Genomic DNA, 72089 nt, shown 5'->3' with positions numbered 1-72089 from the left:
TGGCAACTGCCCTCAACAAAATAATGCGCGTGTTTTTCGTTTTCTGGATTCCCATGATTGAAGCAACTACAACATTTGCCGACCAGATGCGCTGATTCTGCTACACATTTGTTATTAGGAACTCAACCCGTTCAAGCTTTCATACATAAGAAAATGATCTCACTGTTTAATTCCATATGTCATAATCAGAACACTATTGAATACAGACTCGCCAGAAGACAGTTGGCACTGAATAATAGTCCATCGAACAGCTGGTTCGCACAACATCAGTTCAATACGCCATATTCGAGATCCATGAAAACGAAAGAAATTGTGGGTTGTTTGTTGTGCGGGGGCGCTGTTTGGTAGGGCTAAAATGATCAACAGTCAACAATGGCGGCGCGAAAAATTGTCCGCGGTGATTTGGTTACGCTAAAATTTACGGAACTTGTGCAATTTCTGAAAGCCAGAGGTATTTCCAGGAAAGATGCAAGTAAGACCGTTCTTTTAAAGCTAGCTGAAAATGCTGTCGATCTCGATCTTCAAATTTGATCGAAACCGGACGACTCTGAACTGAAGTAGGGCGGAAGAAACGCCGTAGGCCTACAGTTGATATCCACGGTGACAAAGTTACTAGTCGACATCCGATCCATCAAAAATTGGAATGAAAACCTTAAGTTTCTGCCAGATGTCGATTTGATACAAATAAGTTCATATCTACGGAATTTTTGTAACTGGTCCGAAGAACGACTCCTAAATTATTGTAAGGACAACGGACACAAGTTATTTGTTGACGGCCGCATGTCTACGGTTAGCCCTACGAGTATGGCGAGAGTGTCCGGCTTTGGCTACGCGAGGCGGCGTAGCCAAAGCCGGACACTCTCGCCATACTCGTAGGGCTAGTCTACGGTGTGATAGACTCACAACGTTCCGAGATACCCCTTCATGTACGTTACATGTTGCTGCATTCGTGAGACGAATCAGTCAGACAAGCCTTACGAAGCATGGATTTTAATGTCAGCTGATGGTCGACTGCATTCTGGTGGTTGTGATTGCATCGCGTAAGTACTCAGTTCTTTATTTCAGTTATTCTTAAATGATTTGACAGTACCGAAGCCTTATAAATGTACTGACACAATTACTATGATGGTAAAAAATTCCAGAAAGAGATTTAAAAAAGAAAATCCAGGCGAAGATTTGAGTCACAAGGTCTTTCGATATAATGTAAACAATAGCACGCTATTTGCGCCCAGCTGTTCGGGTTGGTCAATTGCATATTCATGAACCATAGATACATTGTATCTATGGACACGATGGAAGTAGGAAGCCCTATCACCTTCAGTGGACGCATTTATTTTGCCTCATAGCCCAGTCTCCCTACACCCCCTAGATCTTTGTTGGGACTATGCAAACTACAACTTCATACAGCAAAAAACAGTATTGGCATTTCAGTCATCTGTAAATTATGCTTAATATCATAGTTTTATTGAATGTAATTTTGAAATGATAATTGATTAATCTAATAAGTTGAAATCCTAGAAGTTCTCTCAATGTATAATCATAAGTGTTCTGAGGTATGCATTAAAAGTGACAGTGTATTGTTTTACTTTTCAGGGATGATGGTACATGTAACTTAGCAGTGTGTCGCACTTCTATTCAGCTTGAGCAGTTTTACAGATCGTCATAGGGATCGTCATACTCAAGTAGCAACTGACACACCATGTACGTGGGACAAACCTAGGAGGGAGTCAGTTCCATTGCTTATTGATGAGATTGACATCAGGAACAATAGACCTACACCATTACAACCTGAGCCACTTATGGATAACCCTGCAATTAGTAATCCCTTATTAACACCAGAAGAAATCAGATCTGTTATGTCTAATGCTTGCCCAAAACAATTTTAGACTTTGTCTGTGATTTTAAAATTCTTTTGAGTTAAATTTCATTGAGTACTTGAAAGACAATATTGACAGTAAACATATATCCATTGTAAATGACGTTACCATTGTCAAAGAGATGTACAGGATTGGTTTGATTACAGACAAGCCCGTTTAACTGCAAGTAATTTTTATGATTGTTGTAATTATACAGGGAGAGGCAAAAATCATTATTTAATTTCTAAAATTCTCACAAAAGCTTCCAATTGTCAATCATCAGATGCAATCAGATTTGGTGTAGAACATGAATCAGTAGCTAAACACTTGTATTATGAACATTTATGTGGTGAAGGGCACAGGGGTACTAAAATATCAAGTTCAGGGTTTATCATCTCAGCTGATCTTCCCTTTCTTGGAGCAAGCCCTGATGGTAAAGTTAAATGTAGCTGTTGCAGTCAGGTTGAGTGGTTGCTAGAAATTAAATGTTGTTTTAAACATAAATATTAATTTCCAAATGAAGCAGCACAGGATAAATCATACCATGTATACTTGGATGAGAACAGAGTTAAATTAAAGAAAACTTCAAAATGGTACTATCAAATTCAAGGTCAGTTGGGTGTAACTGGTTTACCATTCTGTGATTTTGTGCTTTTCACAAATAAAAACATTAAGTGTTGAAAGAATTTTATTTGACAAAGATCTGTGGGATTCTATGAAATCCAAACTTACTAGGTTCTATGATACATTCATTGTCCCAAAGTTACTTGAATGAGTAATTATTTATGAACAGAGATCACTGTGTAACTAAAGAAATTTAGCAGGAAAGAAATGAGTAAATCTAAACATTTTAATGTTCCATACACCTATTCATTCACTCTTCTATCTCTCGGAAGTTACATGCCACTAAACTGTTAACTTGTGTGTCTTCTAATCAGCTTTATTTCTGAAAACAAAATCACTTATTACACAATCAATTTTGCATCATTCACACAAATCTACATGTATAATAAACCTTTCTATGTTACAGATAATTACTTTTATGTGGTAAGTGGTACATAAATACTAGCTGACAGTATTACAGTGTACTTCAGACCATATTTACCTGGCATAGCCCTGGTGGTTTTATTCAATAAAACTACAATCAGATTGTGATTGGCTTTATGTTCCAATGCAATAATACAAATTATTTACATTTCTGTGCATTGAAATATTACATATTATCAATTACTCCCAAGTATGAATCATATATATAGTATTTAAGAATTATTTAAACAAAACGGATTTCCTGGCATGGCAGTTTCAATTGTACATACAATGTCATATACTTTAGAATTCATATGAATAAATATTATTGTTATCATAAATAAAGACAAGTATAATTTAATTGTATTTTAAAAGTTGTTCATTTTTGTGTAATTTCAATGACTAAGCAATATGGTTACATTTCAAAAAACAATTAAGATGATGAAATGACAGTATCTGCATTTTTAATAATCTGTTGCAATTCAATACATACATTCACATATGTACATTAACTGTAATTAAATGACAACTACCCCCTCAAAACACTAAAAGAGACATGGAAAATTCACCTTACATGTATGGGATATTATTTTGGAAAGAATTGGCATTGGAATGAGGTCAAATGAAATCCAATTATGGCAAATTATGATTTCTAAAGGAAGGTATCTTTATGTTGATAAAGGATCAATGACATGAAATAGGAAAGCTATCATGAACTCTGCTGATTTAGCTTTGAACCAATGGGTGCCTGAAAATTACACAGTGCAGCAGCAACAGTAACACAACTTTTTTCAATTTCAACGGCGTGACTTGATTGATAAGATGGAATTTTTTCAATTGCCCAATGGCTTATTCTTAGTGATGCTAATTCTCCTTGATTGTAATATTTCATCTGAATTTAACAGTTTCCCTTTGGCAGTCTTACATTTTCTTTTAAACGGTGGGATTTTCAAAGTTGCCCTTTTCTCAGTCAAATCATCTCTGATAGTGAATCCTCCGTCAGCCATAATATCATCCCCCTCTTCAGTGATATCTAGAAAACCACTTTCTTTAGTACTATATCTGTCAGAAACATTCCTCCCCAAAGACGAGAAACAAAAGAAAATGCACCATTTGGAGTGATTGAAACAAGGAGTTTGTATGTATTATGATGTTTATATGAGCTGTATGTTGTTATCTGAGCTGAAGGACTTCTTGGTTTTTGAATGAATATTTCTGTGCAATCAATGATAGCTCTCATATGGGGGAAAATCTCTTAAATGACAAAGGCATGTGCTTATTTATTATTTGACATGAAGGCCATTTTATGATGTATATCATAACTTTTGCAAGGGCAGTTATCCAGGTAATAAATATTTGAGATACACGACTTTGAGAAACCACAAATATATCACTAAGAACAGATGACAGTAATCCCAATTTTAATTTCATCAGAGTCATGATAAATTCTTCAAACATTTTTAATTTTCTTTGTGGCCCTGGTTTATGATTGTTTTGGCTTTGCTGGTTGTTTTTTTTCCTTTGCTGATTAACAACCACTCCAATATTTAAGTCTGGGAGAAAAAGAAAGTATCAAATTAAACAACGTATACAGCTATGAAAGAGTGGGAACACCAGTGTACAAAGCTACAGATTTGTCAGTTTCCAGAACTTTATCAAGAAAAAATTCCCTTCGCAAAGTATCTTTGTCTTTAAATTTTGAGTTCAACGTATGAATTTCATTTTTTAGTGTGTTAATATCTTCAACAGTCAAATCAGTTTGTACAGAAGCATTGGTTAGGACTGGATCATCACAATTTACATCATCTTCCATAGCAACATACTGATGATCATATGGTACAGGAGTGGATACTTTGGATGTAAAATCTGTCAACAAAAAGATTATGAACAAAAGTTAAATAATGAACTAGAAATTTTGAGTAATGAAATTATAAATTACTCTACAATATTTTGTGAAAAATATGATTGCTAACAATAAAAGTATCACTGCAACTTAAACAGGCTGGCAGTGGCAGGTTACTTACACAGATGCATGTATTAATCAACATCAAATATACCGGTTTTCTATTTATATTAAATGGGAATGATATCACATGTTTTTCCAAACTGCACAACTTCAGATCTGAAGAACATTGATTTGATAAAAGTGTTTCAAAACTGTATTTCAAACATTATTTTTACTGAAAATTTATAACTATGCATGAAATACACATAAATGGACAAAATACTACTTAAGTTTGCCCTTTATTACAGTGATTTCAGCCTGAGGCAGTTTAAGCAAATATTTACATGACACCTACCTGGAAAACTTGCTTTGGAATTTTCTTCTGTAATTTCTAGTTCGCCACAAATCCCATCATATGGCTCAGAATGCTGCATTACACACCTATCATTTTGTGCATGCTGTTCAAACCGTTTAGTTGGTTTCTCTAGTGAAGCAGGGGCATCAAGGTTATATACCAGACGTTTCCTACACTTTGGTGCCGTCCACTTCGACATGGACTCACCCCAGTTGTTGTATTCGAATAAGGTTGGACCGGATGTTCAGATGTAGGGCCTTTGTTACCTTGGAAATGCCGGGAACACACTCTGGAAAAACCGTTTGGACACCAACTTCGTTACCTCCGCAACATACGAATCCATTGTAGTCACAGGCGTCTACATTGTCTTTCATTTAGAATGGAAAGTAACATTTTCCATCCACGTGGCCACGGGTACTTTTGCAGCTTTTCTAGCTTGACAGTGGCCGAATTACAACCAGGGGCATTGCAAAAGAAATGAGGCATCTTCTGGAGAGTAACAGTACTAAAAGTTCAATAATCTGAAAAATGTTTACTCGTGGCTGTGTCTCAATCCTACAGACGACAGTTCACATCAGTCCTGCCAGCAGCCATCTTGAAATTCTAGCCCTACCAGTTGTCAACAAACAGCGCCCCCGCACAACAAACAACCCACAATTTCTGTCGTTTTCATGCATCTCAAATATGGCGTATTCATAACCAATACAACTACCAAACCCTATAGAGATGCTTCTTGAACCTATATCCAAATATACACTCAAGAAACTGGTAAAATCAAACATTAGTGCCTACTGGACAAAACCAACTACACAATGAAGCGAATTCGAAATCGTCACTACGCTATCTAAACATTACAGCTTGCAAAATATCTCAACCTCATCAAGTCTGGTCATCTGTAACATCATGTCCTAGAGATGTACAACGAGCCTGTATCAAAGCGAAACTACTAACTGGAAATTATATCCTTCAGGCCAATAGGGCAAAGTTCAATCAATATGAGGTCAATGCTGTCTGTCAACTCTGCTTTCAAGAACCAGAGGATAGAGAGCAATTTTATAGCAATCTGCTACAAGCTAAACGCCACCAGAGAAAAACAGTGGAGCAAATTGGAGCAAATTCTTCAACAGCATAACTATAATGACATCATCTCGTTGCCAGAGACGACACAGCCTTCAAGACACAGCTAATTCTGGACTCATCAAAGATCATTCACAACCCACACCCAGATTTCACCAGAACTTTCGAGCACAGAACCCGGATGTTACTGTTTGCCCTACACACAGAAAGAAACACTCTGATTGAAAGGCTCGAACAATAGTGCTTCCATTTGAACTGTTTCTCCCTGTTTTCTTTTTTTGTGTGTAATTGTGTCTTGTCTGTTTTTGTGTTTCCTTTTAACCTTGCTACCAGACCTCAAGAGAGGTGCTCCTATAGCGAAGGAGGAATTTCCATCACAACAACAACAACAACATGGCGCTTTGCGCGAGGTCATGGGGTCAGGAGGTAAGAACAAAGAGCTTCAGGTCAAGTAAACAAAACAGCGTAGCGGACGGCTTTTAAAAGTAACGCGGCAGCGAAATTTTTTCGGGATCATAGTGGAAACAAACTTTTCAGGTGAGTTTTTGGTCAAATATCAATACTTATGTGCCGATCAAGACATTTTGAGTAAATTCTTGCAATGTCACGCCGATTTTTGGCGAATTTCATAGCTTTTCTGTCGAGATGTATAAGCCGGTGCCGCGGCTAGCTGGGACAAGCTGTAGCGCACACATAGCTCTGCATGGCAGCGCTGTGTGTTACCAGCGTTATACGGCCTGGGAGGCCGTATAGCGGTAACACACAGCCCTGCCATGCATAGCCCTGCGTACGATGCTGTGTGTTCCGCTACAGCTAATCGCCCCTCTCACTGTGGTGAGCGGGGCGATTAGCTGTAGCGGAACACACAGCATCGTACGCAGGGCTATGCCATGCAGAGCTATGGCGAACACAGCTCCCACTCCGTTTCAACTCCGCCGTTTGGAAGGATAGGCATACACATTTTGGAATTCTGGTTGAGGATTGTATACTAGTTACTACCACAAATTAAATCCAGTATCCTGTGTGCCTTTGCCAACGAATTGAGCTAAAACCTTCTTGCGATCAATCAGAGCTAATTGACCTTTGGTGAGGACACCTACTAGACCTAGATAATCAATGAGATATCCCGTCAAATGTACACATACAACAGAAATCAGCATACTGATGGAGAAATATCATTTCACTTTTTTTTGATAGAAACCCGTGACATCAACAAGATTTTAGAATGCCCACCTGTTCCTGTGCAGTATATGGATGCACCAATAATACCACATAAAATTAGGCAATGGCGAAGAACATACTGTCAAGCACATCATTGCCAATTTAACACAGGTAGATGTTTCTGTGACCCACCATTTATGCTCTTCCCTTTTCCAAACAAAGAGAACAACACAGAGTCCTGGGAGGAGTGGAGAAGACTTATCAACCGTAAAGATCCTATCACTGGGAAAACGTGGGAACCAAATAGTTACAGTAGAGTTTGCTCAGAGCATTTTGTTGACGGCAAACCCACTCAGAACAATCCAAACCCAACTTTAAAACTAGGCTATCTTGCCAAAATAAAGCAACCTAGGCGGAAATTAGAGAGACATCAACATTGTTCAGCAGTTCCAAAGAAAAGGAAAACAACTGAAAGACCAGCAGACTCCGTTAGAACAATTAGTAAAGGACATGATTTCACTTCAAGTGACTTTCCATTTGTTTCGTCCACTAATACATCTGCATATCAAAACAGTTCAATTTATGCCAAGTCTGAGAATGTTTTTGAAACAACAGTCAGGTATGAAGCAAAAGATACAAATACTTCACCGAGTGAAAATGCTTCACATCTTGATGATCACACTTACATTAGATCTTGCAATTGTACTCCAGACTGTAGTTGTGTTGGATGTTATGAAAAAAATATCACAATCAAGGATCTACTTTATAAAATTCAAGACCTTGAAGAATTGATTAAACTAAAACAAGCAGTCAAGCAAAAAATCTGTGAGAAAGAAAACCATATGTTTGAAAAATTATTGAAAGACAATTCTAAAGCAAAATTTTACACTGGCGTACCAAATGTTGCCCTTTTCAATTTAATATTTGATTACATTGAACCCAAAATTAGGAAGATGAGATATTGGTATGGTGTGAAAAATATCATAAGTACAAAAGTTCCAAGAAAGTTCAAAAAGTCACCAAAAAAATTTGGCCCCAAAAGAAAACTAAATGGTAAAGACGAAATGCTTCTTGTTCTGATGAAGCTGAGACTAGGTCTTTTAAATAAAGACCTAGCAGAACGTTTTAATATTTCACCAGCTCATGTGAGTAGAATTTTCAATACATGGATAAGAGTGCTATCAACTGAGCTAAAACAAATGGTATGCTATCCACCCAAAGAATATATTTTAGCCAATCTTCCAAAGTCTTTTCAGAAACACTTCCCTGGGCTGATTAGTATTTTGGATTGTACTGAAATATTCATCCAGAGACCTAGAGACCTGAAACTACAAGCTCAAACTTGGTCAGATTATAAGAAACACAACACAGCAAAGTTATTGGTTTCTTGTACACCAAGGGGGTCAATCAGTTTTGTTTCTGAAGCCTGGGGTGGGAGGGCGTCTGATAACCATATTGTTAGAAACTCTGGATTTTTGGATTTGGTACAACCAGGTGATCAGCACTTGGCTGATAAAGGTTTTACCTTAAAACAAGATTTTTTGATCAGAGGGGCACAATTAATTATACCACCAGGTGTAAGGGGGAAAGAACAACAAACTGAAAGTGAGGTAAAGATGACTAAAAAAATTGCAAATCTGAGAATTCACATTGAAAGGGCAATTAACAGGTTCAAATATTTCAGGATACTGCAAAATACTTACCCAATTTCTTTAATACCTGTCATTAATGATGTCATTGTTGTATGTGTTGCATTATGTAATTTTTTACCACCACTTGTGAGATAAACTTTCCTTAGCTAAAATTTGAAAAGTACATTTCATAATAAAAAAATAATTATTGTTGTTGTCGTGGTTGTTGAAAGAACAGTCAACAGCAATTTATTAAATTTACACCTTTTATTAAGGTACAAACAATGCAGAAAAAATCAAACATACCAAAATAGTAGTATGTAATATTTTACAATGTTAATAAAATGCTCTTGGTAGTTATAAATTCCTGCTTTGTTTGATATTTTTTCATCATCAAATATTCACTCATTAACCAATCCTTATACAACTAAAAGTTTCTTTCATAATGTGTAGAAGTCAGACTAAACAATGGTAATGAAAGGGCTAAAGAGATAGCAGATGCAATGTCCAATAATTTATTCAATTTAACTTTCTTGTTTTGCTGTCTGGAGCATATTAAAATGTTTGGTATGTAGTTTAACAACACAGAAAATATTTATATTGCCAGCATTATTGATTGATTTTACATTATTTTATTTTTATATTCCTTGACTGAAGTTCACTGGTCAAGGAAAATAAAAATAAAATAATGTACAATCAAAATATAGAGGCTACATTGGAAAGCTTAATATTTTGCACTACAGAACACTGTGAGAAGCACAACAAGAAACTCAATATTATTGAATATTTCATGCTAAAATGACTTGTGTCAGGTTTGGCAGGATTATGAAAACAGTCTGACAATTAGAGATGATTATCGTCCATACTCTCCTTGTATTTTGATGAAACAAAAATATGTATTGGTTAAATGGCTGCTACATCATAAGAGAATAATAGTACAGATAACAGAGAAATTATTTAGAATTACATTCTGCAAAATATGTGCTCTAAGACTGAAATAGATTACTTTACAATAGATTTCTATACTGACTACTGAATTAAAGTGACAGTATGAAGCTGTGGCTGACAGTCTTTTAAGATTTTTTGTCTGTATATCAAAAATTTCTGTGTTGATAACAAGAAGATTGGTCATTTTAAGGGCTGGCTTTTTCATTATTCTTGTGTCATACATCAATTGCAAGGTCTTGTTCTACTCCCAAAAGCATGTTGAAACACTAACTATTTAACTTGTAATCACGGCATCTACATGTGTAAAATAACAATGCTACTTACACTTATACAGACTGAGTTGAAGCTGATTGCTGTCTACCCCAATATGCTTTGGGGAGTAATTAAAGCAGGTATGACAAAAAATGTGATGAAAAAATATGAAAAATTACAGTCTATGCCATTTAACATGTTACATTTACTAGTATAAACAAACTGTAATTGATAAAAACAACAAAATTATAAACAAGTGTCAAATTGTTCTCTTTTTAATATGAATTTGTGCAAATAACAATATAGTAATTTGTATAAGGATATCTCATCATTGTCTCATCAATATTAAGAAGTCAAGTTGTCCCTCTGAAGATTATATGAATATTTCAGCTCATTGACTCTCCTAAGACTAATCATTAACCACTCAGTCTGTTGAAGATGTCCATTTGCATGAATGGTTCTTTACTTCATTCAATAAATAGTTACTGTAGAAATATGTAAGATTTCTTTTCAATCCTTTCCAGTATTCAAAATCAAATTCTATTCTCTCTAAGTGGAATCCATACATAGAAAAAACAAAAAAATCACACCACTTTTTCTCAGCAATTGCCATTTGACCTAGTACCTATGGGGTGAGAACACCGCCAAAATTATCTTGAAATATTTATTTAAACTTATCTTATCATTATCATTCCTTTTATTTTGGTGATTTTGTGATAATATGCCATTATTATGCAATTATTTGATCATTATTTGGAAATTATTTTGATATAATAACGAACCTATTTGGTAATTCGGTTGTTGTGACATTATTTGGCATTGATGTCTTGATTTGGAACTTATTTCACAATTATTATGCCATTATTTGGTGATTTGGTCATTTTTATGTCATTATTTTGTCTTTATTTTTCGATTATTTGGTCATGATTATGACATTATCTTGATATTATCTTGACATTATTATGAATTTATTATGTTAATTCGGTTCTTTTGCCATTATTCGACATTGATGTCTTGATTTGGAACTTATTTCATCATTATTTTGCCATTATTCGGTGATTTGGTCATTTTTACGTCATTATTTGGTCTTTATTATGCGATTATTTGGTGATTATTACGACATTACCTTGACATTATTACGAATTTATTATGTTAATTCGGTTCTTTTTCAATTATTCGGCATTGATGTCTTGATTTGGAACTTATTTCACATTATTTGCCATTATTTGGTGATTTGGTCATTTTTATGTCATTATTTGGTCTTTATTATGCGATTATTTGGTGATTATTACGACATTACCTTGACATTATTACGAATTTATTATGTTAATTCGGTTCTTTTTCAATTATTCGGCATTGATGTCTTGATTTGGAACTTATTTCATCATTATTTTGCCATTAATTGATGATTTGGTCATTTTTACGTCATTATTTGGTCTTTATTACGCGATTATTTGGTGATTATTACGACATTACCTTGACATTATTACGAATTTATTATGTTAATTCGGTTCTTTTTCAATTATTCGGCATTGATGTCTTGATTTGGAACTTATTTCATCATTATTATGCCATTATTTGGTGATTTGGTCATTTTTATGTCATTATTTGGTCTTTATTATGCGATTATTTGGTGATTATTACGAGATTACCTTGACATTATTATGAATTTATTATGTTAATTCGGTTGTTTTGCTATTATTTAGTATTTATGTCTTGATTTGGAACTTATCTCATCATTATTATTTCATTATTTGGTGATTGGGTCATTTTTGTGTCATTACTAGCCATTATTATGCGATTATTTGGTCATGATTACGACATTATTATGACATTAGCTTGGCTTTCAATTATTTGACCTACTTAATTTTCTGAACTCATTATTTGACCTGCATTTGAACCCTACCCAGAAATCATTGCACATCACAATGGCGGCTGTGATTTGGTCGGTCTCCTCGGACAGAGAGAAAAAACCGGGCTTTGCGTAAGTTTTAAAGCGCAGCTCAGCATATCGCGTATCTAGAATAGTTGGGCGTGCTCGAAAACAGAGGTCGACCACGATTTCGGATTAAAAATCGATTGTTTTCGGCGGCGGAACTGGGCTGTGGTGGGGGTAGCCGACGGTGGCATGTCTCCATAGCTATAGCTGATATGTGAGGAGGTGAAATCTCCGATGTTGGATATTTACCCACTGTTTTAGACAAGTATCGTATAATTTAAGTCAGATTCGGACTACGGAAGTCGGGCTTGGCTAGACCACTGGACCAGTTTTTACACATAGTGATCTCCCAGATAAACATCAATTATTTGCCCACGATTTGACAAGTATAGTATCGTTAAGTATCGAAGTTAAAGCCATATTGAGGAAATCGGGTTTGCCGGGCGGGTTTTGCAAGATCTGTGAGGTGGCAAATCTCTGACATATATATCGGACATTTGTACGGAATCGCCGATAAACATCGGAGATTTTACATAGATCAGACGTGCCTAAGACACAAGGCAAGTCATTCTAGTGACCATATGGTCCCAATCGCCGATAAATATCGAGTAAATATATGTGATTTCACAGATCCGCCGTGTTGAGACGCAAGGCAAGTCATTCTAGAATTGCCCAGTGTCGATTACTATAATTTAGAGTCCCAAAATCGCCGATATGTATCAGCTTGAAGTAAAATATCGGCAATTTTCAAACCCGGCGTGCTGCGACAGACGGCAAGTCATTTTTGTGTCGTCTAGTACCGATATTAGACCCGATATATAGATTGTGTATGACGGAAATATGTTGGACGTCAAACTTCAATACCAGAAAGTAAATGTCCGACATTTAACATTGTGGAAAGTAGTTCTGACTTTGATGGCTATTTGCCTTAGTCACAGTTAAGGTTAAGCCACAGTCCCTTTATGTGGTTAAGATTACATTTTAAACATATTCGTGCCATTATTGAAGCCTTCTCATCCAGATGAGTCCAGATGAGAATTATGAAAAAAATGAGAAAGCAATAGGGCCTACTTTTCTTTTATCTTATTTTAAGGCCAGTTAGAGTTGCATCTGTATGCTACAGTCTGAAAAGCCGGTGATAAGTATCAAGGAAATATTCGTTCAATGAAGATGTCTTATCATACGTATGCCACATTACATTTTTGTTTGTCAGGAACTATTCTCGAACATATGTTATTTTTATCGTAAACTCATAGGGGCACGGTCGCTAACCTAACGACTTTTTATTGCGTTGTTTGTCTGAAACTTTATGACTTTTCCCCCGTAAAGAAGTATGTTGATTCGTTGTGAGGATTCCAACCTTTAAAACTGTATTGTCTCCCTATGCACGATTTTGATTCTTTCTTTTGTTTTCCCTTTCGATTGTGCGATGTTGTTTTTCTTCCGCAGAGCGCGATATTAATAGCGAAAACAATTGTTTTTATCAAGTCCACACGGCCGAACATGCAGTCGCTGTTTCCTCAAGCTGCAAGTTGTACGTATTTTTTGCTGTGTTGATTAGGCAAATAAAACATACTGCATACACCGAAGCATCGCCATACAAATAGCTGTTGTGCCGTGTCTTGTACAGTATCATGACATTGGCAATTATTAAAACAAAAATTATAAACATTTACTGCAAGGAGTATTTTTGAAAATAACATGTCGGGAAGGACGGTATGCGAGGACTTGAAACACACTCAATTTTTATACCACGGGCATATAGGAAGAAATTAAATATTACCTGTAACCGTAACTTCAAAGATGCATCAGTTATGGAAAATTCTTGGAAATGTACGAATATATTTAACCTTTTGGAAGTTTTATATTGAAATACTCACGGGAATTAAAATTTCCTCCCTGCTTATTGTTGACATTTTTGCAACCGACTCTGTCCATATAAATCAAATATTGTACGATGGCATTCCTGTTTGTTAAATTTATTTAATTTTACATATAACATCGTCTAGCAAAATGATTTCAAAACCTTACATCTCAATATCTCGGCTATAGCATGTATAGAGACGCGTTGTACTCAAGTACAAATGAAAGATATACGATCACCGGCCCAACTCAAATCATATTGAAAAACCGCAATAATTTCTACATTTGGTGAAGCCAGTTATGAGAAACGGATTTCTTTTAAAACGTTCAGAACTATACCAAGAAAATTAAAAGTAAGTTCTGATAATCGGGTACAGTGGAAATCGGAAAGTTCCGCCCTGTTTAGGCCTACATCATGCCATTCTAATCACCTATAAATGATTTAGGCCTATTGTAATTTAGCATAATATATATATCACATTGATAAATCATGGTTTATATATTTCAATTACAAAGGTTCGACGTTTTCTTCAAAAAAGGAATCGTTCGGAATCACATTGAAGTTTTCTAAACACAATGTTTAGGACACAATTTTAAAAAGACGGCTCTATTAAAATTGAGTAAGCTTAAAAATGCTGCCTCGATGCTAGCTGTGATATCGCAGCGGTACTTGTGGCGTGTATCGAACGCGATCGGGTCATTGAGGTCATCGCCACAATCCCGGCGATGACCTCAATGACCCGATCGCGTTCGATACACGCCACAAGTACCGCTGCGATATCACAGCTACCTCGATGCGTATAGCCTAGCTGTGGGTCCATAGCTGTGGTGTTTTCAGACGGGATTGCTGCCTTTTACGGGCTGGTTTTGACTTTTACTATTTTAACCCCGCCACCACAAAATCGTAAAAGTCAAAACCAGCCTAAAGTTTAAAAGGCAGGAATCCGGTCAGAAAACACCACAGTGGATCGACCCACAGCTACGTATAGGTTTCATAGACTCAGGCAGATAGGTGTGGAGGTCGAGGCCCCCACCATTGCTGTGCCCTATGATGTAAACCGTGTCGGGCCGATTTATATGATAGAGTTCGGGTATTAATAACACCTTTTAGCTCTACGCACAGGCACCACCGTAGTTGATAGCGTTTTTAGTGCCCTTTTCTACAACACTAAAAGCGCTATCAACTACGATGGTGCTAGTGGCTCTACGAGAGTCTACGTGGCAGGGCTGGGGCTGTCGACAGCCCGCTGGCTTCCAGTATGGAGCGCCCAGTTCCGCCGCCGAAAACAATCGATTTTTAATCCGAAATCGTGGTCGACCTCTGTTTTCGAGCACGCCCAACTAAAGTAGATACGCGATATGCTGAGCTGCGCTTTAAAACTTATACAAAGCCCGCTTTCCTCTCTCTATCCGAGGAGACCGACCAAATCACAGCCGCCATTGTGATGTGCAATGATTTCTGGGTAGGGTTCAAATGCAGGTCAAATAATGAGTTCAGATAATAAAGTAGGTCAAATAATTGAAAGCCAAGCTAATGTCATAATAATGTCGTAATCATGACCAAATAATCGCATAATAATGGCTAGTAATGACACAAAAATGACCCAATCACCAAATAATGAAATAATAATGATGAGATAAGTTCCAAATCAAGACATAAATACTAAATAATAGCAAAACAACCGAATTAACATAATAAATTCATAATAATGTCAAGATAATATCAAGATAATGTCGTAATCATGACCAAATAATCTCGTAATAAAGACCAAATAATGACATAAAAATGACCAAATCACCTAATAATGGCAAAAAATTGATGAAATAAGTTCCAAATCAAGACATCAATGCCGAATAATGGCAAAAGAACCGAATTAACATAATAAATTCATAATAATGTCAAGATGATATCAAGATAATGTCGTAATCATGACCAAATAATCGCGTAATAAAGACCAAATAATGACATAAAAATGACCAAATCACCTAATAATGGCAAAATAATGATGAAATAAGTTCCAAATCAAGACATCAATGCCGAATAATGGCAAAAGAACCGAATTAACATAATAAATTCATAATAATGCCAAGGTAATATCAAGATAATGTCGTAATCATGACCAAATAATCGCATAAGAAAGACCAAATAATGACATAAAAATGACCAAATCACCAAATAATGGAATAATAATGATGAAATAAGTTCCAAATCAAGACATCAATGCCGAATAATGGCAAAAGAACCGAATTAACATAATAAATTCATAATAATTTCAAGGTAATGTCGTAATAATCACCAAATAATCGCATAATAAAGACCAAATAATGACATAAAAATGACGAAATCACCTAATAATGGCATAATAATGATGAAATAAGTTCCAAATCAAGACATCAATGCCGAATAATTGAAAAAGAACCGAATTAACATAATAAATTCGTAATTATGTCAAGATAATGTCCTAATAATCACCAAATAATCGCATAATAAAGACCAAATAATAACGTAAAAATGACCAAATCACCAAATAATGGAATAATAATGATGGGATAAGTTTAAATAAAGATTTCAAGATAATTTTGGCGGTGTTCTCACCCCATAAGTACCTGGCTATAATATGAGGCAGTGTGTTTTAGTTTTTTTATTCCATTAGCAGATGTCAGGTAAGCTAAATTTGTATGACTTGGCACTAAATCTGAAACTGATATTGGACATTTGCATTCTAACAGACCAATTCCACAGCAATCACATTTCACTACTGCATCAGGGCTTGCTCCTAGAAAGATACTGGTTTTATCAATGAATAAGCCACACTCAATGAGATGAATATTCTTATGACCTCTCTCTTTCATAATTTTCAAATATTTATCTTTAGCCAATGATTCCATTCGTCTCCCAAATTTGAGTGATAAAATATTTGGATTTAGAGAAACACATCCAAGCAAACGACATACCAAATATTTTGTTTCTATTGATTTTGGGTCGTCAGACATCTGTATTGTGTTAACTTTTGTAAATACAGAACGAAAGTTAGAAGCAGTTATGCGCCCTTTCCTGTTTTCAATCCATAATTCATTTTCATTTTGTCCAATGGTGCTTGTTTCAATCGCTGAAATGGTCTCATTACTGTATTTTGGCAAGTCAGTGATGTCGGTAATATCTGAGTGAATTATCATTTCATAAAGTGTTGGTGGCAGTGGTGCAGAGAAATTACCTGAAAAGGTTTGTTTCAAATTATCAAATGAGGTGTCTCTCTGTGCTGATGTTTCAGAAAAAATCACTGAACCTGGAGATAACATTCTAGCTTTATCAAGGAAAGTGTGAAATGTCATTCCCTTTTCTCTATTCTTCTCATGTGGCATGAATAGTGTCCTTGCTGCAGGATTAATAGTACGTGTCAATGTATGATCTGCAATGATTAGGAGAGAAAGAGAGAGAGAGGGAATGAGAGAGAGAGAGAGAGAGAGAGTCAAAATCAGTTTTATCTAGGACATATTTCTAAACACATTTTTATGAGATGGCCATAACTGAAGACAAATACAGGCTGTGTTAACAGAGTTAGCAATTAGAAATTTCAAGATTCTTCAGAAAGGGTAAAAAGGAGAAACAAAAAATGTCATTCTACATAATATTGGATGATACTGTAAACTACTCGGGGAGCTAGGACCACCCCCTTTGCACCCCGCCCAGAACTAAACCAAACCAACTTTTTTAGGTTCCTTAGACGACCCAAAAACACAATGGAGATGTTCCCAAAAACAAAAAGTGGCTGCAAGCCGGATATTCAAGATGGCGTCCAAAATGGCCGCCCGAAATAGGGGGTTTTCAGTAAATTGCATTAAAACTTCATATAAAGGACTTTATATATTATATATTATATATTAAAAAAACTTAGTGAGACGAATGTGTCAGGGCACAATAAATGTTTATATGCCTAAATAATTGCATTCCTAATTATATATTCAAAATGGCGTCCAAGATGGCCGCCAAAATGGCTTTTTTTAATTTAAATGTCTTATAAAACTCAGCAAACACATAACAAACAATAATTTCAATTGGATTGGATTAGTTGGATCAAAAGACATTTATTGATAACAAACTTGCTCCATTTGCATAATCTCAATTAAAAATGGCATTCAAAATGGTGTCCAAAATGGCTGCCAAAGTGGTTAATTTTCCATTAAAGTCTCCCTAATACGGAACAATAACAGCAAACGAAAAACTTAATCATTTTAAAACATCAATAAAATGAGAACTTTGGTATGAAAAAACAAGAACACTTTACCAAATGTTTTCATTCTGAAGTTTTCATAATAAAGTAGTGTCAAAATGGCTCCAAAGGAGGGGGGTTGGCCAAAATTTTTCAGACCAAAATGAATACACTTCTATTCTAACTACTATGTAAAGCTAAATTCGAAATACATCAAAGGTTAACAGTAAAAACAAAACAAAAAGATGAATAAGAATTTATATTGTAGGCAGTTTATCACTTTCTGCTTACAACTTTTTTGTCTTTTGTCCAAAAAATGGAAAAGAACAGATTACCATTCTGTAAAGCAAGTATTTTTCGCCATTATTACAATGTTAACGTAATGTAATTGTATATGGTCACTTTTTATGGTTTGCGATTGCTTCCTGCTTGCACATACTTCTGTCTGGCAAATTACAATTAGCTTTTACCAGTCACTATCGGAGTCTTCCAAATCTGAAATATCAGAATCCATATCCATAGTGTCATCTTCTTCTGACTCCGTAGCTTCTGGCAACACTTCCACAACATCACGTTCTATGATTTCTTCTAGAAGAGTAGGAAGGATAGCTCCTTCAGTCCAGACTGGTTCGATGAGTTCTCCTGGCCCTCCTTGTCCATCCATGGGCAATCGGAGGAGGGATGTCAGCAGGGTTTTACATCACTTTTTACTTTTGAGAGTCCCTGGGACCCCTGGTGTTAGAAAATGGGAGTCCTACATCAAAATATGGGGGTCCCAATTTATTTCAAAGAAAAATATTTTATTGTTTATCCATGCCATGGTCTTCACTGTGTTCAATTAGTGTTATAACACACGGCAAATGGTTGCGCATTTCTTAAAATTATTCTTACATGAAAATTCTAGTTCATACTGAGGTCCCTCATTGATCAATTCAAAGAACACTATTCATAATGACATGATTCATAACTTAATGACAAGATCTCATAACTTTAATGACAAGTTCACAAAGTTGTGAAATTTGAACAAGTATTCAAATTTGTCAAATTGACAAGAAGGTAATTTCATACTCTGAAATGGTATTCACCTAGCAAGTCCAGTAGGTTGAGTTCACACTCTGCCAGCAGCTCCTTTAGCAAATAACCTAGCATTGTTTATGAATTCAAAATCATCTGTGATGGGGCCAACCAGTTTGATGAACATTAGTCTATTAAGCCTTTGAGGATTGAGTCTATTTCGTGCCCACTGTTTGATGGCATTTTGTACTGAAAAGCCCCTTCATATGGGGCAGAGGACACTGGTATGACAAGAGCAATTTTAGCAAGAATGGCAAGATCAGGATACTCCTCTGTAAAATCAGTTAGCAACAGCTTGATACATATCAAAATTCAGTGCGTCCGAAAGATCTCATTCTGCAGTAGTTTGTTGATATAATTTTCTCGTACACTACAGAAGCTCTGTCTGAGTGGCTGATTGTAAGTGATTTGAATGTTTTTGTATGTGTTTTTCTGACCATTGCCAGGAACATCACCCAAAGCATTAAAGACTTCTCTGACAGTGTGTGAATCATTAGTCATTGTATTCAATGTGTCCCTAGTAGACTGAACACTTTTTTTGATATGGGATAGGTTGACAGAATCTTTCTGAAATGTAAGGCTCAAAATTCCAATCACAGTAAGGACATCAATCAATAAGGCAGTGAATAGCAGAAACAATGAATTGGAGACAAATTTCAACAGCCCATCAGCCTTTCCCCCTTTTTTGTCACTTGCAAGTGCCAAGGCAATTGGCTCAAAACTGATGAAATCATCTTGACAGCTGATTCAACCGACAACCAGCGAACAGATGTAGGCTCAGTTATTTGTTTTGCCTTCCCATTCAACAGAGTTTGAATTTCTCTAATTTGTCATATCTCACACTAGAGTCATTAAAGTATTTATACAATGAATGGATTATATTATGATATTCTTTGCAATATTCAATATCTCATTCTCTGCCTGCTTGAGAAGCAGCAAGATTCAATCGATGTGCAACACAATGCACTTGAACAAGGTTGGGATTTCTGGCTTTTAATTTTGCACCAAACCCGTTCAAACGACCGGTCATTACGGCCGCCCCGTCTGTTCCCAGTCCATATATTTTGTCTACGGCCGCGTCACAGATTTCTTTCCTAGTCAAAAATTCAATCAAGGCGTTTTTGATCCCTGCAGCAGTGGCAATTTGCTGGTTACCGAGGAAAGAAACATTCGCCTCGCCATTCTGAATATATCGAACATATATGGCAAGTTTCTTATGAACGGTTATGTCACAAGTCTCATCCAACATTATACCGATGAAATCACTTGCAAGTTGCATGTATGCTATCAATCAGGGACTTCTCGATCACGCGTTGAATACACTCTTCAAACTCCATAACTATCTGAGGACATTTGTAATATTCAATGTCTAAGCCGTTCAGATTCTGTAGATGCATGATGTCAGTGAATACATCACACGGAAGGTCACGTTTAGCAATCAGGTAAACAGTACGTAATTGTGCAGCGTACGCCTCGAGTTCGTTACTCATACCCTGCACCTAGGTACCTGCCGGTCCTCTGCAGATTTGCGAGCAGTAGTAAATTGTGACCTCAAGCTTAGGAATTTAGCACTTGTGAGATGACTTTTCGAGTCCTGATGACGAGTTGAATGTTGAAAATTGGAACAACCTTCCGTGAACGGGCATGTAACATTCGATTTCAAACATACATCGCATTCCATGACGTTTCGCTCTTTAGAATATCGAAGCCATTTAAATCTATCGAGCCAACTTCTGTTGAATGTTCGTAATTTTGCTGACTTGGCCGGGGGATCTGATGTATCAGTATCGCATGGCATAGCTGCTGTTTCGGCCTCGATTGAACCTACATCGTGCTGGTTGCTGCGGCCGTCGAAAAACTTTCGCAGATCGGCTTGTTTTGGGTATTTGACACGACCCGCCATAATGCATAACATGTATTGATCGCCGCAAACAAGAAATCGACCAATTAAGAATCAGTTTACATTTTGAAAGTCACTTTTTACGGTAGTAAAATTTGTTTCCGCGGGTACCATTGGTCATCAAACAGTGGAGGCCAATGCACTACGGAGCATTCTATGAAAGTATGGGGTTGGTAAGGTTTACTGGGATGTGTTTTACTTGTTCAGCAGCTTCGCGAGATATACACCAGCAACAGATATTTGTGCGTCCGAAGGGACGCGTAGTTTAGTTTTTGAGGGTCCTGGGTCCGGTTTTTATGCGTAAAGGACGCAGAATGCGCGTCATGTAAACCCTGATTGTCAGGTATGGGGATGTGTGCCATTTTCCACTGTGCTACACGGTAGTTTGCACGTTTAATGTGTGGGATTAGTGACTGTTTGCAAGGTGGTATCTTGGACAGATCTACCTTAGATTCCTCGTGATAAGCTCACCTTCACCAACCATCTTCTTCAGCATTATTCATTATTCATTAGTGCAGAAGATGGTGAAACTGTAGAGCAGGTGGAAATACGTGGCTTAAGATCCACGCAAGAAGAGACAGACAGCAGGGTTGTCCTGTACCTGTTCTATGCCAAGGAGAATGGATACAAGAATGCAGTTGTTCATTCCCCAGACAGTGACATTTTCTTTATTTTGCTTTATTATTCTCACCAGTTAGCTCCTCTGGTAGTATACTTTGACACTGGCAGTGGAGCTAAGAGACGACTTATAAATATATCTGACCTGGCTTTCGACCTTGGCCCAGGTTATTGCGAATCATTATTGGGAATTTACTGCTTTACTGGTGAGGACTGCAACTGCTGTTTTAAGGGTAAGGGGAAGATTCTTCCAATAAAGAAGTTAGACAAAAAACCAAGATATCATGAATTTTTTGCTCGACTGGGTGATAATTTGGAAGTAGATGATGAGCTTGTTGATGGTCTGGAACAGTTTGTGTGCTACATGTATGGTTTCCCAAGAATGCAGAGTGTGAATGCTGTTCGAGCTGTAATGCTGAAGAAGATGGTTGGTGAAGGTGAGCTTATCACGAGGAAATCTAAGGTAGATCTGTCCAAGATACCACCTTGCAAACAGTCACTAATCCCACACATTAAACGTGCAAACTACCGTGTAGCACAGTGGAAAATGGCACACATCCCCATACCTGACATCCCTCCTCCGATTGCCCATGGATGGACAAGGAGGCCAGGAGAACTCATCGAACCAGTCTGGACTGAAGGAGCTATCCTTCCTACTCTTCTAGAAGAAATCATAGAACGTGATGTTGTGGAAGTGTTGCCAGAAGCTACGGAGTCAGAAGAAGATGACACTATGGATATGGATTCTGATATTTCAGATTTGGAAGACTTCGATAGTGACTGGTAAAAGCTAATAGTAATTTGCCAGACAGAAGTATGTGCAAGCAGGAAGCAATCGCAAACCATAAAAAGTGACCATATACAATTACATTACGTTAACATTGTAATAATGGCGAAAAATACTTGCTTTACAGAATGGTAATCTGTTCTTTTCCATTTTTTGGGACAAAAGACAAAAAAGTTGTAAGCAGAAAGTGATAAACTGCCACAATATAAATTCTTATTCATCTTTTTTGTTTTGTTTTTACTGTTAACCTTTGATATATTTCGAATTTAGTTATACCATGGAGGTAGGAAGAGAAGGAGCCTGCACGTCTATTGTCTCCTTTGAGGGAGATGAGACATGCCGCTTGTTTGCTAAGCAAACAATGACGCATCTGCCCGGGTAATCCCATAATTGGATTATGCCGGTTCGGATACGGTTCGATGTTCTTCGGGTATAGTCGGATAGAAAGTACGCATGCGCTAATACAAGTATAGCGTCTTCCGCGAACAGACATGTGATGACTGAATCAGTGAAGTGGGCGATCTGATCGACGATTTTTCTTAACTTTCAACTTTTAAGTATTCTGAATTTGAAGGAGATGACACGAAACACTGGAAATAAATTAGCAAGAGTGGCCAGTTCGACTACGGACACAGCTAGTTTGACCTTTTAGCAATCCATGGTTCGACGGCACGGAGAAAATTATGTACTGATAACAATACCCTATCGTCAATACGACGTGGATGTAGTAGTATCTACAAAGTTGCAATGTTTAATAAACGATAAATAAGATAGATACCATAGCGACTTACTATCAGCATGGACGTAACACAGACTCCCGATGCTACATTATGCTAATCACTGAACCCGGTCGGCAAAGTGACTGAAATTCTGACATCAAATACAGAAACGCAACGCGTCGCAACGTCAACCTGATATGACTATCAACAACCCAAGGTTACGTTCTTTCAAAACAATGTCGACGTTTTTTGCGGAAATTTGCGGAAACCCCCGAAAAGAGTATAAGTAGTGTGACTTGTAAATAAGCTGTAGAGACGAACAAATGTTTCCGTACTCGATTTTTTATGCGTCCGGCTGATCTGAATCTGGTCCTCCGACGAGTTACATAACCTCTTGTGTTCAAAAGCATTAACTGCGCATGTGCTGTCAAAGTATTTTTAGTCTACGCATTCGATTCAAATCCACGATAAAAATATTTCGAACTCATTAAATTTGACAGTTATGTGACTAGGCGGCCTTGCAGGACCGGCTAAAGCGAGGATAAGAAAGGAGATAACAGGATTATGCAGGGCATTATACAATGGTGGTTAATCCATTTATTTCTCGTGCAGGCTCCTTCTCTTCCTACCTCCATGGCTTTACATAGTAGTTAGAATAGAAGTGTATTCATTTTGGTCTGAAAAATTTTGGCCAAACCCCCCCCCTCCTTTGGAGCCATTTTGACACTACTTTATTATGAAAACTTCAGAATGAAAACATTTGGTAAAGCAGGGCTGTCATTTATAGCCGGTCACCGGCGGCAAATCGCCGTCTGACACAGGTCTTGCCGCCGCCTGTTTTCCCTATTCAAGGCCTGCAATAATGATCTTTACACACGTTATGAATTCTTTCCTGTCCCAATTCTACCGTTGGCTGCGCTGTGCTACAGAGGCGCAGCCCCTAAGGCTCGTTGGTAGCCGATTTCTGGTTGGTTTCAATCGGTACTGTCAAAATGCTTCGCGTGTTGTGATTGGTTTTTCGGACGTACACGATCGATATGGCTACGAAAAGAACGACAGCCACGTTGGATGTATGGGTCCAAAAAAGACCCCGAGAGGCTTACACTAGCTTTGGAGATAAAAGTAATGTTCATATTTGTAAATCATTTTATTTTCCTGAGGAATTTCAGTGATCGGGGGTTCAATCCATCAATGGTATAGCATGCAATGTAGATTTCACGCCGCGTCTGAGCAAAATGCCATAGCATAACGTGTATTTAGCGACTGGAATTTTTGATTTGTTTTCCCGTTTGCAGATCGTGAACACTCTTTACAATGAGTAAGAATCGTTTACTCAGCGCAAAAAAAACTTTGTGGGGATTGACATAATTTTTAGTGAGTTTTGACTACCACTGAATTTGTTTGCACCAAGCCGCCGTTCTATGAAATGTATTCTTACGGTAGTACATGCTGTGTACTGTGGTTGTTTCGAAGGCCTGAGTCTTGAAGTTTGATAAATATTTTCCGACATCCGAAATCTTTCCTCAAAAGCAAATATCGGTATTCCGATCCTTCAAAATCATTTACCAAGACCAACATTTTTTAATGTTTAGGGCAATCAAAAATTTAGCTAGGCTTGACTATATACTTTCGCGGTATCTTGCACGTACGCATACGGCGGTAAACCATGTTTTGAATATGGATATATCATGCATGTAGTGAGCCTACCCACTTGGCCGGCGTGGGTTTCGACAAAACTCTGACTACTGTGAGGGATATCAGAATAGATAGTCATCAGGAGAAAAGATTTGATCGTTAACTTTCACGCGCAAGGATTTACTACGTAAATAAATCAACATATTGTCAATCTTGTCGATTGAGAGGCCGACGGACAACGATGCCACGCAATTTCATTAGCGGATGTAAACTTTCGTATGTAATTGTTTGTATGACGTAGCGTCTACTCAAATTGTCTCTGGTACTGGTCTCGTATTTACCCCATTACATTTGTAAATTTTCACACTGGAAATTCATAGCCGGTAACTCTGTGGAGAGGTCTTGAAACAGACAAAATAAAATTACGCAGTATCAACCAGACGCAGATCGGAATTTTTTGTCGTGACGTTAATATGGTCACATCAGTTTTGCAGTGGGGACAAGATTTTGTTTAATTCTAATACGATTAGCTGTTATTGAATGGGAACGTATTACAATTATTGAATTACTTTCTGCAGATGTTGTTTCTTAAGAAATAGTTTCTGCAGGTGTAGTTTCTAAAGCTACATCTGAAGAAATAGTTTTTGCAGATGTAGTTTCTGAAGCTACTGTTTCATCAGCCTGAGAATCACACAATATTGAGGTATTGTCAGCTGGTACTGCCATACAAGCCTTGGGCTTAGATGAGTACTCCAGTGATTCTGATTATGGTTCAGATTATGATCTTTATTAAGCAGGTTGTAATTCAACAGAATTTGTATGCAAATAATAATAACCTGGTGTATCAATAAACATATAAACTCTGTAATACTTCTGTTTGTCTTTCATAATTTATTTCACAAGATTCAATTTCATGTTACTTTTGATACTTCAGTTATAATAAACTTGACAGTAAATTGCCCTCAAAAGTGCCACCACAGGCCACCAATTGAAGATGAATAATTAGAAAAGCTTCAGCTTCAGGAGGGGGGACACCCCCCTCCTGGCCTCCCCCCGCGTGCACTTGCGCGCACGCCTTGCTCCGCTTCGCTCCGCGCAAGGCTGTACCCTCCTGTTCTTTCACTTGTACCCTTCTATTCTGAAAAACATTGACAGCCCTGCAAATATGTGAATCAGTAAAAAATTGATTTTATTATTATTATAAACACAGTGAATAGTTTGCAAAGTTATAATAAATAAACAGTGATATGTCTCTGTCAAATTAACAAACTGCAGTGAATTAAAGGCACATGAGCTGCAACTTCTGGCATTATTTTCATGATTTTTTATTTAGACTAAAATTAGTTCATAGAAATGGTCTTACTCAGAGATGTTCACTCGAGCCAGGGACTGCGTGGGTTGGTTTCAGTAAGACAAATAATAAATGGGTGCCGCACCCAATTGGCCGCCTCCATACAACTACATTATAAACAGCATAAATGTTGCATGTACACTTTTGAATCTTAACAAATACAACATGTTGCAACCAAATGAAAGGGCGGGAAAGGGATTCACTCCACTTTGACAAAAATTCTGTATTTTTTACATAACATCATGGCAAGATTTTGAAAATGGCAGGAAATTTAAAACAAACAAAAACCTCTTCAACCCCTTATAGAACAGGAATGCCTGTCAGTACCGTGTGAAATGAGTATGCACATGGCTAGTTGGCATGGCTAAATGCATGTGCATAGGGAATAGGCAGTTAGGCAGTCCACATTCATTTCAGAAGCACGTGGGTAACATGTGTATAGGCCGAAATATTTAAATGAGCTAGCCATTCACATACATGTGAACAAATGGTTATACATGTGAACGAATGGTTATTTTGAATCCATTCACATGTATGTGAACGAATGGTTATTTTGAATCCATTCACATGTATGTGAACGAATGGTTATTTTGAATCCATTCACATGTATGTGAACGAATGGTTATTTTGAATGACAGGGTCATCCTGACAGAAAAAGAGGATCATGAAAAGTACTTATTTGACACTGGATTTTACTTTTACTGATGTTGCTGTGATGAATTTGGTAGACACTGTTTCATTTGCATTTTTGCCAGCCAAGATGTAAGCAAACATCAAATAAGTGAAATCAAATTCCAGTGAAATCAAGTCCTTTTACACAGGCTCTTTCAGTGAAGCATATGATATAATTGGTTGGAGATGTAATTTAACCATATTTGGCCTAATACTGAGACTGGCCAAACAGAGTTAAAAGCAACTCAGACTCACCTGAACACAGCAAACACAAGCAGACTCACCTTTCCGAACGTTCAAAATAAAAAGCACAAAATATATCTGTAAGTCTGATGACAAATTTAATAAATTTTTGGCTTCAACAAATTCCACAGACAAAGTGAAAAGTGATTTAGTCCAAGATAAGTTTTTAAAGGAGTTCATTTAGCTCTGGCCAAGTCTCGTCTTTCATGTCCTATTTTGTTTTGAAATTTGACATTGAAGACTTCTTTAGGTAAGTCATGATTATATTTGCCGAATTTCTCTTGAGCCTTGGCTGACATACACACTGAAATGAAACAGAAAGAAGAGAATGAACTTAGCAACATTTATTAAGACAACAAATTTACAATATAGTTTTAGAACATGAGTGTGATTTGTTACGTAAACACATAGAAGAATTTATTACATGCATCTTTGCGAGTACAAAATTAACACATGGCTTGTGTACGTTGTATTGACTTGACTAGTTGCCACAGCTACTAGTCCGATTAATTTATGTACTCATTACAGACTCGTCACATCATTACATCATAATTTGAATCAATACAAGAAAGTATGTTACTGTCTGTAATACATGTAACAAACAAGTTATTGAACTCATTAAAAATTACAGCTGCTGTCCTTTGAAAATTAAGACATATCAAATTTCTGAATATTTTTTCTGTCTTTCAATACAAGGCTTCATACCTGGCAATATCATATTAAAAATGGATTTTAACAGTAAACATGTATAAAAGAAGTAGAAAATTGCAAGTAAGAACTGGTAGTACAAACAATCATAAGTTTACAAAGCCATGTTCATCCTACGATCTAGTTTTGTGGTTTTTTTAATTTTCATTTCGCCTAATTTTTTGCATACCCCGGAAAATTGAAAGCGAGCGAGAAATTCATCTGAAAATGTTTATTGAGCAAATTTTGCAACGTGAATATAAACAGGCACAACTCATTATCTGATTGACTTCGAGTATGGGTGAGGCTCACATCTTCACGATCGCCAGCAAGTGCACAGTGAAGTCAATGCACCACCATTTTGTCCATAGTCTGAAGTCACACATACCGGTACAATGCAATGTATTCGATACGTGGCGCTACGTGTTGGTGTTACCTCCTTGTGGTAAAAGGTATTCGGAATCAAAATTTCTACCTCTTGAGCTAATAAGAGTATTTTATAAATATGCATTTCAAATACTTACCGGGTGAATGGAAAATTATCGTCAACCGGCGACTTGCTGTCTCGGTCACTGCATCCAACCACGGTCCCTCTGTGATCCAACACTGTCGCGGGGGAAATACACTTTACCTTCATGCATACTGAAACATTACCCCTTAGACATAACTCACTTGCTGTTTTGACTAAAAATGTGTCGTCGCTGGACGCTGGGGGAAGAAATGACCGAGAGCTCAGCCATAATTCATAAGATTCAGCCGAAGATCTGAACTGTTTGCCGTTACTTCAAAAAACTCTGCGCAGTCTCATTTGAGAGCTATGCAATGTGATATCGCATGCATCCGATAAGTCAAAAGGTCAAGGGTCGTGATCGTCGCAAAATTTTGACATTTCGTGTACGCGTAAACTGTTCTTTTAGATATTTATAATAAACAAAAAATGATTTCATATGAAGAGATCAGTTACAGTGACGGCACCAATTATTTTGACGATGAGATACAGCTGGATATTGATACACTACCGAATTAGGTTTGTCAGTTTGCTCACAAATTTACCCTTTTAGTGGTCAACTTTTACAACTTTGCGCCAACATCAGACAGACTAAAACAGCAGGTGACGCAGCAAGATGTCTGTAAACTAATTTACTATGTAGTATGTTTATATCTTTACAGCAGCTATCAGTTTCAATGGTGACACACACAGAGACTGGTTGCCAAGTTTTACAAGCAGTTCAAATTCACCGAAATTTAGACTCAGAGATTTTTTTGAAGTCATGAATTTTATTGATATTCAACTACAAAGAACACTGTCCTCCGAGTCTAAATTTGCAGTAACGTCGTTCTTTTACCACCTCTCAGTGAATTTGAACTGCTTGTAAAACTTGGCAACCAGTCTCTGTGTGTATCACCATTGAAACTGATAGCTGCTGTAAAGATATAAACATACTACATAGTAAATTAGTTTACAGACATCTTGCTGCGTCACCTGCTGTTTTAGTCTGTCTGATGTTGGCGCAAAGTTGTAAAAGTTGACCACTAAAAGGGTAAATTTGTGAGCAAACTGACAAACCTAATTCGGTAGTGTATCAATATCCAGCTGTATCTCATCGTCAAAATAATTGGTGCCGTCACTGTAAAATACGGAAGTCAGACACACTAGGTGAACACCGTTGCAATACTGATCTGCCTTGTTAAATTCTAGCATACTCATTTAAAGGGACCCTTCCGGTGGTACCCTGTTGCGTCCCGGCAACTCTTGCAAGTGGAAACCATGGTCCCTCCAAGTCACGACATCGTATATCGTCAGAACCGTTAGTCCATCCGGCTCGATTTTTGTACGGTTGGGAAATAAAACAGTACCCGTACTGCGTCTCCATTAAGTTTTATGTAAGTTGTAGTCGCGGAAGTTTTACAATGGCAGATGCAGAACCATCGCAAGTGTGTTCGTTGTTGTGACATGATATGACGTACATGACTGCATATATAGCCAGTTGGGGGTCCAGACACTTCGCACCAAAACCAGTTCGCCCCACACAACTTCGTCCCAAAACCATTTCGTACCAAAACCACCTCGTCCCAAGTACTACTTCGCCCAACCCCACTTCGCCCCAAGTACCACATCGTACTAAAACCACTTCGCCCAAAGTATAGTACCGTCAACTCGTCCTGAAACAACGATCACGACGTATCACAAGGTTGTTTTTACCTACAACTTGGAAGCATTAATGTGTTAGGACATTTTGGCTACCACGAACCATTTATTGTTGCATGAAACCATGAACGATAGAATAAGAAAATAGAAACACGCAAATACTACAACTCAGAGGCCTTGCGCGGAATTGCACGATGTCGCGAAATGCGTACACTTTCAAGATTTCAGTCCCAGGATGACAGAAAGATGGTTATTTTCAGCTTTACCAGTTAGCCATAAGTTTCGGGCAAAGTGGTTTGGGGACATGACTTTTGGGGCGAAGTGGTTTTGGTACGAGGTTGTTTTGGTGCGAAGTGGTTTTGGTGCGAAATCGTATGGGACGAGATGGTATGGTGCGAAGTGGTTTTGGTGCGAAGTGTCTGGGAACCAGCCAGTTGCTCACGGACGTACGCGAAAACGTGGACCGTATGAGAAATATTTAATGACAGATCCAACCATATTACGTCTGAAAATGTGAGTACCTTTCAATAGACTGCAGGTTCCGATCATATTGGATATTTAGCGGTGAACATGTGTTAATTATTTCACGTTTTGAAAATAAAAATAAACTATGTTTTATATGTAAATTGATCTATGCTGATTTTATTTACAGGCTGTTCGCAGATGTTTGCAGTGATCTGCATGACTTCCCTCTTGTCATATTCATTGGTTTATACTGAAAATCCCTGGTCTCTTTTTTTGAATGGAGATGAATTAAACCAATTCTAACTATATTTAAGGGACAGTCTGTAACTTCACAATTTTGGCAGAAATTTTGTTCTTATATTGACTACAGTTTTTTCTCTCTTTTCAAAATCATGTTAGTCAGTATTGCTAATGTTATTCTATTTTCTAAAGGATGTTCAAATGTCCAGTGTTCAGAACCTGTATTATGTACAGTCAGCATTGTTATATTGTTCGTAATCACATTTTCGTCTGGACTAAACTTCAATTGAAAACAATAACAGTGAACTTTTATAATAACATGCACCCAAAGTGTATGTTGGTTGTATTGATAATATCAACGAGCTAATTCAACTTAAATTTGTGAATAATAAAGTAAGTGAAGTTAATACACAACACAAAAATTAACAAAATAAAAAACTTACAGCTACCGTATATCCCTTTTCCTGCCAGACAGTATTAAGACTATTACTTCCCCATCAGCCAAGTCAGTCAAAAGCGGTATTGAGCCAAAACATGACGTATTTTCACCCGCTTGGCTTGGTATGTTATAGCATCTTTAGTCCCAAAAAATCAAGTTTACAGTATTTATGTTTTCAACAGCCTTCAAATGTACAGTAGTATGTTATAATACACCATATGGAATATGTTGTGTTTCATTAATTTTAACCATCTTGACCTGGTGCTGAAATATGGACTTGGCAGGAAAAGGGATATACTGTCACTTTAAAACTGCAAACCACTGCTTCTGTATCCACTAAATATTAAAGTCTGAGAACAATTTAACTGGTAACCGGTGCATGTGACCCATGTAGCATTTCTATAGTGCAAACATGAGTAATTTCACCTGAAAAACTTAACCCAAGTAAAAACAATGCTACACATGGGTGCCGCCTAATTTATTTAAATTAAATAGACAATAGGGATATGAAAACATGAGAATTGACAACAAGTCAGTCCTTGGACTTTATTATGCGTGTCTAAATTTTTACTGCCACATGTGTAAGCTACCATTCAATCCATTGACAATCTTCCGTTCTGTCATGAATTCAATAGGACTGGTAATGAATGGTAACTTCACATGGCTGAGTCTGATTTCACATGCATAGCTAGTGATGAATGTTCAAATTTTAACATGTCATATTTCCAATACTGGCTAATAGGCAGTTCAGTTTTGTAAGGGAACATCTTGCCTATTCTGCCACAAACAAACGTTGTTGAAGCATATAATATCAATTTGCAGATTGCAATGACTATGCAAGGAAGTTGGAGGTACCTTGAGGTTGGACAAATTTCACAAAGTTGCAGCTCATGGGCCTTTAATAAAAGAAAATTTTCAATGTTTCTTCTTATTTGTTCTTTATTGTTATTTTCATGAACATTAATGTGGTTTATGCTTAAGCTTGGAAAATACAAAAAGTCTATATATCACTACAAATAAATGAATAAATAGAATTTTTGTCACCAGTGAAATTTCTATAACTTATACTTACCCAGCTACACAGGTACAGTATGAACTTCTAATCACTCCAGTGTCTTTCTCAATAGCAACCCAAAGTTCATGAGAACAATCTGCCAGTCTTTGAGATGGTATACATTTTGATTTCATAAAACAGAAAGGGCTGTCTTCAGAGATATGATGATAGAGAATTTCAAAGAGGAACTGTGAGGAGAAGTAACTGAATGCCTTGCCCTCCTTGTAATCATTCAGCAGTCGCTTTGTTAAACTAGTCTTACTGACACCAGTCTCATGCTGCTGCAAGTATTTCTGAATGTCTGTTATCATAGTTGGGGGCCACTTAGACATTCCTGTGTTTTCATTTTGCCATCCAGACATCAAATTTGTAAATGGGTCTGGTAACATGCATCCATTAGAAATGATCAATGCCATTTTATATTCTTTTTGGCACTCTTGTTCTCTTTCTATCGCTGTTTTTGCCAAAGGAGTCTTGTTTATATATGCTGCATACGCTAAGCCAACTAATTCTTCTTTCCGTCCTGAAACAGGCAGATCTCTTTTCTGTAGGAATGCCTTTAGGGGAGAACCATTTGATTTTTTTTTTGGGGGGGGGGGGTATGGAGGAAATGGGTATGGGAGCAAATTTTTTTTTCCTGTCACAGTGACAGCAGTTTTTTTTTCTACTGTCAGACCTGCATCAATTTTTTTTTTCAAATGGAGTAGCGATGCAAATTTTTTTTTCTTTGTCATCAAGTTTGTGATGCATTGTATATAAGGGAGCCGCCATTTATATTTACGGACTGAAACTCAGAAATTTCGAGTGACCCCCCCCCCCCCCCGTCAACCATGATGAATTTGAGTAACTCCCCTCTCTTACTCTGAAATTTTGACTGACCCCCCCCCACTTAGAAAAGTTAAATACAAATACATGTATTTGTAAAATTTACAAAATACAGCAACAGTAAAGACCTTTGAAATCCTGATGTACTCTGCTAGACTATCATCAGTTATCTCATGATGGTTCAAAAAAGGTGAACCCATCAAAATGAAATTGCAAGTCACAATAAAATAAAGATATAAAAGCTCACGCAGTATCTAACCATTTAGTATATTGTTTAATTTGGATGGGTATTATGACAGAGTTTTCACTAGGATATCTGACCGGGCAGAATTTGAAAGTACAGGGGGAACATGCGAGAGGCTTAGGGGTAAAGTGTCACAGGGGCTTCCCCCCTATCTTGCATGGAAATTTTTAAGATATTGATGTGTGCAATGATGCAGTCTGGTGCAATCTGAGAGGTGTTTTTTAATTTTTTTACTAAGTGAAACTGTTAGAACACCCCAAGGGGGAGAGCACAAGAGGGGGTTTCCCCTTCTCGTATTGGAAATTTTGGGAAATTGATGTGTTTAATGGTGCAATCTGAGAGGAGTTTCAGGTTATTTTGCACTAGGTAAAACTGTTTGAAAATGACATTGAACACTGCAATATTTTTTTACATTTTATGCATGATCAGTGTTTGTGTCACAATATTCAACAACCAAACAATGACAATACAATTTGTGAAAAACAGTTCTGTTTGCCAGAGACTGAAGATAAATAAATATACAGGAACGGAAAATCTGTGACCTTCTTGTGTCATTTCTCCAGCTGCCAGCTTCTAATGAAAAGCATGAATATGGTATGTTTAACTGTCAAAATGGTCATTGAACTGAGGTAAATGAAAACATGTTTCTGTGATAAAGGACGAATTCACAACAGTTCAGTTTTGTCCTAGATCCTGTGAAAATTTTGAGAAATTGATGTGCGCCACGGTGCAAAGTAGTGCAATCCAATAGGTATTTTAAATTTGTCTTTTACCAGTAAAACTGTTAGAAGACCCAGGGGGGGGGAGAGCACGAGAGGGGGTGCCCCCCTCTCGCATTGAAAATTTTGAGAAATGGATGTGTGCAATGGTGCAATCTGAGATGTGTTTCAATTTATTTTGCCAAAAAAAATTGAGTAACCCTGCCCCCCTTCTTCCTCTCCACATTTTGAGTAACGCCCCCCTGAAGTTTTCAATTTTTTTAGTGACCCCCTCCCTTGTATTTCATTATATTTGTTGTTCCTCAATTTTTCATTGTCAACTTGTACATCTTCCTAATATATTTATATTGAGAGAATAATATATTGATTTTAACACTAGTTTATTGACTCCTGTCTTGTGTTTTAAAATTTTCACAATTTACAGAAGTCAAAAAGTCCCCTTTAGATAGTGCCTATGCCATTGAGATATTGCAACAGAAATCCTGAAATATGATTTCTTGGGTCAGAAAAGGGAAGGAAACCATTGAGTGTACTGAGGTGTAAAGTAGACCTATGTAGCGCATGCTTATATCATAAATGCTGGGAAAAAAACATAAGAATTGCTTGTGGTAAAAACATTTGCGCCGCCCATGGCGGCGCGCCGGCAAAGAATACATGAGAATAGGGTTTCCAAATTTTGCTAATTTCTGGTGCATTGTGACAATTTTTTTTTTCACTTCTGTCTGTTATGACAATTTTTTTTTTCTCAGGCCATGACAGGATCAATTTTTTTTTCTTCTATCTCACCTGGCGACAATTTTTTTTTCTCAAAATCCTCCATACCCCCCCAGGAAATCAAATGGTGTTCCCCTTATGTATCATCTCACGCTTATGATCTAACACCGCTAACTCCGTCACAGTTAGTCAACGGAAGGAACATTTCCGGACTGCCTTACGCGCCTCCTAGCGATCCCACGGAATATACTCCGAATGTTCACAATCTCAACCGTCGTTGTGAACATTTGTCATCGCTTCTAAGCACATTCTGGAAACGATGGTCCCCGGAATACTTAACCGCTCTTTAATAGAGAACGACACTTACATACGACGGACGGTACCAAACATAATACTGTGAAAGTTGGTGACGTCGTACTGATCTACAGCGACGTGGACAAACGCGTGAACTGCGTTAAATTTGATGAAACTTGGTACAGATGTTGATCTCAAAGTGTTGTAAACTCAATTCAATGGCACTCAGTGGAACTGTTTAAATTAATTGCTAATTTGCATGTACATAATGAGCTTTTGTGTTTAGGGCGAATGTCCAGAAGCACTGCATCAAACTTTATGAAATATGGTACCGGTGATAATCTGTCAGTGTTAGGATAGGATACAAAAATGTTTGGCAACATCCTGTCGATTAATTACCAATTGACTCATGTAATGACCTGTTTTGCTCACATGTTTACACACATGAGCATATGTCGCAGCGATATCTGTCTGTGTGTCTGTCTGTCTGTCTGTTGGTCCATTTTCTCAAAAACGGCTGAACGTATTTCAGACAAATTTGGTAGACATCTTCAGAATTCAAATGGCTAGAACTGAAAGGTTTTGGTGGGCGTGGCTTGGATATTAATGAAGTTATGAAAGTTTTAATTTTTCTGTTACGCCGCGTATGACAAGTGAAAACAATCGACTGTTTGAGGGCGCTGTGAAATGTGCTTGTCCAGGTTGGCTACAGCTGGATAGCTCTGGTTTCAACCACGGTCCCTCCGTGTTTCAACCTCGTATTGAACATTAAAAATATGATATTTTATTACTCATTCAACTCACTATTCAAGATAAAATATCGTTTAGCAAATTAGCTTCATCCTTGGTAATTGATTGTTTCCCTCGCTGCTCGATCGCCAGAATGAGTACATACGTTCTTAGCCCTGCGTACGATGCTGTGTGTTCCGCTACAGCTATTAATAGCGCCGCTCACCACAGCCCTGCAAAGACCCGTACGTAGAGTTGGTGACTTCAAATCCATTTTTGGACTTGACGTAAAAAGCCAAATTACTGCCGAAATTCAGCGTTCTTGGGCCCAAGTCGTATCCCTGCCTACCGCAGCTACTCGATCGCTTCCAAAAATGCCAGTCTTTTATTCTTTTTTCGTAAATAACCATCGATGTCGGCAACTCTCTCGGTAGCCCTGCGTACGTACGCAGTGTATGCTGTGCATTCCCTGTGTGCGTTCCTAACACACAGCGTACACTGCGTACGTAATACGTTCTCTACCTAGCCTCATGGCATGGAAGTGCTGAATGAATAATACTTTGGGTCAAAGGTATTGAAGTGTCCAATCAGGTTCGTGCACAGAGTCCAAGGCCATGACCTACTTCATGTACTGCTGCACTGTTTTGATTTTGCTTCGCCAAGAAACGTATTCGTCATTGTCCATAGAAGTATGTTTGCTCTCCTTTGAGGTTGTTTGTGAAACATACCCATCTGTGTTTGGACCTGGTAAAAGTAATTATGTTTTGGATCAAGCTCCAAAGTGTTACCTGAAAATGACAGACAGAAACCTCGTCTTTGTTTAGCCAAATCTTCAATAGTGCTGATGCCTGGCATTTTCTCATTCTCAACATAAGGACATTTTATCTCAATAATACCCAATTCACATCCTTCCTTATCAATGACAATGCCATCGATACTGGCCCCGAACCAAGGTTGAGAATAAGTCCCCTTTTCTCTACAGACACGTCATAACCTTGGGCTTTCATGGTGGCAACGTATACATCACGGGCACTGGATTCATGCTGTTGTACATGCTGGCAGGCTTTGTTTGTCATCTGTGGACCATACTGCAAAATCCTTTTCAGTTGTGTGTCAGGTGGGGTGGTCTTTCTACGTTTACAAATTTCTCCAACTATAGATGCGGTGATACGTCCTGAAAAAATTACCGAGAAGCCATCTTGTGATTTCAATTTGCATGTATGTACAATTTCAGTATTGGAGGTGGCCCTGTTTAAGTGCGTAATATGCTGATTATTTATTTCAATAAAACTTGCTGCCCCTTCATTGTTCCACAATACTTGCACATGTAAACTCCCATTTTCTATATTGTATATGTATTTCTGTTTGAAAGTGAGATTCAGATGTCAATTCAGTTGTACTTATAAAATGACTTTTCAAGGGGAACTACTTTATTTCTGGACATTTTTTTCAATTAAAATGTGAAAACAAATATTTAAATGTAAAGTGTAGCATAACTTACCTTTTCGTTGTTTCATCCATTCCAGTGATTCTGACTGGTTTCTTGTTTTCAGTTCTATTCGGGACACTTCCTCTGTTGTCAGTGGACCAATACCATCGAAATGCTTTTGACAGACTTCTCTAAATTCACTGCCCTCAAGATTGAAAGAGTCATCATATGTCTTGGTATTTTCATCTTGCAATGAGACACTTGGTTGTTCCTAGAAATGACAAAAAAAGTAAATGTTTCAACTTAAAGAGAAGAATGATGAACGCTGATCACAACAGTTCTCAATATAATGAAAGATACAGTCTGATGAATGAACATTACAACAAAATATTCCACAGCTCACAAGCTAACTGGTGTAATCATCTCCACTTCACTGTAAAACATGATTGATGACAAGTAATATATTATTACATAATTTATATACATAAACTACAAACCTCAATTTCACCTTCAACTTCAACAGAAGATGTACCGGTATTGCCACATTCAGAAGAAGAGACAACCTGCAAGAATAAAACATATGTATGTTTAAGTACATGTTCTAACTTTATAAATAAAATAAGATAATCAGAAGATACTTGTGTGGATTTAAGTGTGTAATGAATAAAAAAATATATTATTTTTAACACCCACACTCATGATTTAAAATGACTTCAGAGATGTGAATATTATAGTATATTGATTTCCTGTGAAGGTGAATACAAAAAATATTTAAAAAAATATTTGTACATGCCTATAAAGTAAGAATGAATGGTCACAAATTTACCTTGTCATTTTGTTTCAGAATGTTATCTTCAAAACTTAACCCAACAACTGGAACTGTTGACCTTTGACATAGTTTGGTAAAGTGTCTGCAAGTCATCCTTATTCACAAGTCTGTGAGATGCAGTTCTGCAATCATAACTGTCAGCTGTCAAGAAAAAAATTAAAATATGAGTGAATAATGAGAAATGTAATACATACATATATACGTGTGAATGTGTGTGTGAGTGGTGCTTTCTTATTGATGATTGACAGTTGAAAGTAAATCCTTCTATACACTATGGAGTGTTGCTTGACAATCATTGCAGACAATCTTGATTTTAACTTGCCTGTTTCATATATAAGGCATATCATATATTGCTCTGATACTGGAAATGAGTACTCTCCGCACTTCCGCGTGTTATAAATATGTTAAAACTTACCATTTTTCTTGGGTCTGTTTGTTATCTTCTTTCCATATTCAATCTTTCTCATGTCAATCTCGGTTATTGGACGAGGCTTAACTTTCAGACTTGATGGCTTGTTCCACATACACAAAACATCAGTACATGTTTTATCAACTGGAAGAATGTTGAGACCTTTGGATACAAAATCTTCTAGGGCAAAAAGCAAGGCACCAAGATGACTGCAGGCTTCCCCCAAACTGAAAGTGATGATGGAAATAAAAAAAAATTCAGTGTAAAGTTTATGGTTAGAACATCACATAGGACTGAATGTAAACCTAGATGACTGCTTGCTTCACAAAAAACAGTGAAAGCAATGATGAAAATAACGACCAGTCAGTGAAGAGTTATAGTTAGAACATCACAGTAGCAATGCATGCAAGATATAGGCCTAGATGACTGTAGGCTTCCCCAAAACTGAAAGTGATGATGGAAATGAAAAAAAAGTCAGTGGAAAGTCTATGGTTAGAACATCACATAATAGCACTGTACATTGTTGTCGTGTTCTGATATACACCGCCCTCTATCAGTAGAGAAAGTTTACTGTTCACCAGAGGTTCATGGGTAATTGTAACTGTAACAATGGCGGGATTCAATAATCACTGATGTGTTGTAAAGTTTAATCTGGTCTGTGGAGTTAAATCTGAGCCATCCAGGTGACATATCACATTGGCGACGAGGAGTATCACCGAAAGAACTTTTCAAGATGAGTGAGAAAGGGAAAAACGTCATTTCAATCTTTGATTGTGCTGGTGATGCAGCGACGGTAGATAAGTGGTGGAAAAAGTGGTTGGATTCCTTCAAACTTTTTGCAGACGCCAAAGGTTTGATTTTAGACACGGACAAGCCAAATATTGCCAGACAGAGGCGAGCACAGTTGTTACACTTAGCTGGACCCGACGTACAGGATGTTTTCAGTACACTGGATGATACAGGTACGCCAACTGAGTATAGCAAGGCCGTTGATGCTTTGAACTCTCATTTTGTGCCAGTAGCAAACTCAGCATACGCGAGGCGAAGTTTTCGATCCCTTACCCACGAAAAGGGGGAAACGGTTCAGCAATTTGTAACTAGATTACGACGCGCAGCAAAAGACTGTGAGTTTGGTGCTGATGCGGACAACCAAATCCGTGATGAGGTCATTGCAAAGTGTAATTCTGATTACATACGCAGAAAATTATTAGAAGAGGGTTCGACGCTAACACTTGCAAATACATTGAAAGTAGCAAGACAGTGTGAAGAAGTTGAAAACCAAATGGCGACCTTGACAACAAGTAAGCCAGAAACAGTCGTTACCATCAACCGTGTTGACAAACGTAAGCCTAAACAAAGGGTGAAAGGCAAACGCAGCAGCCACAGCAGCAATGCATGCTACCGATGTGGGCAGAGTGGACACTATGGCAAAGACCCAAATTGCCCTGCGAGAGGAAAAAAATGTTTGAAATGCAATGGTACCGATCATTTTGCAGCAGTCTGTAAAACAAAAGAGAAGAAGATGAATTGCGTGAACTCTGAGCAAAACCTAAGCATTGTCAGTGGTGATTCTGCATTTCACATCAAAGATCAAGCCTGAAGTGGTGTGATCCCGACTGTGATCGGTGGTGTTAAGCAGAGCATGTTGGTGGATTCAGAAGCTACCACCAACATTGTGGATGAGGACACATGGAAAACTCTAAAAGCAAGAAAATCCAAGCAAAACACTCAATTGTATCCATATGCGTCTGACAAGCCCTTGACAGTTATTGTCGGATTCCTCTGTGACATCAAAGTGGTCAAACAGAAAACAAATGTCAAGTTCACCATTGTGAAAGGGAGTGGTGTACCACTGCTCGGTAAAACTACAGCTACCGAACTTGGAGCACTGAGGTTGGAGTAGATGTTGTTAACTCTATCTCTGATCAAAAAGGTGAGATGCTACGCCAATACCCAGAAGTGTTTAGGGGAGTTGGAAAACTGAACACTAAACAAGTCACAATACATGTTGATGATCAGGTTAAACCAGTAGCACAGCCACTGAGCGTACACCCTTCAACCTAAGAAGTAAGGTGGAACAGAAAATCCAAGAGTTGGTGGAAAACGACATTATTGAACCAGCTGAAGGCCCAAGCAGGTGGGTTAATCCAGTGGTTGTCGTTCCCAAAGCCAATGGGGACATACGACTATGTCTTGACATGAGGAGAGCCAATGAAGCCATTATCAGAGGCAGATACCCAATTCCCACTGTAGATGAGATACTTCAAACTATGAATGGATCCACAGTATTCAGTAAGTTAGATCTGAAGTGGGCTACCATCAGCTGGAGCTGGACCCAGAGTCAAGAGACATCTGCACATTTGTGACACACTGTGGTCTATACAGTACAAGAGACTCCTGTTTGGTGTAAATTCGGCCAGTGAACTGTACCAACACGAAATCTCTTCGGCATTGGCCGGAATACCAGGGGTAGACAACATTTCTGATGACATGATTGTGCATGCCCCTAACCATGCGATGCATGACGAGCGAGTTCATCAAGTCATGAACAGACTTAAGCTGTGTGGACTAACCTTGAACATTGATAAGTGTGTATTCTCCATGAGTAAGCTCGAGTTCATGGGAATGCTGCTTTCTGAGAAGGGAGTTGGCCCTACTGAGTCACGAGTAAAAGCCATCCTTGAAGCTAGGGAACCCCAAAATGCAGCCGAAGTGCGGAGCTTCCTGGGATTAGTCAATTTCAGTTGTCGATTTATCCCACACTGTTCAACGATCTGTGAACCACTGTCTGAACTTAGACGTGAAGGTGTGAAGTTTAAATTTGGGCAGCGTCAACGCAATGCATTCAACGAATTGAAACGACGAATGGCAGACGCTACCACACTAGCATATTTCAGTAAGACAGCACGCACAGTTGTCCTTGCAGATGCAAGTCCGGTCGGATTGGGTGCTGTGTTGGCCCAGGAACAACCAGATGGCAGTTTAAGACCAGTAGTATGCAAGCAGATCTCTGACTGACGTCGAGCGGCGATATTCTCAGACTGAAAAAGAGGCACTTGCTCTGGTATGGAGTTGCGAGAAGTTCCATCCTTATATCTATGCCATGAAGTTCGACCTTATGACCGACCACAAACCCCTCGAGGTGATATACGGGCGTCGTTCTAAACCGAGTGCTAGAATTGAAAGGTGGGTTCTTCGCATGCAGCCATACGACTTCAATGTGGTACACATACCAGGCAAGCAGATGGTGGCTGACCCTCTCTCTCGACTTCTGAAACCTGGCGGTAAAGTCGAGCGCCATGATCACGGAGCTGATGACTATGTGAGATTTGTGGCAGTACGTGCAACACCACAAGCCCTGACAACCCGTGAAGTCGAGGAGGCTTCTGCTACCGACCCAGAGTTTACAGAGTTGAGAATGGCGATCAACTCTGGCCATTTTGAAAGCTGTAAACAATATCAACATGTGGCTGGAGAGTTGTGTATGATTGGGCAGCTGATACTACGTGGAACCCGTATTGTGCTACCTACAAAGCTGAGGCAACAAGCCTTAACTCTAGCCCATGAAGGACATCTCGGTGTAGTTGGCACCAAACAAAACTTGCGTACTAAAGTTTGGTGGCCAGGTTGTGACAGAGCAGCAGAAAGATTCGTCCGATCATGTTATGGTTGTCAACTTGTAGCCAGACCAGACCCAGCTGAACCATGAGGTCTACAGTGTTACCGGATGGTCCCTGGCAAGACCTGGCAGTCGATTTGCTTGGACCCCTCCCGTCCGGTCATTCATTATTAGTGCTGGTGGACTACTACAGTCGGTACTACGAGGTTGACATCCTGACATCCACCACCGTAGACAAGGTAATTGACTGTCTGGAAGAACACTTCAGTCGACATGGTATTCCCGTGACGATGCGTCTGACAATGGACCCCATTCAAGTCGGAAGAGTATATGAAGTTTTGTGAGCTCAATGGCATCAAAGCCGTCAAGACTACTCCAAAATGGGCACAGGCCAATGGAGAGGTCGAGCGCCAGAACTCGTCCTTGTTGAAACGTCTACAAATCGCTCAGGCTGAAAAGCAAGACTGGAAGAGAGAGATACGGAAATATCTAGCATCATACAGGGCACTCACCCACCCTACAACTGGACGCAGCCCAGCCGAGCTACTATTTGGACGTAAATTACGTGGCAAATTACCAGACCTGTTGACACATCAACAAGAGGATAGCGAAGTTTCGAGACCGTGACGCTGAGTTGAAAGCGAAATCGAAGCTGACTGCTGATTTGAGACGCGGTGCAAAACCATCAACAATTAGTGTAGGAGACGAAGTCCTGATTCAACAGGAAAAGAAGAATAAGTTGATGACTAACTTCAATGACACTCCACATACTGTTGTGCATAAAGATGGTAACCAGGTAACCGTTCAATCACCTGAAGGTGTTGATTACAAGCGAAACACATCTCATGTGAAGCTGTTTGTAAATCCCGAAACTAACTTTGTAAATCCTGAAACTAACACTGCAACAGAACCATGTGTTAAAACATTTCTTGATAATCCAAGTGAGTCTAGCATGTCACAAACTCCTAGTAGACCAACTCGCACTAGGAAACTACCAGCGAAGTATGATGACTTTGTCATGGAATGACACTGTCATGGGGCAGAATAGTCCCCAAGTAACAGGCACACAATGGGTAGTCCACCCCAGCCTGTGAGTTGGATTGTTCCAAAAATGAGTTATTTGAATTGCTAGTTCAATGGTTAATTCATTGCTGTATTCAGCTTTTGTTTAAAACTGCTCATTGTCGAAATGCAATGAAGAACTGACTGAGACACTTGTATACACTCTGAATACAGACTTTGAACAATTCACTCATGTTGAAGAAAAAGAGGGATGTCGTGTTCTGATATACACCGCCCTCTATCAGTAGAGAAAGTTTACTGTTCACCAGAGGTTCATGGGTAATTGTAACTGTAACAATGGCGGGATTCAATAAATCACTGATGTGTTGTAAAGTTTAATCTGGTCTGTGGAGTTAAATCTGAGCCATCCAGGTGACATATCACAATTGTATGTAAACCTAGATGACTGACTGCATGCTTCACAAAACAGTGAAAGCATTGATGAAAATACGACCAGTCAGTGAACAGTTATAGTTAGAACATAGACTTTAAAAACGGAAAGTCTATGGTTAGAACATCACATAATAGCAATGCATGCAAGCTGTAGGCCTAGATGACTGTAGGCTTCACCCAAACTGAAAGTGATGATGGAAATAAAAATAGTCTGTGAATACAGCATTATTTTAAAACATCACATGAAAATGCACGCAAGTGTAGCAAACAGGAAATATTTGACACCTGATCAACACATTTACAACGAGTCCGGAAGTAGCCCAGAGTATGACTTACCCTGCAACGCATCGACAGCGTCCTCCGTAAACATCTCCAGTCGTCTTGTCAGTGCACAGAGAGACTCTGTATAGACGATCTGTACTCTCTGAAGGCATGACTTAAGCGCGAAAGAAGCAAAACTGCCGAAAGAGTTCGTTTCAATGTTCTGGACGTAACCTTCTGTGAACATACGGTAAGACTTCAGTGTCTTGTACTGTCGCATCGAGTCTCCGTCGCAAGTCTTGTCCGTACTGTATATGAGGTACTCTTGGATCTTCTGTATTGAGAAATCTTTCGACAAGCCTGATAAATTCTTCGTCCAAGTCCCTGGTAACTGTTCACATCTTGGTAGATTGTTGTATTCCTCCGTCAAGTTTGCCGGCAATATCTTGACCCTCTTGACCTCCAACTCTACGGAACGATCATCGCTACCTGATCTGGAAATTCCTTCCGCAAGACAAACTCGGTCGATCAAGTCGTCTTTTCTTCCGGAACAGGAGAGTCCATGGTCTTTTAGATAGCGCTTCAAATCCTTTGCCTTCCAAGTTTTCAACAACTTATATGACAAGCGACTAGAGTTGGAATCGATTACAGCTGCCGAGGGTGCCATTACGCGTGAATGTAAACAACGTCAGACTGAAACATGTCAACTCTGAGTATGATATGTACCGTTTTCCGGTCTATACACGCAAATAAGAAACTCGCTCTGATTGGCTAAAATGTCATTAGAACCTCTAGCTTACTCGATTTATTCATATATCAGCAGCAAACGACCGGCAGACGACCAGCAGGACAGCGAGCGAGCACGTGGACCTCATACTTTAAGGTAATTATCACTTCTTTTTACATGTTCCGGCATTCTGGGAGCATCCACTGACAGCCACAAAAACAATACTTCAAGATAATTTTTCGCTGAAATTATCGGCATAATTATTAAATTATTAATCACTTTAATTATCCCTACATTGTCAAGGTTCTACTCAGACATCAAGGTTCTTACTTTACAGATCCACACTCACAAATTAACCCAATGCTAATTACACAACCACCCCATATTATCATATTCCTAAATGAAAATTATTAATTATTATTATTATATAATGCCCTTACAATGTCAAGGTTCTTAAGTACTGATTTTCATACCAAACATCAAGGTTCTTACTTTACAGATCCAAACCCAATGTTCTAAGTGACTATGTTATACAAGCATCCCATATTATCATATTCCTAGATGTCAATTTTTTAATTATTATTATTATATCTTGCCTTCATACTGTCAAGGTTCTTAAGTACCGATTTCCATACAAAATATGAAGGTTCTTACATTACAGATCATCAAAGTATAAACCCAATGTTCCACCCATATTCACATCCATATCATCACACTATTATCAATCATTAATAATTATTATAATTTGCCCCTACATTGTCAAGGTTTTTAAGTGCTGATTTTCATACCAAACATCAAGGTTCTCACTTTACAGATCCACACAGTTGAAATAAGCCCAATGTTTTAAGTGAATACGTTATAAACCATCCTATATTATCATATTTTCTCATTATTAATTATTAATTAATATTTGATTTTGCCTTCACATTGTCAAGGTTCTTAAGTACTGATTTTCATACCAAAAGCGAAGGTTCTTACTTTACATATCCACAAAATCAAATAAACCCAATGTTTTAAGTTACTACATTATACAACCATCCCATATTATCATATACTCATAATATATTATCATATTTAATCATTATCAATCATGAATTATTATTATATTTTGCCCCTACATTGTCAAGGTTCTTAAGTTCCGATTTTCATACCAAACAAGAATGTTCTTACTTTACAGATCCACAAAATCAAATAAACCCAATGTTCTAAGTTACTAAATTATACAACCATCCTTTATTATCATATATACATGCCATATTATCATATCTATTCACTATCAATCATTAATTAATTATTATTTGCCCCTACATAGTCAAGGTTCTCAAGTACTGATTTTCATACCAAACATCAAGGTTCTTACTTTACAGATCCACACCATTGAAATAAACCCAACGTTCTAAGTAAATATGTTATAAACCATCGTATATTATCATATTTTCTCATTACTAATTATTAATTAATATTTTGATTTTGCCTTCACACTGTCAAGGTTCTTAAGTACTGATTTTCATACCAAACATCAAGGTTCTTACTTTACATATCCACAAAATCAAATAAACCCAATGTTTTAAGTTAATATGTTATAAACCATCGTATATTATCATATTTTCTCATTACTAATTATTAATTAATATTTGATTTTGCCTTCACATTGTCAAGTTTCTTAAGTACTGATTTTCATACCAAAAGCGAAGGTTCTTACTTTACATAAATCCACAAAATCAAATAAACCCAATGTTTTAAGTTACTACATTATACAACCATCCCATATTATCATATACACATACAATATTATCATATTTAATAATTATCAATCATAAACTATTATTATATTTTGCCGTACATTGTCAAGGTTCTTAAGTACTGATTTTCATACCAAACGCGAAGGTTCTACTTTACATATCCACAAAATCAAATAAACCCAATGATTTAAGTTACTACATTATACAACCATCCCATATTATCATATACACATACAATATTATCATATTTAATCATTATCAATCATTAATTATTATTATATTTTGCCCCTACATTGTCAAGGTTCTTAAGTACTGATTTTCATACCAAACGCGAAGGTTCTTACTTTACAGATCCACAAAATCAAATAAACCCAATGTTCTAAGTTCCAGTTTTACAACCATCCCATATTATCATATACACATGCCATATTATCATATTTAGTCACTATCAATCATTAATTATTATTTTGCCCCTACATTGTCAAGGTTCTTAAGTACTGATTTTCATACCAAACATCAAGGTTCTTACTTTACAGATCCACACAGTTGAAATAAACCCAATGTTCTAGGTGACTATGAACCATCCCATGTTATCATATTTTCTCATTAATATTTATTTATTTATATTATATTTTGCCTTCACATTGTCAAGTTTCTTAAATACTGATTCTCATACCACACATCAAGGTTCTTACTTTACAGTCTTCCCATATAGTTCTGACACTGATTTTGCAGAAAGACACATCCACCTATCTTGCAAAGTATGAGGGTTATTGCAGAGAAAGACTTAATTACATAATTCACACATGGTTTTTTGCAGGTGTCTTTGATAAGTACGTTTTCCTGTAGCAAATGATCATGTGAGGCAAGATATGCTCACTATTTTCCAAACACCTGATATCACTTCCTGGTCTTTGTTCTGTGTGTTTTTTCATTGTCTGTATGGTTTTGTGACTGTCTTTGCAACTAGCCATGTAAATATTTGACCTATGAACTTTAGAATATAGATGGTAATATACCTTTTCCATATTACAATTATCTTTTTGAATTAATATATTTTATAATTAAGGTCACATACCAATTAATTCTGATCAACTGAAGGTTATCTGGTTTATAATGCAATTTAATTTTGTTGTCGTTATTTAGATATTTATACTTGTTGCGTCTTGACTTGGCTAAGAAACGTCAAAAAGACAGTGACAATTGGAAAAGAATTTTGAACAGAGTAGTACTGTAACAGATAAAGTCTTAGTATTGTAAATGGTATGTTTACACTGACACTAGTTTACAAGCTCTGAAATCATTGATAATTTCCATTATTTTATGCGTCTCCAACATTATTACTGCCTTTATGTCATTGCAAACATGCTCTTAGTAACCGTAGTTTATTGTATTTGTTTTGCTGAGTCATAATAAGAAAAAAACAGAAAAAATAAAAAAATCCAACCTACCGTCCCCTATTATATATTATTTCCGGAATACATGGGTTTAGGTGCCCGAGAGCAGGTGACAATTTGCCCGACGCCAGGAGGGTAAATTGTCTCCTGCTGCGAGGGCACATAAACCCATGTATTCAGGCAATAATATTTTTATTACATGCCTCTTCAAAGTTAATGCTATATGACATTTAGTTACAAGCAGGGCATTTTCAAACAATTTTACCATTATCGACCAGCATCAAACAGATTTTAACGAAAGTCAAAATAGCAGTGCGTGCATGGATATTTTACATGTAGCGTTAAGCGTCTACTTTGACGTCGAAAACATCGAAAGGCTTCACTGGCCTGGGTAACCATGGAAACCGGTCAGTACATCGTTCACCGGCCTGCTAACATCCCGGATGTTCCTATTCAAAACAATGCACTGATTTGCATTTACCTCGAGGCATGTAATAACCCTTGCCAAAGATATCATCTTGTAACAAACTTTAGACAAGTTATGTTTTTCAACTTTGTGACAAGTGTACAGACCATATGACTCTCCACCTTGTCACATCCCTGTTAACAAGCTTGTCAACACGCTTGACATGAAACTTACAAAAGCGTGGGACAAGTTTGAATCTTACAAGCTTGTAACAATTCAAAAGGTTCAGGAAAGTGGAAGGTTGAGAATTACAAGCTTTTAACAAGGTTGTGGAACACTATGGGTGTCTGCTGGTATATTCATCTATCAAAGGTTGTATCAAGGTTGTATATTACCCATAAGCCTTTGCTTCATTGCCAGCATTATTGCTGCCCGTTGCCATAGGCAACTATATTGAGCCCAGTTGGGGTCATCATGCCACAGGCACTCAGTGCCACATTTGCGGGATATTAACCAGATTTGACTGATTTGATAACACAGTGACTTCATTATTTATTAAAAGAACCAATATTGTATGTGTTACGAGTGTAGGTTTGGCAATCAAGAATGAGACAACAACATGCTAGAGAGTATGTGTACACAAAGTATGTCCTCAATTATGGCTGGAATATGGCCCTCATCACCAAACCTCTATTTGAACTACCCTACCCAAAATCCAAAGTACATCGTTGGACTTAAAACTTACCTCTTACATCAACAGATCTCAATTTCAATTACCCTTACCAAAATTGCAGTAAATTTGCAGCAAACTTTTTTCTGCAAATAAGCCGGCGATTCATTTTTCAGATGCAAATTAGGTTTCTTGTGAACTTGCTGCAAATATGCAGCTAACTCCCTGCTGCAATGTTGCTGCAAACTCTTTGCAGCAAATTTGCAGCACAATCCTTGCAGCAACTTCCGCCAAATTAATTTCAATGTTACTGAAATTTCCCACAAACTCCATACAGCACATTATTTTCCATGTTACTGCAAATTTGCTGCAAATTACACATGCAAAATTGCCTTCAAAAGTTGGTATAATTCCACAACAGTCAGCTCTGGATCAGTAATAGTAAGAAAACTGAATACATATTGAAAACCAAAGAAGCGACACAATTAAGAGGCAGCAAAATTTCTTGTATTGTACCACAAGTTTCAACTTCTCCAAAAATATAACAAGTTCAGCTTAGATGTGTACACACAGTTGTAAAATCACTTGTAGACATGGCCAATGAAAACCTGACAAATCTTAAGACAGACTGTGGACAGCACAAGATGTGTTTTATCCAACTAAGCTCTGAAATACCAGTTTCACGAGAAACAATGGTCAGCGCAAATAGTTATTATTTAATAAAAAGACAACAGAGAAATAAAAAGGTTAAATTCAAATTGTGGTACAATTTATTTTATATGCCATGTTCATTTCATGCCACATAAGTGTCTTCAAGATATTTTCTTTTGGCTTGAGAAGTTTCATTATATTTACATTACTGTCAAAGGCTGCGATTTGGCTTTCTGTTCTCTGAATTTCTTGTCCCTTTTAGGCTTTAATTAGAGAACCAGCAATGCATTCTGAAAAAAAAAATCGTTCAGGGAAGAGTGTAAGTCTTTTACCGTTTGACCAAACATTGTAAATTTCATGAAAGAAATCAATAATTATTTGAAAATGAGACAGAGTCAAGTTGAAAATTGATGCAGAAAAATGCATAAATATTCACGATCGTTTAATGATTTAATGTCCGACAACGGACAACTCGCCGTATGTTGTTTACATACACGACGGCGACAATCTGCAAAAATCTCAGCACTTAGTTACCAGTCCGGGTCAGCTCCAAAATTGGAGACGCTATACCATAATATTTTCCCCCTCTCATTAGCCAATCAGCGGCCAGCGCGCCATCAGTAAAAATTGTATTTCCTGGCAACCTCCACATGCGTCCTTCGTTACGTACGCCATACTGTGTCGAACTCCCGCGCCGTATTCTGTCATAATGTCGAACAGTTGTGTGGCCACTCTGTCAAAACACAATTTCAAAATCGCGTACCAGTTTTATTCTGCCTCAGACAACCTAACCCCATATATCGCTGTGATTCCTAGACTCTGGCTTGAAGTCCTGCGAAATATAAATCGTGTACCTACACAGATCGTTCAGAATACCCCATTTGTATCGGAGATGGCAGCGATACAAATTCTACCGTGTGGGGAACAGTTGTGTGGCCACTCTGTCAACACATTTTCAAAAATCGCGTACCATTTTTAGTCTGCGTTTGACAACTACAAAACAGGTATCGTTTTAAAGCTCTGACATTGCTCTTCTTTCTTGCAAAATTTATACGCGTACCTACACAAATAACCTTTATAACAGTATTTCTAATAGAGATGACGAACATCCACAAAATGATTCTCGGTACTTGAGCGAAATCGATAAACTGGGGTAGAAATGAATCGTCAAAATTTCGAATATTTGTTCACTAATCGGACTCCTTGTTGGACATGACCTTCTGCAGAACACGTGGATTATGTTGACTGTCGAAATTCGTCGCAATTCACAAGACAGGGGCTTAATAAGCGGCCCAAAACTGCCGATCACACTTGGTGGGTAATTTGTGACCCAGCGTGACCTGTACTTTATTAATGATGTAATCTGGTCGATGATTGGCTTAATACCGGAATACATTATCATAATGAGTCTCCAATTTTGGAGCTGACCGGACTGGTTACTGCATGGAGGTAGTACCACCTCCATGGTTACTGTAACTGTTGTGAAACGAAAGTGAATTCAGTATGAATCAGTTCTCAACGAAAATTTATCTGTAGGTAAACATAGGAATACAAGGATTACAGAACATAATAGCGATGTACAGACGGACGGTACATTGACTTACATTTGTGAACGGCTCGCAGACGCTGGAAGATTTTCGGTTGCTGGTCTCCCGTCTCCGTGCTGTACCACGGTCCCTCCACGACGACCGTGGCTGTACGTACATACAAATATAGTCGCAACTTTACTGCTTTTCGCGTTCACAAAATTAGAACTCCGTCTGTCCCTGGTACTGTATACACGTTTTTTCCAACACTGTGATATCATTTGGCTGGCGATTCCATAGAAAGATCACGAAATTGTCCACTAGATAACTCCCTGATCACAAGTACACAGCCGATGGTACCAAAATCTAACTTCGCGCCGATCAAGCCTGATGACGTTAACGGAAGTGATATCTATATATCATTACGCGATTGATAATGTAGTTCCGATTTTAAACGCTGGAATTGACTCTACATCTGCACCAATCCGTTATATATCATACTTACAATATAGCATTTAATTTATTAGTTTAATGAAAATGGTTATTTTTACCACAGAAAGACTAAAAAGAGAGTACAAATTCTTTCAGCACGAAGAATCAATATCAATACGCGAACTGAACTTGATGAACCGTGACCTCAGAGTGTAAACATGTCGACTGGGCTCCTCGTCGCTGGATACACAGGACGTGTTTGACGTTGCAAGTAGCGCATTTGATTTGCGTACAGCGGCTCGGGATGGAGTGTAATCCTAAACCTCAAATTTGTGCTCGGCAATATAATTCTAACGCTGAACACATGGACAAAAGCCTTTTACCTCAATTCATGTCATCAGAAGGCGAGATTTTGTTAGCGACATCGATGGGACACACACTGTGGATAGAGGGACTGAATGTACGTACCATGGCATAGGCTAGGCTAGGCCTAGTATGATGTGATATTTAGCTAGCTTCGAGCACAGCCACTACTCTGCTTGGAGGGAGTAGCGGGTCCTTGCTTATACCAAACATTGAATGCATTGACATTTACTTGTCTGTTTCTAATAATGAAAAGTTCTCATTAGTCGATATTTTTAAGGTACAGATTTGCAGTATACAAAAGTTTACGACGTGTCCGTACAGACCATAACAGACGCACATTTCGTTCGAAACTGCTTGCATTTTGGTATCATTCGTAGAACATACAAGGTGTAACTTGCAAGACAGACAAGTCCCTGTTTTAAAAATTTTTTTTCCAAAAAATTCAGTTGTCGATCCAACCATGATTTACCCAATCGAATTGTCAAGGTTACTATTATTAATGTCACTACGGTATACTATAGATGCGCTCTTATATCCATGCAATGTTGCCGAGTTATGCCAGCTTAACTGAAGTGTCAATTATATACCAGTTATTATTATTTTAACAAGAGGATTGTCTGTTACGAAAATAAATGAATATAAATACAAATGAAAGATCAATTTTGTGTTGCTTGCATATGACAGGTCACGAAGTGCAATGGTACACACTATACTCCCTGGTAATGAAATAGTGGGCAATCTGTCAATCATGTGTTGCTGCATATTTGCAGCAATAACCTGGCTTGACTGTAGTGCTTGTGAAGTGCTTGTGACAAACTTGAAGTTACAAACCTTGCAATTTAATTATCACAAGCATGGTACAAGATTGTAAGTTTTCACTGTGATGTCTTACAACCTTGTCAAACCTTGAAACAAGTTAAGGTCTTGCCTTTAAAACTTGTGTGAAGGTTGTCGCAAAGTTGTACAAGCATGGCACAAGATGATATCTTTGGCAAGGGAACTCATATTGGAATCGCAGTCGAGATTGTAATAAAATTGTATTGATAATTAATTACTCATTGTTTTCCTCAAGGTAAAGAAGTGGGTTGACACAGGTGCTAATGCCTGTGTCATTTACCAGAAAACAGGCCATAAAGCAGGCATTTATTTTGAAGGTAGGCCATATATTATATTAAAAGCAAGTAAGTGTAACAAAATTTTCAATAATAGTTGCATCATTCCGTAATCTTACGCTGACACAGGCAGAGGTTGCCATGCAAAAAATTGTTGCTCAGTAATGGAATTTATGGGGAGGTATTTGGACTATATAACTTTGTCTTGATATTGTTGGTCCACCATGTTGATTTGCAGTTATGGGACTCTGGAAGAAAACCCCAGCAATGAATTTGTGCAGTGTATAAAACTTAGACAAATGATATGGTTATTCTGTTTGTTTATCTGTGTCTGTGAGAAAACCTTGTGAACACAATCCAAAGCAAACTAATTTCTTGTTTTTTTCATGTATATAGAATTGATGAAAATAGGTGGTAATCTACATTGTTAAATAACCAATTAACATATTTATGAAAATTTTCCTGTAATTTCACGTTTTGTCTTTAACTTTTATCTTGCCATTGATTTCAACAATATCTGAAATATATTAATACTGATGGGAAACATTTAACGCACGGTTACTATTTGGTTCTTATCTGTAAATGTGTGTTAAATTGCACTTTCACATACATCTAGAAGAGAAGTGGATCAGTTAAAAATAACAGTTATGATACAAGTAATCACATAACTCTGTTTCAAAAGCCTTGATCCAGAAATAATAATTTAATGGGTACTATACAAACAAAGAGCGGAAGCTATTTGGAGAGTGAATTTCATTTCTTGATTCTCTTAACAGCATCTTCATGCATGATTTTCAGTCAGTACTTGATCTATCACCAAATGTCTGGACCTTAATTGATGATTGTACCAGTAGAAAGGTCATAATATCACAGGATTTACCTGAAAAGCTTTTTATTTTACCTGTGTGTAAGAGGTAAGTACTTGTTTTGTCAAGTTCCTGTTTTTAATCTCTACATTCAATAGGATTGTTATCTTGGTTTTTTTTGTTTGTTTGTTTTGTTTTTTTATTTTATTTTATTTTATTTTATTTTCTCATCAACAGCGCCATCAGGCAGCCACTTACAGACAAGAACATAAAAAAGAGAAGGATAAAATACGCTAAAATTTAAACAAACAAAAAAGCACTCTAAAAATCAAACAATATTGACAAAAACAAATTAACATGTCTTTAAAAAGTTGAATGAGATTCTTCAAAAACATCGACATCACAAACCTTATCAATCAGATCATTAAAAAGTCGTGACGTACGTCCAATCAGGCCATTTTGTGTAACATCAACTCTACAATAAGGGATATGTAATAGAGGTATATGTCTAGCAGAGTATCTAGGTACGCATAGACCATAAAAACAATTGTTTTTGTTCTATATGAAATTAATATTTTATTCTCTAATAAAGATATATTTTATATTTATATTTGCTAATATTCTCTATTTCTGTGTATTCTCAGTATCTTGACAATTGACAAGATGTTTAGGATGTTTCTCTTGGCTAGTGTTTTTCTAACTACATTCTTTTTTCTGGTGCTAAAAGTTTTAACCTCTGTTGAAAGACCTGTAAAACTGGTCAGCTATAAGGGTGTATGGACTGGTTTGAATCAGGTTTGGCATTACAGGAATGTATACAGTAATGTAATTTCTGTCTGTATGTAGTTTTGTTACCACACGTACTATAACTGAAATACCAGTTTTTGGACAGTAGTGTGTCGTAGCCTGATACATTTTCTGAAAATTTCATGAATGAATTAAAGAAAAAGGTGTCAGTTTTTAATGATATAGTTAAATACAAAAATAAATGTGTGTACATTCTGTACTGAGTCCTGTTCATACAGTGACGAGACAGACAGAAATTTCAAGTGACTTTGCCCACAGCGCTGGCTACAGACCTAGTCAGCTCTAGCTGTCACAGCATTTGGACGTCTTTGCTGAGACTGTCATACTGAAACCACCCCATGCAGTCTCACTCAGTGTATAATTATGCTTGAGTAAATATCTTTGAGTAAGAACATTTCTATGAACTAATTTTAATCTAAATACAAAATCATGAAAATAATGCCAAAAGTTGCAGCCCATGTGCCTTTAATGCTGTCCTTCTAATTGCCTCTGAGTAATTAATTAGCTTTTATCATGTTGCCGATTACTATACAGAAGGGGCTACATGACCACACACAGTGAGTAAGGTTTTGCAAAAGCTGATTCCTCCAAAATAATATTGTTGTGCATTTATTGATGACAAATATTTTACTGGAAAATGAGCACAAGAAGTTTTCTTTTTATGCAGCTTATAAGCAAATGCTCAATATTTGGTAATTTGTTTCAATATCTTTGACATGTACTCTGCCAACATTGTTACAAATTCACTACAGCAACGGCTGATCTTGTTCATTGGTGCTTAATTTTGTGGTTAAATCTGTTTGGTTGGTTTCTCCAGGTCAGGATATTTAATTGTACATCAAGACATTGATGATGAGCTAATGTCACTTTTACATCTTTCTAATTTTGCCATAACTCAAAACTTTAAAGATCACTAAGTTTAAAGGGACTAGTACAAAGAAGTTATTTTTAAAATAAAAAATGACTTAAATTTAAACATACAATTTGCTGAATTTTAATCATGGTATTCACCCTGATGTCATTGGTGTAGTTGGTTTTTATTCTGTTATTTTGTAAGGTAATAGCAGTTGATTTCCCTTGTTTACTGTAATTTTGTAGTTATTTGGGGTTGATCCAAACAATTACTTTAACATTACAGTGCATAGCTTGTCATACAGTATTCTACAGTATTCCACTTTGATTGCACTTAGTCTTTGCCTTATATTTGACACATATCACCAGGAATTGTGAAATGTAGAAGTGTTTAAAACTTCAATGTGATTATTTTAGTTATTAAAGATTTGTTTACATTGTTTTCAAAACAGAGTATTTGTTATTCTTGATTATACTTGTCTGTGCATGTAAGAACATAATCAGTCCTGGTTTTTCTTTTGTCCTATTGCACCATTAATTTGGTAAATCATGTACAGTAACCTCCTGATGAAGTGATGAAGCCATCCTGAGAGGCCAAAATGTTGGAAAGGAGTGAAATTCCCGAGAAATGGGGGTCAGGATGGAATCCAAAGCCCGAACACTTAAGGAAAAGAGAGGAGGAGAAAGGGGATGCTTGTGGGATGGGCCGGGCTGGTATGACATAAGCCCAGCGGCTGTCCCCAATGAATGAATGAATGAATGGGGGCGATTAGACAAGGGCGAATGATGCTGTGTTGTGTGCAAAAGTGGCCGATTGGCCGGGAAGGAATATTGATAACAGTCACAGGTAGAAGAGCTGATTGGCTAAGGGAACGAAGGTGAAGATGTAGGGTAGGCAGATTAGCTAGGTGTATTCACAAAACACATCTGTGATAAAACACAGATTCCACTTTAAAATACCTTTTCTTGAATGTAACAGTGCGACAATGTCATAAATTTAACCATCCATATAAATGTAATATTATGGAAATTTTTGTAAAAAAAAATTTCAATTCTCTTGATATGCTGCCATTTTACATTTGTTTCTACAAACACCCCGTCCCGAGGTTCTAACTGATGAAATTTCACAAAATGCAAGGGATGATATGATATATCACCACAGATTATCAGGAGATTTCATTTTCATAAATGTAACAATTGTAACAAAATGCAACCAATTTTAACTGAAATACCTTACATACTACAATAAATTCAACACTATTAACATATGTTCAGGAGAAAAAATTGTGAATTACCAGTGTGACGCTGACTTAGATAACAAGTGCCAATTTAGAATGATAAATTATGAAAAGCTTCCATTTCTATGTACAAGAAAAAAATCTACTCACATTGATTTAAACATTAAATACATAGTATCGGTGACTTTGGACCATTTTTCTTTATTTTTTGTTCTGTGGGATTTCCATTATACTCCTTGGCATTCTACTAGCATGATAGATTCCAAGTCTCAAGATGAAACATAGCCTTCATATGAATGACCACTGTTATTGTTGACAAATACGGTAAATGAAATCGGAACTACACAGCTAAAAGTCTGCAGTGATGTAGCATAACTGGCTAGTAACTGCAGTGCAGCACTTCTGTTACATTGTAGTTATGTCAGTCGTGTTGCAGGCATGATCCTGCAGTACTGCTACAGGCATGCTGGAACATGTGTGCAGCATGCGTGTAGCAGTACTGTACCTACAGTGCACCATACGTGAAACATTACTGTTACAGCAGTGTACCATGACAGCCACAGTATGTGTGTTGCAGCCCTGCCAGGACATTGATGTCACATGAGTGTACCTTTTATGGAGCATTATTGTTGCAGCAGTGTACCATGACAACCCAAACATTCATGTTGCAGCCCTGCCAGGACATTGATGTCACATGAGTGTACCTTTTATGGAGCATTATTGTTGCAGCACTGTACCATGACAACCCAAACATTCATGTTGCAGCCCTGCCAAGACATTGATGTTACATGAGTGTACCTTTTATGCAACATTACTGAAGTTTGTTTATTACATTCCTGCTATGAAATGCATATGGCAGTGATGGAACACAAGTGTATCAAAGTTGCTCTTTTGTTATAAATGTGTGGGAACAAGCATATAGAAATATTTCTCTGTAGTCTCACTCAAGGCTTTCAGAATGAGCATATATGTTTAACTCAAATGCACATGACATAAATTAAACGCATTGAAATTGCTTAGGAGTTTATGTTTGCTATGTGTAAATTCAGAGACTGACCACCAGACTTGGATGTACAGGGAATTACAGTTTATTACCCCACTGTTTAAAAATGTAGAATTGTAATAAAAAGCATGAATAATAGCAGTTTAACAATGAACAAGGAAACAAGAAGTGTAACTGTAAAACAATAAAATCATTCATAAATTGAATAAAATTCTTCATCTTCATTCTTTACCGATCGACTCATAAGACAACTTTCTGCCAGATAGATGTGTAACCAATCTTGGTAAGATTAAAAACCCCTTCCTTTCCAGCTCCCTGTCTCTGTTGAATTTCCGCTGAAAAAATACAAAAGAAAAAGAAGTATTTGTACAGTTACCTACATTATTTACAATATTAAATTTGTAAACAAGATCAGATATCAAATAAAATATGTTGTTTTTATTTTTCACCCTAATGTTGCTTGAATGTTGCAGGCTGTGGTTATAAATTCAATAATTCAGTGTATATGCATTTATATATATATATATATATATATATATATATATATATATATATATATATATATATATTAGGGGAGTATTTCAAAGATTCTGTCATGTGTTTAATAAAATTGTTGTAATGTCAGTTGTAAGAAAGGGTCTTAAAAGAGTCAATTCTAGATTTTGAATTTCAGTATTTTTAATTACAGTATTTTGAATGAGCTGTGAATGTATTTCACACTTTGTATGCATAACCAGATATCCAGAATTGTCGAAGGAAAAACTTGATTGTGAAATATTAGCACAATTGTTGCCTTCTAATACTGAATTCTCATAGAGAAAATAGAAAAGTATCAGTCAGGAACTTGTGATGCTTTTCATATGAACTGCAGATTTCATAATGAAGTAGGCCTACACTTTGCAAAACATTGACTTTCAATTTACAGACATCAAGATATTTCTGACATATATCTCTGATATGTGACCGTGTCCGAAAGGCGTGTCGAAAAATATTAAACATCCAGATATCTCTGATATGTGTGATAAATTAAAATTTCAGGCTTGGAAGGGGCCCTGAAAAATATGTCTTATTATTATTAAAGTTACGCACTCAAAGAGTATGCTGCAAAATGCAACTGAGTGAAGAAATTTGTGGCCAACACAATGGCTGTTAGGCAAGTACAGGCTATGAGCCTGTGTCGAAATTTAAAAACACACTACCCCACCCTGTCTGTTGGGCATTTCAAAAACATACGAAGTCAAAAACAAGGTGACACCCTAGAAATCCATAGCCCCCCATGAAGAAACTGACCTGTCCCTTGGTGTTCTATAAAATGAGATTAGAAAGTTTTTACTTGAGGTTTATAAGCTTGTAGGATGATGACACACCCCCTCCCCTCTCTAAAAAAATATAAAATAAAATAAAATAAATAAAAATAAATCAAGAAAAAAAAGTCATGTGGTATTACCAATTGAAAACAGACATCAAAACTGAATAAAGTATAACCAGCCCAGTTTGAATTGGCATAGTGCGTCCATAGGTTTCAGCTGCACGGATTGTTATTGGCACACACATTTTCGAGAACCAAAGAAACTTGCTTACTTTTTGCTTTCTTTGAGATGTCCGTTTTAGTTTTCTTCGCTCCAACTACATGATCAAAGTCCAGCTGACGACGTTTCTGGTGATGATTATTAGAACTTTGAGAAGGACCAAACACTGGAGATATGCTGGAGCTTGCCATGGTGAATCGCCAGCGCTGTACCTCTCCGTCGCAAACGGGACACCAGTTATCGTCTGCCGAGGGCTGGTGCGGCGCGCGCGGTTTTCCCTACTGCAACGGCGTGGTCGTTTCTTAAAATAAATTATCAATTATTGTTTCTGTGAAGTTAATGTTTGCATTATACCTGTTCAATTTCTCATGATTATTTTGATTTTTTAAAAATAATTTATAATATCATTGGGAAAAAGGTATGTCTGTTGACTATCGGTCAAATCCGATCGCCATAAATTGTTGTTTACATCCAAGTCAAAACGTACACAGCGGTAACGGAGTGTCCTATTGGATGATAGAACAAGTTGGGGGCGCTCTTTCATTTTTATAACCAATGACGCGGAAGCTGATTTGACACAATCGCATCCATGAAATTTGTATGTATCGTACGTACGGAGACTCATTCTGCGTGTTCCTCGTCTTTGGTGGAAATGTTGTCTGCTCGGCTCCGGAATCTTGTGAAATAAACGCACACAAGTAGGTAAGGTTGTTTTGTTAGCTTTTTGATCGTCTGATTTGGTGTGAGTTATAACGAAAAATTGTGGCTTGCAAGTTGCAATGCTGAATTAGAGGCATGGCAGTGCATTGCTTCAGATGATTGCATTATAGGCTGCCGTCGACCGTCTTTCGCTAGAGTATTGGACCGCATTCGTGTGGGATTATAGGTAGGAAGTACTTTGTGTGCAAGTGCAGCTCAGCATTTTACTGCAACAACCCACATTCCCACCATCGATGGTCTTCCGCCGAGTTAGCTGCAATAATTGTAGCCTTGGTTGTTGGTTGGGAATTGGGCTTCTGTCGTGCAAGGCACGAGCCGCACGACAGAAGCCCAATCCCCACCAACAACCAAGGCTACAATTATTGCAGCTACCGCCGAGTGTGTTTCACACGATTGCTTCAAAAAGAAGTTGACCTAAATTTGCCAAGGTCAAAAGTATTTTCAGCCGGTTAAATATTGTTGTGACTCGGCCAATTAGTGTAAATTATATTCGATTCCTTCCCCTAAACATCGTCTTATAGTATATTCTAAATGGTATTAAGGGGATGTTGCAGTCCATATGGTCAAACGTTTAACAGTCGGAGGGATAGTGACATCCTCTGCATAAAGGAGTACTTTCAGATGTACTCTGTGTACCACTTTGATTTAGATAAAATATGAGATCTCATTTGCCTCAAACTTAGATCGTCATAAATACAAGAAAAAACTTAAACCGAGTGAATAAAGTCTGTCCGATTGTTTCCATCAGTTATTGACAAATGCAGGCAGCCATGTAGAATTGTTTTTGGTATTTGCAACTTCAAAATCGTTCTGTATTACATTTTGTTTTACAAAGGTGCTGTAATGTTGCAGCAAAAATCAAAACACTCATGTAGAGTGTGTAGTAAGGACTTTGCATCAGTTCGGTACCTTAGAAAGCATGTTGGTAGCAAAGCTCATAAATATCAAGAGATGTTGTTGGCAAGGGAAAAGTATGGAAACATTGAAATTGAGGAGTCATCAGAATTGCCGGTATGTACATTTATACATTTGATAAAATTAAATAATCTTTAACATCATTGACTATGGTAAAGTCCTGGCATTGCAAATTTGATATTATTGATTTGAAAGGTTTTTTATGCAAATGCTGGATGATCCAAATGGGTTGAAGAATCCCAAAGTTGAAGTTTTGAAATCTAGCAAGAAAATGAATTAATGAGAACCTCATAAGAAATGAATGTATCTGATTTGAATAAAGATATAACTGCTTTAGCCAGATGTTCAGCATTTGAGGAGTAACTTTACTAGCCCAGTTACCCTATAACTTTCATGTCCTGTATCATGTTCTTTCCCCAGATTGCAAAGAAATTTTGTACAACAACTACATGTACCATAGTCACTCAAGCCTCTCCTGTTTCCAAGTCTTCAACAACCCTAGTTACAGCACATGATACAACAGTGTTCACAGCTCAGGCTTCAGTTTAGGTGTGTTATAATGTTAATTGATTCACTACCTTGGGTTAAAATATATAGATTCATTTACCGGATCAAATAATGGTTAAATATTTTTTCCAGAGAAATGTATGAAGCCAAGAAGTGGGCGCTGAACAAAGATTTTATACCCCTATGGTAGAGATGAACAATGACGTCTACTTTTTGAAAGAATTTGTATGGTTTGAATATGAAACACAAAACTGCTTGGATACTTATCCTCTGTATACATAGAGGTGAGTTTTTAGTCCCTGTGACGCAGACCAACGGGTACTTATAGATTGGGTTGGGTCCCGTCTCTCCGTCAGTCTGTCTATCAGTCAGCAGCCATTCTCTGTCACCCTTGAGCCATTTTTTTCAAACTGTGTGCTAGGGCAGTGTACTGTTGCATTCATATGCATGTCAATTGATTTTGCGATACAATCCAAATTGGCCACCAGGCGGTCATTTTGTTGTAATTTTTTCATGTTTATGAATCATAACTCAACTATCCTTGAACCCTTTTTTTTCAATGTTGGTACACAGATAACGTACTATGGCATATATATGCACGTTAATTTATTTCGGGATACCATCAAATATGGCTGCCAAGCATCTATTTTTTTGTGATTTTTTCATGTTTTTGAACGATAACTATCCCTGAACAGATCTCATTCAAACTTGGCACACAGACATTGTATTGTGCATGTGCATGTCAATTAATGGTGTGAGCGGGAACTGTGTCATCAGAGATGACTTGTTTAATATTAGTTTTGCAGTTATACTATTCCAGTTTAGTTAGGTGTAAAAATTGTCCACAAATATATGTATGTGAATATGCTTGGCATACAGAAAAGTAAACATATGGCGATTATCACCTATAAAAACAAAGAACATTTTGCTCTTTGGATACTGAACACAAACCATATCAGTTTCATCTCTATCAGTACTTTCAGAAAAAATGTGCCTAATATTTAAGATACTGATGGTTCTTATGTCGGGAGGAAGAGGTCTTTCAGAAATAAACAACTGTGATTGGATAGTGCTACATAAATTTGGCTTGTTTGTATGTATTCTAGGTGCCTCATGGTGAATATGATAGAGCCCAGCCAAGTGTGCTTCTGAAATTGATCCAGTGCAAAATTTATGGTGATAAAGTGTGCCATACAGACAGAGTCCTAAATGTAGAAAACGGTCATTTGAGAGGCCACTATAGAGGAAAGCTGGACCACAAAACTATAGGTTGGAAGATCACTGACAATGGATGGAACCAACTTTCAAATGAGGTAATATTTGCTCACAATATGCATTCTGTGTTTCATAATTGTTAAGCTTCATAAGATGAAAATCAAAATGGAATTAAATATTTCCCCCACTACTACAGTGGGACCATATTGTGATTATAATCAGTAAACATGTTTTTTATGTACACGGCATGGTGATTACTATGAAAAAGATGGCATTAGTTCACATTTTAACGCTATAATATCATCAATTCTTGAATGTAAATTTGAGTGATGATCAACCTTTAACTTGAAAATTGTTGTTTTCATTGGCTTTTTGTGTGCCATTACTTGATTGAATGCTGATATTGTTATTGAATTCCTGTTTCAGTTCATAAGAACAGTAAGTGAACAACATCCAATCAAGAAAATGGCAGAAAACCTCGGTAAGATAGTAGTTACAGTTCCTGTTATCTTATTTTCTGATGATGTTGGTATTAGCAGTACAAAGAAGTGGAATCCCCACAGTGTATGGTGCATGATGTTAGGTGGTCTTCCAAAAGAGGAAAACAATAAACTGGAGAACATTTCATTTGTCAATGGCTCCACTGTAGTTGATACAATGGAATTAACAAACCAATAGTTGCAGAATTGTTTTTGGCAGTTTTGGAGAGGAGAGGGGTTGTTATGTATCATGCTAGTCTAAATACTGAAGTAATAGTTGTAAGCTGACAATGTGAGACAGTCTGAAGCTGTCAATCATACCGGTGTTTCATCACTCAGATTCTGTCAACGATGCACAGTGAGTAATAGTGTTAGTGAAGAGATTATAACAGAATTTAAAATAATGATATTTGTAAAATTCAAGTTTTAATTTTGTATATCTCATGATGTTGTGTAATCATGTGATTTCATTTACTAATGAAACAAAAGAGGGTGTTAAGTTTGCCCTGTATGTTTAAGAGGAGATTCATGTAAAACTCACATTTAAATGAACCTGTAAATTCACATTAGCGAATATTGCCTGGCAGTGCAAATCTTTCAGTATCACTTTCAATGGATTGAATTATTTGCATTGTCATAAACAGTCATTCTCTGCATCTTTTAAAGCAGGAGTATCATTATCTACACTTGCATAAATATTTGTATTTACAAACATTATAGGTCTTAGTCCTTTGCAGTTGTTCACTACCTGTGGTATGATACATAAGATGGACACATGATTACACAACAAGCTAATGTTAGACCATACAACACTCAAATTCTGTCCATTTGAAAAACTTAATTGGCCAAGGTGATGTTTCAATCAATGTGAATCAGCACTTTTTACAACATTAATTCAACAGGGCTTGGAAGTGGTCTTGTTCACATCTTTATTCATTTACATGCTCCCAGTTGGACGACACACCAAGGCCACTCCACACACTCAGACATCTCCAATAAACAAAAAATCACCACACTCTGCAATGTCATGTATGTTTCTTCTTTGTACCTGATGCGAACAAGAGAAAAACATACTGTTGAGTCATTGTTGAGTCATGAACTTCACAATCATTTTGAACATGCATCTTTTATATGATACTAGTCTTGCCGGTCAATTTCCAAAGGTACATGAACTTTCATGCTCACTTAAAACAACACTGTAACCGGCCAATTGAGTTTTGCAGCTTGATCGATTTTGAGTGTAATATGATAGTACACTAATTGATTGACGCTGACTCTGTTCTGACCAATAAACCTAGGATGATATGATCACTTAATTACCTAAGTAATAGTGTGTATATTTAGTGTGTTTGTTATAACATACCATCCTTTTGTTTTGTCTCTGGTTAAGTTTCTTCTTATTAATGTGTATTAGGACCAAATGGTATGTGTCTGAGTGTCCATATGTATCTATCTCTCTGTCTGTATGTTACTGCAGCAATTTAACCGCTGCATGTATGCAGACCTTGATGTTTGGACATGTTGATGCCATTCTAAATTCTGTAGTTACTCGCATTTTCACAGTAGCATTTAGGTCTTATTTTCCAATATCCATAAACTAAACCCAAAATCGGATTTCTTATCTACGGCATTACCTCTACATTTTTCTTGGTATTTTTGAAATATTTTAATTTTAAAACAAAAACATATTTTATGTTATCTTGCCCATTAATTTATCATACTAAATATGTAATATGTTTTTATGCTCACCAATTTATAAATGCAAAAATGTTATTTGTTGTTATACTGGATGTCTATCTGTGTAATGGCCATATTTGATTTCATGGAGTTCTGAGACATTTCACATTTTGCCTCTTCATTAGGTTTCTAGCTGTGATCCATGTAAACTAGGAATGGCACGAACTAAAGCCTATACTACAACCTGTGTAAGTCAGATAGAAGCAGCAGGTGTTGAAAGGTGAGTTTTACAAACTTGAATTGTGGGGAGTGGGTAGGGACAGGCCAAAGATACTTGAGAGTAGTGGGCATCAAAATTCAGTAGGAGGGCACATTTTTTGCATATGCTCACGTGTTCACACACGTGAGCATACGTCGCAGCTCTGTCTGTCTGTCTGTCTGTCTATCTGTCTGTCTGTCTGTTGGTCCGATATCTCAAAATCGGCTGATCAGATCAGAATCAAATCTGGTACATTGATTCAGTTAGCAAATGGCAAGAACTGATTAGTTTTTGGTGGGTACATACTTTTTTGCTCATTTGCATAATTAATGATTTGAGAAAAAACGGATATACATTAAAGATACTATGATACAACATTATTGAAAGTCATTAAGCATTTTTCCTTCAGCAATTCCTAATTTGAATTTTTAATGATCTTTTCTAATTAGGGATATATACTGGGATTTACTTGATCAAAGTTGGCAAAACATGCTGTGTACATGGATGATTATACCAGGTTAAAACAATATTGAAAGTCATTTCACATTTTCATGTCAGCTAATTTATAATTTGCATATCTAATGAGCTTTCACAGTTTAGCATATATGGCTTGAAGGACTTGGCTAAAGGTAATTACACTTGCTATATAAAGTGGTGATACAATGACAGCAGTCAAAGAAGGTATTTTTATTCTAGCTAATTACGTATTTGTATACTTCATGATCTTTTAGAGTTAATTGGCGGTGAATATTGTTCATTATGTTGATCATAATACTTTCAATGAAGTTGCAAACATGTGCAAAAGGTTCAAATTTTCATATAACTGCAAAAATAATGAAACATGTGAGCATTTTCAGTTCATATCTGGTCCATGTATGCCAGTGGGAGGGCAGTTACGAACAGCTCTACTTTCCCAGCCAAATTTTAGGTAAAGGTCGAAAATAAGTAAAATAGGTCTATCAGCCCTCAAAACATGTTTTGTGATGATTTTGTGAAATTGATGAAATTTACCAGTTGGCAGCACCTGAGGGTAAGATTTTGCCTCAGGCATCATAATTATTCCAGAATGTGTTAGCAGGCAATATCAGTGCATGCTATAGGGCTATGTCACCTAAGCCTGTTCTATCACTTTTGATCTATATCATGTGAGTGAAACTCAGCCAATCACAGTAACTGAGTAACATGTGATGTGTAATACTGGCATACCTTTTACAACCCTAAAGACAGTACAATATACACATGAAAACAATTTCTTTTCTTTTCCTCAAAAAAGTGAAAGGAAGCATTAAAGAACAAAGTATGGAGTAAATGAGTCTGAAAACTGCCTAATGGAGTTACAGTCATTTGATAATGGCAGGTAAGTCAAGTTAGGCATATTATTGACACCAAATTGGCCTTCATTGCTGTGATTGGAGACATACTGGTACACCATGCCTTTTCTGTGCTGTGATTGCTCAAATCACTATCATGTGTTTGTGTCAATGTTAAGCTGATACATTCATGAGAACATCATTAATAGTTACATGACAGGTATCTGAGTACTGTACCGTATGTTGTTGCCTGCAGTGTATTTGCCAGAGCAATTAGAGTGGTGGTCACAACTCTTTGAGTTTTTGGTAAACAACAGAAACTCAATACGATAAATTTCATGCAAATTAGCCACTACTCTGTCTAAATTGTCTAACGTGTATGTCATTTTAGGGTCTCCAGATAAGTTGAATGGTACAGTCATGATATACACGTTAGACATTTTAGACACGTTAGGTCCGTACACGTTAGGTTTGCACGATACACGATAGGTTTGCACGATTGGCATGATAGATTTTGACTCATGTGGAGAACCTAAAATGACATGCACGTTAGACATTTTAGACACGTTAGGTGCGTACACGTTAGGTCGGCACGTTACACGATAGGTTTGCACGATTGGCATGATAGATTTTGACTCATGTGGAGAACCTAAAATGACATACACGTTAGACATTTTAGACACGTTAGGTCCGTACACATTAGGTCTGCACGATTGGCATGATAGATTTTGACTCAAGTGGAGAACCTAAAATGACATACACGTTAGACATTTTAGACACGTTAGGTCCATACACGTTAGGTCGGCACGTTACACGATAGGTTTGCACGATTGGCATGATAGATTTTGACCCATGTTGAGAACCTAAAATGACATGCACGTTTGACATTTTAGACACAGGTGCGTACACGTTAGGTCGGCACGTTACAAGATAGGTTTGCGTGATTGGCATGATAGAGTTAGACCTTACCGTGTTTGTAGGCCATCAGGTGAATCTTGAGACATATCGTATAACGTGCCGACCTAAGATTTACGGAGCTAACGTGTCTAAAATGTCTAACGTGTATGTCATTTTAGGTTGTCCACCAGTCAAAATCTATCATGGCAATCATGCAAACCTATCGTGTATCGTGCATACCTAACGAGTACGGATCTAACGTGTCTAAAATGTGTACGTGTATGTCATTTTAGGGTCTCCAGATAAGTTGAATGGTACAGTCATGATATACACGTTAGAGATTTTAGACACGTTAGGTCCGTACACAATAGGTTAGCATGATAGGTGCATCCGTGTTTGGTAGATTTGACCGATGTTGAAAACCTAAAATGACATACACGTGAGACATTTTAGACACGTTAGGTCCGTAAACGTTAGGTTTGCACGTTACGTACACGATAGGTTTGCATGCTTGGCATGATAGAAATTGGAGTCATGTGGAGAACCTAAAATGACATACACGTTAGACATTTTAGACACGTTAGGTCCGTACACGTTAGGTTTGCACGATACACGATAGGTTTGCACGATATGCATGATAGATTTGACTCATGTTGAGAACCTAAAATGCTATACATGTTAGACATAGGTTCTTTAACGTTAGGTCTGCACGATACACGATAGGTTTGCACGTTTGGCATTTTAGGCACGTTAGTTCCGACCTGGCATACACGTTAGACATTTTAGAAACGATAGGTGCGGATATGTTGGGTCTGCACGATACACGATAGGTTTGTAAGTTTGGCTTTTTTGGTCACGTTAGTTCCGACCTAACATGTCAAACATGCACTACTAAAATGTAAAAATGTCTAAAATGAAAAAATCCCGACTTCTGGCCATGGATGGGTGTGCTACCTAAACTCCAATAATTACCATCTTCAATCAACAAGGCTACCCGTTACATATCAATATTATCATTGTATTACTGTTGTTACTATGATCTTTGATCACATTACATCCAACACTAAATTTGTTGACAGCCATAAACTTCAGAATGAGCAGTGCACACTAGTTTCCAGCAAGAATCCACCTGTCTTTGAAAAATCTGATTAGATTTTCCAGTTATATTTATAAATTGACTCGGGACTGCAACTCTATTGTGTGTACATTTTTTTATTACATTCATCCAATAACAAGCCCATGTCAAGTATCAGATCCCTACTCTGTTTTGAAAATTATGTATATCATCATTCCCCCCCCCCCCCGCCCGCGCGCCAGGTCCCTCCCTCTTTTCCCAATCACCACCAAATTACTTGGTATTTCAATTGTTTTTTGGAGTTAAACATGAAACCAAAGTAAATACATGAAACAAAAGCCCTGGAAATATTCTTCAAAGGTTATAGCAACTGCCCCTTGATAATGAAATCTTTGTGGCCCTCATGATGTTTTACCTTGGGCAAGACTATTCATTTAAGCATCGTAGTTGAGTTATATTAATTTTCTAAGATGTGTATATTTTTTCCCTTTTTTATTCTAGTCATATGGACAACTAACCACTTGTATACAGATTGGTGATGGTCAAAGGAAGCTTGGTCTCTGTATTTTGCGGAGCTTAACACCGTGTCGGCCAGCTAGATATGACAAGTTTAACTGTGAAATTTTCAACTTAACAAATCATACCGAAGTTATTCAATCAGATCAAATTACTAGATTAGTTTCATTTGTCCACTGCTGTGAATATACAACATGTCGTATAATCAGAGTTCAGGGGATTGAGAAATTTGTACATGAAAAACTATATACCTTTCTTAGATTCAATAGATTTTTCATTGGATGAACAAACAGGGCATGTAAATACATTTCATAGTTCCAATATAATGTAAATCAAGATGTATTTGATGATCAATTTTCTGAAATAAAATCAGCTTGTGTACATTTTAGTTGTATAGACTTTTGCATATTAAGTATCTGATAATTTTCCCAAACACAAAAGGCAGTCAGATTAAATCATGTGCTACGGTTTATTCAGCCTGTATATGTTAGTTGTTTTCTACTCTCATCATCAGAAAAAAGAGAACGGGATAACAAAATAACCATTACAGTCTGAATAAATCGTAATATCTGAGTTTAATCACATTTAGGAAATCACGACATAAGGCTGCCATTCAGAAATGATATGAATTGAATTTAGCAACTGAATAGCACTTTGCTAAAATCAAGGAGCTGCCTCCAAAATGAGTTGAAACAGCTTTATCCTTGTGACCAGTGCAGTTACACTCATGAATTGGCATGGCTGTAATGGTGGTGCTACATTCCTGTTACACTCCTACACTGGGTTAGCTGTAACAGTGCTGCACCATTCCTGTTACACTCCAGCGCTTGCATTGCTGTAACAGTAGTGCTGCATTTCTGCTACATGCATGCCCAACACGACTGTAACAGTGCTGCAGCATTCAAGGTGCATGCCAGTCACAGCAGCTATGCTGCATTACCGCGGTTACTTTCCAGTTACATTGCTGTACTGCAGGGCTGTTACACACATGCTACATGACAGGTGCATACCAGCCTAGCTTCAGTGGTATACCTTTAAGGATGAGAGGTACCTTTAACGATACTTACATGTTTATATTTTGAATCCAGTATTTTTTGTAAATGTGTTTGTTTTCCAATATATCTGTGCGTGTGTTTGTTTGGTCAAAAACACGTTTTTGAGGTTTTTACTTAAAATAGTCTATAAGTATAGATGAGTGTGCCGATTGGTTATCTGTAAACAGCAATCAACAGTAGGGTACCTTAGGGATAAAAGCGAGTCTCAGAATTTTTAAATTCTTTCCGTTTTTGTGCAGTAAATGGTAATGATAACGAACGGTAATTTATTAAACAAACACAGGGTAGTCACTTTCACAGCCTATTGTACAAAAATCGAAGGCATAATTTAAAAACTTGAATACGGTGGCTGTGAAATGTCATTGACAAGTGACCGGGCTTTATAGTGAAGGAAGAACTTAAGCAGATCAGACAGATCACGGTTTTGGGTTTGTCTTTTGCCAATTATTTTCCCTGTCATATTAACAATAACAATGAGTTTAGTTCTATAGTAGCCAACACTTAGGTTGCCGTAGCACACGGAGATGTTAAAAGTGAGTACATTTTCAATGATGCTGTTGTAGACCTTTGCGAGAACATTTTAAGCATTTTGACTGATACCAAAGCTTTTCAGCCTTCTCAACAAAGACATACGTTTTGTGGCATTCTTAACTATGTAAAAAGTGTTGTCGTTAAACAGTATCTATATGCGTCTCAAGGTATTTGAAACACTCAGCAATTTCATCGGTCTGATTGTTCAATACAATCAATGCAATACTGACATTCACGGCTATTATTAGTTTTACTAGCGTTCAAATCCATTAAACTTGACTTGCAGCAGTTTTGCAAAGTCGTTACATGGTCGAGATACACGGTTTTAAGAATTCGCTCTCTCAGAAGACAAACAAGCGCCATATCATCAAATTTACAACTGTGTTTGGGATTTGCATTTTATCTTTATTGAGATAACAGTGCAGTTGACAGAATGAAGCACCTGTAGTGTGTTAAAGACATCGACAAACGTATCTGAAAATTTGCCATCCTGCAACAATCTCTGTGGTCTGTTAAGAAAATCTCGAATCAAGTGTAAGCTTATGACATACTCATTTACATTTCAAATTTATTTAAAAATATATATATAAAAAAGTAAGGCTTCATGGTGTTAAAAGAGGAGGTAACATCGATAAATAAAATACGCACATTCGTTTCGGGGTTTTTTAAAATAATTTTCAATCGTGTTAAACTAGATGACAGTAGCGTCATCAGTGCCTGTATGTGCCGTATAGGCGATTTGCAAAGGATCAAACCGGGCCGACAATGAAGATCGTAGATGTTTGCTCGTTACCCTTTCCATACATTTGTCAAGAAGAGAGGTAAGAGCTACTGGCCTTAAATCATTGAATGAATAGCTTTTGGGCACAGGCATTACACTGGACACTTTCAAAGAATTTGAAACAGTGCAGCTATCTAGTAAGAGCTGTAAAGTTGTTTAAAAACTATACCGTTTCAGCAGTGCAACACAGACTTTTAACACTTTTCCCTGTAGGCCATCAGAACCAGGTGTTTTGCGTGAGTTACATAGCGATCTCATCCTCTGTCAGCTGTAAAAGGTGACACAATGGTGTATTCTCGCACAGCGAACTACAGTCCCTGTCCACAGTACCTCCACTCACCCTGTCGTAATCAATATTATCAAATCTGCAATGGGACCGATTCAAATCATTTGCAAAATTAAATTTGTACTGTAAAAGGTTTGTGTGTTGCTTTCGTTTCTGCTCCCAATCATATTTTGCATTACCAAAATAAAGACACTGCTCAAACTAATCATTGTGTCGAACGTTGTTGTTTGTTGTTAGGGAAAAATAAACTCTTTCTTAATAATATAAATTCGCAAAATTGAATATAAGAATTTACTTCATCTGTCAGCTCGTGAATATCACCACAAGAATAAAATAATTATCGGCATTCTATTGACTCAAAACAGTATCTCATTCCGTCTATAGTCTTCTGTCAAAACTGCACAGGCACTGACTTTGTTTTGGGTTTACCATATTTCACTTTTTGTCTATATCTTGGTAATAGATGTATAACGTTGTGGTCCGATTTTCCCAATGGAGGACTACAAAGTGTTTTATAAGCATCGTTGATGGTGACATACTGTTGCAAAGATTACAAATGTCCGTAAATATCGGATGTCTTGAAATCGCAGAGAATAAATACAAGCTGGTCCACTGGACGAGAGTGCATTGTTATCATCGCTGGCAACGTTCAAAACACGCACTTTTGCTCGTGAAAAAAATTACTGTTCCGTTGTTTCCTAATTACGGATTTTCGAGCCATCGTATTTTTAAAATGTTCAAAACCGTTAAACTCTGTCAATTTTCAAACAATTATGAT

The 72089-nt window shown here is 37.3% G+C and overlaps 1 protein-coding gene and 3 long non-coding RNA genes across 7 annotated transcripts; 2 read left to right on the top strand and 2 right to left on the bottom strand.

The window, feature by feature from the left end:
• Window positions 1–3329: 3329 nt before the first annotated feature.
• On the bottom strand, window positions 3330–5829 carry LOC139124001 (uncharacterized). Its single transcript, XR_011549826.1, has 2 exons — window positions 5183–5829; window positions 3330–4748 (listed from the first exon to the last, which is right to left on the bottom strand). It is a non-coding gene; the product is annotated as an uncharacterized lncRNA (long non-coding RNA).
• Window positions 5830–39222: 33393 nt separating this feature from the next.
• Window positions 39223–40089, top strand: LOC139124336 (uncharacterized). The gene has a single exon (XM_070690475.1). The coding sequence runs from the start codon at window positions 39223–39225 to the stop codon at window positions 40087–40089; it is 867 nt and encodes a 288-aa protein (XP_070546576.1).
• A 9424-nt stretch (window positions 40090–49513) lies between these two features.
• On the bottom strand, window positions 49514–51435 carry LOC139123999 (uncharacterized). The gene is made up of 2 exons (XR_011549825.1): window positions 51022–51435; window positions 49514–49707 (listed from the first exon to the last, which is right to left on the bottom strand). It is a non-coding gene; the product is annotated as an uncharacterized lncRNA (long non-coding RNA).
• Window positions 51436–58196: 6761 nt separating this feature from the next.
• On the top strand, window positions 58197–69361 carry LOC139123998 (uncharacterized). Of its 4 annotated transcripts, XR_011549822.1 has the most exons (8): window positions 58197–59790; window positions 60644–60819; window positions 61144–61272; window positions 62337–62543; window positions 62872–62926; window positions 64787–64881; window positions 66134–66217; window positions 68644–69361. It is a non-coding gene; the product is annotated as an uncharacterized lncRNA (long non-coding RNA). The 4 variants fall into 4 exon arrangements; XR_011549824.1 differs by lacking the exons at window positions 61144–61272; window positions 68644–69361 and adding an exon at window positions 61363–61514 and having other exon boundaries at window positions 66134–66341; XR_011549823.1 differs by lacking the exon at window positions 68644–69361 and having other exon boundaries at window positions 58197–59786; window positions 66134–66331.
• The last annotated feature ends 2728 nt before the right edge of the window (window positions 69362–72089 follow it).

Source organism: Ptychodera flava (assembly GCF_041260155.1).
Source record: "Ptychodera flava strain L36383 chromosome 23 unlocalized genomic scaffold, AS_Pfla_20210202 Scaffold_23__1_contigs__length_28996876_pilon, whole genome shotgun sequence".
In the NCBI taxonomy this organism is placed as follows: domain Eukaryota; kingdom Metazoa; phylum Hemichordata; class Enteropneusta; family Ptychoderidae; genus Ptychodera; species Ptychodera flava.
Note: the sequence above shows the minus strand (reverse complement) of the source record. Positions and strands in the feature narration are given on the sequence as shown.

What these genes read in the sequence shown, in the direction of transcription:
- LOC139124336 (XM_070690475.1), top strand. Translation starts at nt 39,223, where the DNA reads ATGAGTGAGAAAGGGAAAAACGTCATTTCAATCTTTGATTGTGCTGGT.